This window comes from Pan troglodytes, chromosome 4 (assembly GCF_028858775.2).
Source record: "Pan troglodytes isolate AG18354 chromosome 4, NHGRI_mPanTro3-v2.0_pri, whole genome shotgun sequence".
Taxonomy (NCBI): Eukaryota; Metazoa; Chordata; class Mammalia; order Primates; family Hominidae; genus Pan; species Pan troglodytes.
The window spans coordinates 30810808-30882896 of NC_072402.2; the positions used below are offsets into that span (position 1 = coordinate 30810808).

General features: G+C 35.0%; 1 pseudogene; it reads left to right on the top strand.

The window, feature by feature from the left end:
• The first annotated feature begins 15377 nt into the window (after positions 1-15377).
• On the top strand, positions 15378-30858 carry LOC100612517 (large ribosomal subunit protein eL14-like; annotated as a pseudogene).
• The last annotated feature ends 41231 nt before the right edge of the window (positions 30859-72089 follow it).

Consider the following 72089-nt stretch of genomic DNA (forward strand, 5'->3'; position numbering starts at 1 on the left):
TTATACTTCTGGTCTCAGGTAGATAGGATTTATTCCTGTGGAAAAGGCAGTAACTATTTAGTTAGCGAAGATTTTCCCCTCATAAATTCTTCATAACATCATTCATTGCCATAAAGGCAGTAGGGGTGCATTCTGATTTATCATCTGATTCAGCACAAAACATTGAGCACCGGAATTTAAACACACAGCACATGGTAGCATGCCTAATTTCAAAGAAACCAGTATAATAATTCGAATCCTCTTTAATTTTTTTTTAAATCTGAAATACCTAAAGTCATATAATTTGAATCAGTAGGCAAACTGCCATCAGAAATGAAATAATAGGCCCTGTGCTGTTTCACTGCAAATATTTATTCCTGGTTTATTTCTTTTTTTAATTATTATTATACTTTAAGTTCTAGGGTACATGTGCACTACGTGCATGTTTGTTGCATATGTATACATGTGCCATGTTGGTGTGCTGTACCCATTAACACATCATTTACATTGGGTGTATCTCCTAATGCTTTCCCTCCCCCATTCCCCCACCCAACAACAGGCCCCAGTGTGTGATGTTCCCCTTCCTGTGTCCAAGTGTTCTCATTGTTCAATTCCCACCTATGAGTGAGAACATGCGGTGTTTGGTTTTTTGTTCTTGCGATAGTTTGCTGAGAATGATGGCTTCCAGCTTCATCCATGTCCCTACAAAGGACAAGAACTCATCCTTTTTTATGGCTGCATAGTATTCCATGGTGTATATGTGCCACATTTTCTTAATCCAGTCTATCATTGATGGACATTTGGGTTGGTTCCAAGTCTTTGCTATTGTGAATAGTGCCACAATAAACATACGTGTGCATGTGCCTTTATAGCAGCATGATTTATAATCCTTTGGGTATATGCCCAGTAATGGGATGGCTGGGTCAAATGGTATTTCTAGTTCTAGATCCTTGAGGAATCGCCACACTGTCTTCCACAATGGTTGAACTAGTTTACAGTCCCACCAACAGTGTAAAAGTGTTCCTATTTCTCCACATTCTCTCCAGCACCTGCTGTTTCCTGACTTTTTAATGATCGCCATTCTAACTGGTGTGAGATGGTATCTCATTGTGGTTTTGATTTGCATTTCTCTGATGGCCAGTGATGATGAACAGTTTTTCATGTGTCTGTTGGCTGCATAAATGTCTTCTTGTTTTATTTCTAAAACTTAAAATGTGAGATTTATTATTAATTTTGTGGCTGTTTCCTATAACACTATTTAGATGCCACACACACAGAAATCTTACTGCTCTTTTATCATAGTGACTGTAGACTCAATGAAGACTTGGGTCTCTGTGTTGACCTAGCACAGGCTACATTAACTGCTGTTGGAGAACAGTGCTAAAGATAACTTTGAATTTTCTAACTGTATATATCATTATGTACAAAGTTTTCTTGGATTGAGAGTATTCAATTATAAAAGTAAAAAGGTGTGAACTTTCAGAAATTCTGAGAACAATGTGTTGGGGAGAAAATACCTAGAAGTAAAGAGAAATGGATGATATTGAGTATCAATTCTTATATCTTCATTACTTTATACAGTTAAAAATCATTTAACTATTTGGAGACCAAGACACAATGTAAAACCTGACTTTTTCTTAAGCTTTAATGATTTACAGATTAGTGCAGTGGTGTCTAAGAAGTATGCAGTGGTGCCTAGATGATGACCAAGTTAATCATTGGGATGATGAGAGAAATCACTGTAGTTTCTGTTCCAATTTTAACTCACCCTTTTAAATCAATATTTGCATGTTTTACAGTGTGCATAACGTTAGAATTGTAGAGTATGTACAATCTCTTTAGTCTTAATTTTTTTAATTGAAAGGAGTAGATATTTAAAAAGTACATGGAAACTGCTGAATTGAGTAATTAGATGATATAATTTTAAAGAAGAAAGGCAAACAAATATAAAACTTAGATTGGGACTTGTAGTTTTTGATTAGAAGGGAAAAACAAAGTAGGTGAAATAATAGTAACAGAAATATTCTCAAAACATAATAAGAATTCTCACCTCATTTCTTTTTGTAGGTTTTTGCATCCTTATGTGAGAATAGTGAATAGAATATCTTCTGTCTGTATCACCTTCTGGATTATGATTTTTTTGCTTATGTGTGGTATTATCCAGCCAGGGCTGCCATAACAAAATATTGCAGACTTTCATACACTGGGTGGCTTAAACATCAAAAATTAATTTCACACAGCTCTAGAGGGCAAAAATTCCAGTACAGCTTGCTAGCTCATTCAGTTCCTGACGAAGATCTACTGTCTGGCTTGCAAGCAGCCACCCTCTCACTGTGACCTTACATGACATCTTTGTAGGTGAGGGCACACAGTGACAGAGAGATGACAGACAGAGAGAGAGAGAGAGAGAGAGTGAAAGAGAGAGAGAGAGAGAGAGAGAATAAGCTCTCTGGTGTCTCTTCTTAAACGGATGTTAATCCTATCTAATTATCTGACCAGGACTTCACCCTATGACTTCATTTAACATTATTTACCTCCTGAAGACCCTGTCCCCAAATACAGTGACATTAGGAGTTAGAATTTTAACATATGAATTTGAGGGAACACAATTTATTCTATAGCATGTTCCAGGAGAGAGGATTAAAAAGTGGTGGCTGAATTTTTTTTACCTGATTAAATTTAAGCAACCTTCAAATGTAGCAGTGAAAACTTTCGTGTATATATTTTGTTACTTATGAAAAATAGGTTAAAATGCATAGGTTTTTAATTATACACCATATATATATATGTGTAGTATCTAGTATCTATATAACATAATCAGTTTTTTCTCTTATTACTTTCATTCATATTGGCTCAGTTTTCACCTGACCTCTTAGGAGACCCAGACAATTATATCCCAGTATATTGCCTTAATATACCACTCCATATTAAACTAGAGTGATATTTCCTGTTTGTCATGCAATCCTATGATCCATCCCTAACTAACTAGGAGTATTCGCCCTGGTCTTCTCTTAACCAAGGTGCCAATAATCCATTTATCCAAATAATGAAGCATAATATTCCAACCATTAAGTCAATATCTATTTTGAATTCTAGCAGCATACCTTCTTACACTTATACGGATTGAGAGAAAGCCCACAGAACACCCCTTCACCATTACTGGCCAAGCGTCATCCCTCTTGTACTTATTTCTCATTCTTATTTTAACTCTATTCACCAGCCTAATTGAGAACAAAAGACTCAAATAAAGAGGTCCTTGTAGTATATATTATTACTTTGGTCTTTAAATCAAGAATGGAGAGTATGTCTTCCTAGGGCAACTTGAGGAAGAGGCATTATGCTCCACCATCAGCGCACAAAATCAAAATTCTACATAAACTACTCCCTAATATTCTTTTAGCTTTTCCTTTAAAATTAAGGTAAATTTTAAAATAATGTAAACCAGCACAATATTTTAATATAAAAAATGTACTTCTGTCTCTATAGAAGTTACAGACTTAGTCTTGGCTTCTTCAGTTTTGTACCTTCAATAGTGATCACTCAATTTCCTATGATTCGAGAACCTCCTGGAAGCAGAGGGAGCAGTGGCTTAAATGATGCCTTGAGCTCAAAGAAGACTTGGTTTTCCTCTCTCATTAGCACAGCAACCCTCACACTCACCATCTGCCAAAATAAAAACGACAAACAGCAGCCCAAGGGGAAAGAGTCACAGCATTTTTTTCCAGTGCTCTACACTTGTGATTTTTAACATTGCTGAAATGTACATTTTGATATTGACATTGATGATAATACCTCCAACTTCTACTTCCACTGACACAAGAAAGGTAAGTAATATTTTGTGCTGTAAATAAAACACACACACACACACACACACAATTGTCAGCAATAGTCTGCTTTTTGAATCCAAGAAAAGGACTTAAAAGAAAATTCTTTTCTGAAGGTGAGAAAATAAGTACAGCAATCAGAAAGGGATTTTTTAAAATGCTCATTTTGCAACAGTTCCAGTGAAATTCCTTCTGTGGAATATAACTGACCTGTGACTAAGTTCCAGAATATTTATAAAAATGTCAACTGCTATATCTTTCTATTAAACCCTATTGACGTGACTCACAGATTTAGAAAAAAATAGAATGATTACTATTATTGTAAATGGAGCTGATCTTGTATAATTTTGAATTTTCTGTACTCCAGGCATTAAAAATATCTGATACATTGGATTCTATTATAACTTTAGCCCATCTATTTTATTCTTACATAATAATACCTTGACATATTTAGAGATTTGTTTATGAAAGAAAGCACTAAAATATAACCATCCAAAGCAGAATAAAACCCTATTGGGCCAAAGGAATATCTTTTTTTTAAATTTTATTTATTTATTTATTTATTTATTTATTTATTATTTTTTACTTCTATTGGTTTGAAAGTGATCCACATAATTTTTATTCTTCTGGTGGTTGCTGTTACATGTGTCATGTTGGTTTGCTGCACCCATCAATTCATCATTTACATTAGGTATTTCTCCTAATGTTATCTCTCCCCCGGCCCCCGATCCCCTGACAGGCACCAGTGTGTGATGTTCCCCTCCCTGTGTCCATGTGTTCTCATTATTCAACTCCCACTTATGAGTGAGAACATGCAGTGTTTGGTTTTCTTTTCTTATGTTACTTTGCTGAGAATGATGGTTTCCAGTTTCATCCATGTTCCTGCAAAGGACATGAACTCATCCTTATTATGGCTGCATAGTATTCCATGGTGTATATATGCCACATTTTCTTTATCCAGTCTATCATTGATGGGCATTTGGGTTAGTACCAAGACTTTGCTATTGTGAACAGTGCTGCAATAAACATATGTGTGCACGTGTTTTTATAGTAGAATGATTTATAATCCTTTGGGGAGCTTGGCTGGGGGAAGGAATATCTTTATAATTACATAATTATACTTATTATAAAGCAACTCTCTGCAGAATTTTTAAAGTTATACTTCTACCTTGGGGCAAATTGTTATAATACATTTCATAGAACTAAAATGGTTAAATGATAATCAGAATATAATACGCCATGTCTTTCTTCCCTTATATTATCAAACGTGCAAAATGACAATGCTAGTATATGCCATATAACTCAAAATATATTCCTTTTGTAAAATTTAGAAATTATTACAGGAATATGGTGTTTCCCAATTTAAATATCACCTTTCATTTGTAAATAAGAACAATTTGCATGATTAATTGTAAGTAAGGGACATTTACAGTATGTTTTTATTTTATTTTGGGTAAATAAATAGTAACAAATAATAATGGTGTCTTTTCAAATATTTTTCTCCTTTGGTAATTTGAGGTTAAATGTGAAAAGTCCCTAAAGCAGAGCAGAAAACCCTGCCCTATTTCTTAAATATGCTGTAAAGACCAAGATAAATCTGAGTAGGGAGTGATTTCTGTGTGTTTGTTTTGGTAATTGATAACAGATAGCATATCTGAGCCTTACCTTTGATCAGGTATTATGCTTGGAAACATACATAAATTTCTGGTTTAATTCTCACAACAACGAAGAAAATAAGGGTTATGATCAACCTGAGATTTGCAAATTAAGGGCTTTTCTGGTAGTCAGGTAGATAAGTAGTTCTTTCCACTGTGTTTCTTTGGTTACAAGTTAGAGAATTAACACTAAGCCCACCTAATCATACAGGAAAAAATATTTATTAAGGCTCAGAGCCTTCTTAATAAATCCAGAGCCCATCCAGACTCAACCAGGCATTAAAAAGTGTTTACGACTTGCTGTTAGATGGTTTCGTGTGTCCCAAATTGATTAATACTCTCTATCTGAAAAAAAAAATCTGCCTTAGCTTTTATATTTTCATAATGTAATTTTGTAAAAGTTTGCATATTAGTTTCAGCAACCTGAAGTTAATTATTCTTTCTGTCTCAACCTAGATAAAATGTGCATTCTTAAGCTAATCAGCTTATAAGAGAAGAAAATCACATGAATTCACTCACTGTTATACCCAGGGAGAATGATAAATTAATAAGGCTATCCAAAAAGGGGCTACTATATGGGCAGAACTAGCACAATACTTAGAGTCAGTGTTAATTGTCTCAAAATATATGGTTTGAAGATGACTTAGATTTCTTAAGAAAGCCTTTCATATTCTCTTGTACTTTGCTGTCTAACTTTTTCCCAGACAGCACTAACTAGTAACTGTATTCTATATGTCAATAGCAAGTTAGATTGTACAAATAACTGGGTTTCAGAAATATTACTGTGGCAGGGGAAACCGTATAATACAAGAGGTTTGAAATTTAGGTTTTAAGTTACTTTAATTAATGAGGTTCAATTATTCTTTATTTTCTCAGGAACAGAGAGGTCGATAATTTCTGGGATCATTTTTATCATTTGCAATTTTGCATAATCAAGAAACATGAAATTTTAAATTTTAAAATAAGACATACTAAGGTTAAGATGTAATTACAAACAAAATCCAAAGACTTCACCCAATGTGCCTACGCTGTGCTTTACCTGAGCACAATAAGAAATGGAGGAGTACAAGATACTTGAATTTTAATTTCTAATGTGAAGCAAAGGGAGGGAAATTATTTTGGTGTTTTTTGTCATGGTAGAGGTAAATCATTTACACAGAAAATTGTTTTATACTGGTACTTCTTACGGTGGAATAGAAAGTCTGAAACCCTTTTATTTCAATAATTCATTTTAAACACAGTCTCCTGAGGTGCTATATGAAATAATGTATCATGGTTCTTGATAGCATGGGTTCTCAACAGAGATGCTAGAGTAAAATACTATCTCTTACACTTGACATCTCTATGATATCGGTCAAATTACCTATTGTTTCTAAGTCTCAGGTCTTAATCTGTCAGTTTGACTTAATAATGTGACTATTTCTAAGGACTCCACAATATCATGCAAAAGAATACATCAATGTACCTGGCACATAGTAAATCTCAATTGATATTATATGTTATCATTACAGTTTAGCAATGTGTTTTCCCAAGTAAAACATAATTGCATTTTAATCTATCCAGTGTTCATTACTTAAATAAGAAATTTTAGTAAGTCACTCAAACATTCACATATTTACATATTAAAAAGTAGATGAGCTTTACCTGGTTTATTTCATATAACCTAGCCTCCTCCAGTTTTATTCATGTTGTTGCAAAAAGCAGTATTTTTATTATTTTTAAGGCTAAATAATATACCATTGTATACATAATATGCCACATTTTTGTTATTTATTTATCTGTCCACAGACATTTAGATTGCTTCAAATCTAGGATATTGTGAATAGTGCTGAAGTGAATTTGGAAGGAAGATATTTCTTCAAAATAGTGATTTTATTTTCTTAGAATATATATCCAGAAGTGAGATTGCTGGATCATATGGATATTAGGAGTTTTTTTGAGGAACTTCCATACTGCTTTCCATAATGGCCATACCAAGTTACATTCAAGTCAACATGTATAAAGTTTCTCTTTTCTTCATGCATGTCCTCTCCAACACCTGTTATCTTTTGCTTTTAAAAATAGCCTTCCCAACAAGTGTGATGTGGCATACCATTATGGTTGTGATTTTCATTTCTTTGATAACCAATGATATTGAAGACATTTCCTATAACTGTTGGCCATTTGTATGTCTTTTTGGATTAATGTCATGATCTCAATTATACAAAAGGTAACCAAAAACTTCACGGAAAATGTGTATTACGACAAAACTATGCATCAATTTCAAAACCAAATTTTGCACCAAAATAAACTCATATTAGCTTGTTAATGTTTATGAATAGGTCTAATTTAAGGCATTAAGAAGGATTAAATATCCATTTGCAAAGAGGCTATTGGAACAACATAAATTTTGCTAAAATTCAGCTTGAACAAACATCAAATATATGGTGAAGTTTGAGTTTTAAAATGGTGAACTAATTAATGTTTTATGAAAGATTTATGGAGACAATTCCCCAAGTAAATCAGCAGTTTACTAATGAATAATTCATTTTAAGAAGGGATGAGATGATGTTGAAGATGAAGCCTGCAGTGGCAGACCATTCACCTCACTTTGAGAGAAAAAAAAAAATCTTTTTTGTGCCCTAATTAAAGAGAACCAACAATGACCATCAGAAACAATAACGAACATGATAGACATCTCAATTGATTCAGATTACACAAGCTGACTGAAAAATTTGAGTTGAGCAAAACCGTCCAATCAATGGGTGCTAAAGAAATTGCACCCAGGTAAGCTGAAGACAAAAGCAGAGCTTACAATGAAAATTTTAAGCAAGTGGGATCAAAACCTGAAGGATTTTTTTGAAGAATTGTAACAGGTGATAAAACATGGCCTTGCCACTATAATCCTGAAGACAAAGCACAATCAAAGCAATGGTTACCAAGAGATAAAAGTGGTCCAGTCAAAGCAAAAGCAGACTACTCAGGAGTAAAAGTCATCACAACATTTTTTGGCAATGCTCAAAACATTTTGCTGGTTGACTTTTTGGAAGGGCATATAACAATATCATCTGCTTATTATATGAGTGTTTTGAGAAAATTAGCCAAAATTTTAGCAGAGAAAAGCTGTACCAGATAGTCCTTCTCCACCACAATAGGAATGCTCCTATTCATTCCTCTCTTCAAACAAGAGCAATTTTGTAAGAGTTTCAATGGGAAATCATTATACTTCTGGCTTACACTCTTCGGTGGTCTCTATTTGACTTTTTCATTGCCTAATCTTAACAACTATTTAAAGAGCACTTATTTTTCTTCGTTAACAATGTAAAATGATTGTGTTAACATAGTTAAATTCCCAGGACTCTCAGTCCTTTAAGCATGAACTAAATGGTAGTAATAATCACTTACAAAAGTGTCATAAATTTAATGGAGCTTAGATTGAGAAATAAAGCTTACATTATCATTTTTATCTATTAATTCTACTTTCCATGAAGTTTCTGAAGGCTCCTCATAGGTGAAATCTAAAAATGTCAAAATCATATAAACAGAGAGTACAAGGGTAATAACTGGGGGTTAAAGGCCAGGGAGATGGGTAGGTAGGAGATGTTGGTGAAAGGGTAAACATTTGTAGTTACAATGTGCCTAAGTTCTAGAGATTTAAGTTAAAGCATAGTTACTAAAGTTAAAATAATATATTGTGTGCTTGAAATTTTATAGGAGAGTGGCTCTTAAGTAATCTAAGCACACACACACAAAAGGTAACTGGAGTGATATCAGCAAGATAGTAAACACTGATATCAGCAAGATAGTAAAAATATTCCCCAGCATCATCACACCTACCCCCACAACGAAAGTACCACTAACAACTAATCAAAGACAAGAATATTACTATACATTTACCAGAACTTCAGGGAGAAGAAACCACCCCCTGGACCTAAAGAAATAAGAAAATCTCTTACCACTAAAAGATAACTGTTTTAGATTATGTTAGCCCCTTTCCCAAGGAGGTGCAATGCTGCTCACGGATAATTTTTCTCGACCCACTTTTTCCAAAGTGGAATTTGAAGGTGTACTTTAATCCCTTCAGTAGTTTGGGATTTCTGTGGGAAGCCCACTTTGGTCCTATTCCACAAGAAGCACTGGGAGTCCCACGGGGGCTGAAACACATGGGGTATATTGGAGACAAAGAGTAGGAGCACTGAATGCAGTAACTGACACACAAATTGTGGTAGTTTATCTGGGTTCTCATCAGCAGAGACACCATGATGAAGAGACTGAACAGATTTCCAACACCACAGCAACACCAGGTGCTGGTATGGAGCCTTACCCTGACCTAGAAATAACTAAAAGTTTAGTGGTTAATTTCCGATGTCACTTAAGTTTGCCTCAAACCCAGAAATCCTTGTATATCTGTGATTAAATTTCAGTGGAGTCTTCAATTCTGGTTCTCTCAATAAGTATTCACAAAGCCGGGAAACAAAGGTGGGGCAACAATTTAGTTTCAAAGTACTATGTAAGTTCCAATGCTAATAATAAATCTTCCCCACAATTGGAAATAATTGCAGGTCAGTGATTGAGTTCCAGTATGAAATAATAAATATATAACGCCCCCAAAGAACACCTGCAAAAGCTGGAAGTGGTGGCCCTCTCTGCAAATGCATGGGCATCAGCATAAAGATACAAGAATTGTTAAAAAAAAAAAAAAAAAGAAAAAAGAAATAAAGAAAGAAAGGAAAATAGCGTCACCAAAAGAAACCTGTAAATCTCCAATAATGGACCCATAGTAAGGTTTTTCTTTTTCTGGTAGCACCTCAAAAGAACAGGCAAGACAAGAAAAAAATAGGCAAATATGACTACATCAAACTAAAATGCTTCTTCACAGCAAATGAACCAACTAATTGAGCAACAACACAACCTCCAGAATGGGTAACAGTATTTGCAAACTATGCATCCAACATGGGGTTAACATGCAAACTATATAAGTAACCAGAACAACTCAGTAGGCAAACAGACAAAAAAACTCAAATTGTCCAATTAAAAATGAGCAAAGATCTGAATAGGTCTCAAAAGAAGTGTTCTTAAAAGAAGACATATAAAGGGCCAGCAGTTATTTGACAAAAGCATATTACTAGACATCAGAAAAATACAAATAAAAAGAAACAAGAGATATTACCTAGCCCCAGTTAAAATGGCTTTCATCAAGAGACAAAAACAACAACAAAAACGACAAAAACAAATGCTGGTGAGGATTAAAAGAAGAGGATACTTTTTATACACTGTTGGTGGAAATTTAAATTAGTATAGCTGTTATGGAAGGCAGTATGGGGTTTCCTCAACAAATTAAAAATAAAACTATCACATAATCCAGTAATTCCACTATTGGGTACATATTCACAGGAAATGAAATCAGTATGTTGAAGAGAGAGCTGAACTTCCATATTTATTGCAGCACTATTCACAATGGCCAAGTGATGAAATCAACCTAAATGTTCATCAATGAACAAACGGAGCTAACAGAAGACAAGAAATAACCAAGATCAGAGCTGAATGGAAGGAGATAAAGAGATGAAAAACCCTTCAAAAAATCAATGACTCAAGGAACTGCTTTTTGAAAAAATTAATAAAATAGACTGCTAGCTGGATTAATAAAGAAAAAAGAGAGAAGAATCAAATAATCACAATCAGAAATGATAAAAGGAATAGGGGAATATAACAATGGACCCCACAGAAATACAAACAACCATCAGAGAATACTATAAAAACCTATATGCACATAAACTAGAAAGTCTATAAGAAATGGATAAATTCCTGGACACATCCACCCTCCCAAGACTGAACCAGGAAGAAATTGAATCTCTGAGTAGACCAACAATGAGTTCTGAAACTGAGGCAGTAATAAATAGGCTACCAACTGAAAAAAGCCAAGAAACAGATGGATTCATAGCTGAATTCTACAAAAGGTACAACAAAGAGTTGGTATCATTTTTATTGAAACAATTCCAAAAAATAGAAAAGGAGGGACTCCTCCCTAACTCATTCTATGAGGCCATCATCATCCTGATACCAAAACCTGGCAGGGATACAAATAAAAAAAGAAAAAGAAATCTTCAGACCAATATCACTGATGAACACTGATGCAAAAATCCTCAATAAAATACTGGCAAACTGAATCCAGCAGTACATCAAGAAGGTTATCCACCACAATTAAGTTGGCTTCATCCCTGGGACGTAAGTTTGATTCAGCATATGCAAATCAAATGTGATTCATCACATAAACAAAACTAAACACAAAAACCACATGATTATCTAAATAGATGCTGAAAAGGCCTTCGATAAAACTGATCATCCCTTTATGATTAAAACTCTCATTAACTAGGTATTGAAGGAATACACCTAAAAATAATAATAGGCATATATGACAAACCCACAGTCAATATCATACTGAATGGGTAAAATCTGGAAGTATTCCCCTCAAAAAATGGTGCAAGACAAAGATACCCTCTCTCACCACTCCTATTCAACATAGTATTGAAAGTTCTGGCCATGGCAATCAGGCAAGAGGAAAAAATAAAGGATATTCAAATAGGAAGAGAGGAAGTCAAACTCTCCCTCTTTGCAGATGACATGATCCTATATTTAGAAAACCCCATCATCTCAGCCTCAAAACTTTGTAAGCTGATAAGCAACTTCAGCAAAGTCTAAGGATATAAAATCAATGTGCAAAAATCACTAGCATTTCTATACACCAACAACATACAAGGACAGAGGCAAATCATGAGTGAACTCCCATTTACAATTGCTACCAAAAGTATAAAGTACCCAAGAATACAGCTAACAAGGGAAGTGAAGGACTTCTTCAAGAAGAACTACAAACCACTGCTGAAAGAAATCAGAGAAGACACAAACAAATGGAGAAACATTCCTTGCTCATGGATAGGAAGAATCAATATTGTGAAAATGGTCATACTGCCCAAAGTAATTTATATATTAAATACTATTCCCATTAGACTACCACTCACATTCTTCACAGAATTAGAAAAAAACTATTTTAAAATTCACAGGGAACTTTAAAAAGACTCCAAATAGCCAAAACAATCCTAAGCAAAAAAAAAAAAAAAATGCTGGAGGCATCACACTATCTGACTTCAAACTACTCTACAAGGATACAGTAACCAAAACAGCATGGTACTGGCACAAAAACAGACACATAGACCAATGGAACAGAACAGAAAACTCAGAAACAAGGCTGTACACTAACAACCATCTGATCTTCAACAAACTTGGTAAAAACAAGCAATGGAGAAATGATTCCCTATTTAATAAAGGGTGCTGGAAGTGCTGCCTAATCATATGCAGAAAATGGAAACTGAACCCCTTTTTTACATCATATACAAAAACTATATGAAGATGGGTTAAATACTTAAATGTAAAACACAAAACTATAAAAAACCCTCAAATAAAATCTAGGCAATACCATTCAGGACATAGGCATGGGCCAAGATTTCATGACAAAAACACTAAAAGCAAGTGCAACAAAAGCCAAAATTGACAAATGGGTCTAATTAAATAGATTCTGCACAGAAAAACAAACAATCATCATAGTGAACAGACAGCCTACAGAATGGAAGAAATGTTTTCAGGGAAAACTTTTTCAATCTATTCATCTGACAAAGGACTCATATCCAGAATCTATAAGGAAATTAAACAAATTTACAAGAAAAAAACAAACAACCCCATTAAAAGTGGGCAAAGGACATAAATAGACACTTCTCAAAAGAAAACATTCATGTGGTGAACAAACATATGAAAATAAAGATCAACATCAGTGATCATTAAAGAAATGCAAATCAAAAGCACAATGAGGACACCATCTCACGTCAGTCAGAATTATGAGTATTAAAAAGTCAAGAAATAACAGATGCTGGTGAGGTTGCAAAAAAAAAAAAAAAAGGAACACTTTTGCACTGTTGGTGAGAGGTAGATTAGTTCAACCATTGTGGAAAACATTGTAGCGATTCCTCAAAGACCTAGCAACAGAAGTACTGTTTGACCCAGCTATCCCATCATTGGTTATATACCCAAAGGAATATAAATCATTCTCTTATAAAGATACATACACACATATGTTCATCGCAGCACTTACTATTCACAATAGCAAAGACATGGAAACAACTCAAATGCCCATCAGTGATAGACTGGATTAAAAAAAAGAATGTGGTACATATACACCATGGAATAAAAAGGAATGAGGTCAACCACAAAAAGGAATGAGGTCATGTCCTTTGTAGGGACATGGATGGAGTTGGAAGCCATTGTTTTCAGGAAACTAATACAGGAACATAAAACCAAACACATCATGTTCTCACCTATAAGTGGGAGCTGAATGATAAGTATGGGGAGGGGAACAATGCACACTGGGGCCTGGGGCCTGGGGCCTGTAGGAAGGGATTGGAAAATGGAGATAATCAGGAAGAATAGCTAAGTGTTGCTGGCCTTAATACCTAGGTGATGGGATGATCTGTGTAGCAAACCACCATGGCACACATTTACCTATGTAATAAACCTGCACATCCTGTACATGTACTCCTGAACTTAAAAGTCGAAGAAAAAGAAAGAAAATATAGTAGGGTCAGAGATGGTGCATTATGGCCAAATAGAACTCTCCGGTGATGAGCTTTCTGTAGAAACACCACATTGAACAACTAGAACAACTAGCCATGCAAGAAGCATCTTCATAAAAACACAAAAAATCAAATGAATGATCCTACTACTTGGTTTTAATATAATAACAATAAAAGAGACATTGAAGAAGACAGAAAAAGAACAGAACTCTTGGACTTTTTACACCACCACCCCTCAGCCCCAGGCAGAGCAGTGCAGAGAGAATATCTGTGCTTGTGAAAGGGAGAGTGAAGTGAATGTGGGATTCGGTGCCATCCCAATATAATGGAAAACAACACTGGGCAGAATGTTTTGGTACTCAAGGAAGAAGTATTTCAACTAGCCCTGGAGCAGAGGGGAATCCCCAGGTTGGCTTCAGTACAGGCTGATTAAAGTAGAACCCTGAATACATTTGAGTTGTAATCAGGTCATCATGATGGCAGTCTTTGGGCAAGACCTAGTGATGTGCTGGTTTCACGGGCAGTGGGATTGTGATGGAGCCCAGTACAACACCAGCTGCAGTGGCCACATACATGCCTTTGTGGCTCTTCCTCCAACTCTAGGCAGTGCCGCATCAGGAGAGACTCTTTAACCTTGGGGAAAACAGAGGGAAGGAGAACGGTGAACTTTTTCTTGCAACTTGGATACTAGCTCAGCCACAATAAAAGACAACATCAAGCAAAAATACTGAAGCCCTGATTTCAGACTTTTGCTCTTAGATAGCATTTCCAGACCCACCCCTAGCCAGAAGGAAATCCTCTGTCCTGGTGGAACAGACTCAGTCCAGCAGGATTCACCACCTGCTGACTAAAGTGGCCTTAGACCTTGAATAAACATCAGCAACAGCCAGACAGTAAAGGCCACAATCCTTGGGCAAGCCCCAGAAACGAGCTGGTCTGGGAGGCCATAGGCTTTACATGCAACCCAATATGGTGCCAGATGCGGTGGCCACAGGAGTGCCCTTTTCACTCCTACCTCAACTCAAAGCACCACAATGCTGAAAGAGACTCCTTCAGCTTGAGGGAAAGAGGGTGAGATACTTTGCCTGAATACTCAGGAAATTCTCCCTTATCTTTCCTAAGTCCCCCAACACTGTGTATCTAAGAGTTTCAAGAATTGCAGTGTTCCTGGACTTAGGGTGTCCGCTAGTGCCGAAGCAGCCGCAGTGACCATAGGCTTAGCCAACAAAACTCAATTTCTTTTGGATTTTTGAAAAGCCATTTTTATTTATTTATTTATTTATTATACTTTAAGTTCTATGTGAAAAGCCCTTTCAAGAAGGATGTACAAACAAGTCCATACTGGGAAGATTGGAATAATTGCTTCTCTCTTCAATGCCCAGACATCAGTGAACATAAGCAAGATCAAGAACATCCAGGAAATCATGACCTTTCCAAATAGATTAAATAAGAATCCAGTGACCAGTCCTGGAGTGATGGAGATATGTGACTTCTCGGGCAGAAAATTTAGAATAGCTGTCTTAGGGAAGCTCAGTGAAATTCAAGGTAACAGAAAAAGAGAAGTCAAAATTCTGTCTGAGTTTTTAACAAAAGTTTGAAATAATTTTAAAAATTAAGTGGAAATTTTGGAGCTGAAAATTCAATTGACAAACTGAAAAAATGACCAGTCTCGCAGCAGGAGAATTGGTCAAACAAAAGAAAGAATTAGTGAACTCAAATATAGCTTCTATGAAAATACATAATTAGAGGAGATATAATAATTATTATTATAAAAAGGAAATGAATATAAGATCTAGAAGATAGGGTCAAAAGGCAAATACGAGTTATTGAAGAATGATTGGCCTTAAAAAAGATGTAGAGAAATATATTAGGGTAGATCTTTTATTCAAAAAAGTAATAACAGAACTTTACAAACACAGATAAAGAGGAAAGTGTCTGGTTCAAGAAGGCAAAAGAACGCCAAGTAGGCTCAACCCAAATAAAACTACCTCAAGGCATATAAATAATCAAACTCTCAAAAGTCGAGAATTATAAAAGGATCCCAAAAGCAGCAAGAGGGGATGAAAAAGCAAATAACATGTAAACGAGCTCTGAAACTTCTGACAAGAGGCTTCTCAGTAGATACCTCATAAGCCAGGAGGGATTGGGATGACATATGCAAAGTAGAGAAGGGCGCGGGGGGTGGGGGGAGAAACCTTCTAACCCAGAATATTACAATCAGCAAAGTTATGCTTCAAAGGTTAAGGAGAAATAAATAATAAATATTTCCTCAGACAAACAAAAGCTGAGGGATTTCATTAACACCATAGCTGTGTTACAATAAATGCTAACGGAAATTCTTCAGTTCTGAAAGAAAAGAATGTTGGCAAGCAACAGGAAATCATCTCTAGGTATAAAACTTACTGATTAAAGTAAGCACACAAAGAAATACAAAATAATCTCAGTCTGTGATTGTGGTGTGTAAAATACTCAAATCTTTGGTATGAAAACTAAAAGACAAACCTACCAAAAATAAGAAGTACAACAATTTTATGAGACAGATAGACAATATCAAAAACAAATATTTGTTCATTGTAAACAAAAATTGAGTTGAAATGACTCTTAAAAGTTTTTTTATTGAAGTTTCAATTTCATCAACTGTATTTTGAAACTTTTCTCATAACAATAGTGTAATTTTTAAATGTGAGGAATTACTTCCAATGAAGTAGCAGTGTGTAGGTGTACTGGATTTCTATCAATTGAGATTAAATAGTTTCTTGCAATGTAATGTAATTTTGTGTAATTGCCTCATTTTATTTCTATCACTTCCTTCATATTTAATTAACATAACTTCTAGAAGAAAAAAAGTAGCTTTGTAATGTAATGGATGTTATTTAGCTTGAATGTGGTAATCATTTCACAATCTATGCATGTATTAATCAGATTGTACAGTTTGAATTTTTATTTGTCAGTTATACCTCAATAAAGCTAAAAAAGAAGAAAACAAAAATATTTTAAAATTACATTGTGGTGGTTGAATAACACTGTATAGCTGTTAAAATACATTGAGTTGTATACTTTAAATTGGTGCACATTCTGTGAATTATAGCTCAACAGAGGAAATAGTAGATGAGCAGTGTATGCTAACCCTTGCAAACTAAAGGTGAGATGTATTCAAATTGATTCAAATGCCACACTTTAAAAATTGAAATACTATTATTTTATTTATTTTGGTAGGGGCATTTACCTACCAAAAGAGGATAATGCTTTCTCTACAAACCTGTTTTAAAATTTGTGTTTCTTTTTTAATTATTTAAGAATGGTTTAGAAAAAAGAATAATTAAAGCACCATAAGAAAATGGGTCTATTCTCAGCTCTAACGTTATAGATCTGAGTTATTTTAGGTGAGTTTCAACTGATTTCAAATATCTTCATCTATAAATTAGGGTTGAAGTAGATAATTTTTAGTTGGAATAGATAAATTTTAATTTTTCACTAATTGAAAACACACTTTCATTTTTTTACTTCCATGAGAAGATTATGGAAACTCAACTACATGTGCTTGTAAAGTAATGAAAAGACTTTATTGTAAAAGCAAATAACTCATCAAGAGGGAAGGAAAATTACATAGAGTAGGAGACCATCTCTGCTGATAGCATATGATTATCAGGTATGTTACGGACCCTTAAAGTGCTTATATGTACAGTTTTATCATAAAAATCTGAACATTTAGGCTGAATCACTCTTCTGACAACTGAACACAAGATGTCAAAACTTTATTCCATGGGATCAGTACTCTGAGCTAAAATACAATTTTGCAGCTCATGAGTATTGTAGACCCAGGCATGTAAAACTTGGCAAGTGAACATGCTCTGTAACAGTCACATTAAACACACAATAATATTCTAGAAATCTAACATTGTTACCCATATTTTGCAGGTGCCCAAATTGTACAATCTCAAAAAATATTGGCTCACCATATATAAGCATGGTTTTATCACAGACAATTTCACGTTGCCAACACATTTTCCCTCCTGATTCAATGTATGTTTCTATGAATGTGATAGTCCTAAAAGTATATTATCTCTAAAACATTTCAGTGTAATATTAAGAAAGAAGTGGGAGTTTTATAATAACTAAGAACATGAAGATTTTTAAATGGCAAATTTATTCTGCAAATTAATGGAAATTATTAAACACATATTTATCATACATATGTTTAATATTAATAAAATCCCAAATTGCTAGGTTCTGCTTTGCATAAGCACCAAAAGTACTAAAAATTTTGATAGACGTTGACGATACTATGAACAGATTCTGTTTCTATTGAATGTAAAAACTCATTTCCTACTTTTTTTTCACTTTCCAAATTTAGGTTTAAACAAGTAAAATCAAAATTCAATTTTATTGCAATGTTGAATTTAGTAGTACTGTACACAATAAGTGCCCAAGATGCCATGAGCAATATCATAATGCCAGGAGTTTCTCAAATAGTGTAACATAGAGGCATTAGAAGTCAGGTGTGCAGAAGTCGGGTGTACAGAACACACGTATGTAAACTGAAATTCCAGCACCTAAAGAAGATCTGCTTTAATTATGATTACTTGTTCTTAATGGTATGTATACACAACATTTTTGAGCATCTCTTTTTAGGTTATAATTTTTAAATTGTTTGAGGATATATCAATTCCTTAGCTGTTTGTTCTTATACAAAATAAATTCAAATTTCAGCTGCTATTTCACTTTAAAGTCTTGATAATCATCATTCTCAGCAAACTATCGCAAGGTCAAAAAACCAAACACCGTATGTTCTCACTCATAGGTGGGAATTGAACAATGAGAACACATGGACACAGAAAGGGGAACATCACACACTGGGGCATGTTGTGGGGTAGGGGGAGGGGGGAGGGATAGAATTAGGAGACATACCTAATGTTAAATGATGAGTTAATGAGTGCAGCACACCAACATGGCACGTGTATACATATGTAACTAACCTGCACGTTGGGCACATGTACCCTAAAACTTTAAGTATAATAAAAAAATAAAAAATAAAGTCTTGATAAATACGATTAATAACTTCTAGATGAATTACACCTATGATCTAATAAAAGTATGATGCATAGATTATTGGAAACAGACATGTATATCACGACAGAAGATACCTATGAATCTGTATTCTATCTGTACCTATCTGTGTTCTATCTGTACCATTTACTTGTTATAGCAACACTGAATAAAACATATCACTTCTTAGCTTCAATTATTTTTGCTATATATAAAATATCAATAACTATATCAGGGGTTTTTAAACATTAACTTAGATAATATAAGGTGAAAATCATTCACTATAGTTTTTAAATGCTATATTAGCATTATAAATAATTATAAAAATATTTTTATAATTAGCATTATTATAAATAAGTATATATGTACTAACTGCAATCTTTAACACCCCATAATATTTCTATCTCCTGGATTTCAAAATCCCCAAATTATCCTTTTTTTCAGTATTTAGAGTGATTCAGGAACAATATGATGAATTCACCCTTGGAATAAAAAAGAAAATGGATAGTGGAGTCGGGGCAAATAAATTCTAACACTTAATAATGATACAGTCTCTTCTTATTATTCATTAATTCCAAATTTGTGGATTTGCATACTCGCTAAAATTTGTTATCTCTAATTCAGTACTCATAATACTTGAAAGTTGATTTACGTATCAGAAAGTTTAGGCAGTATAAAAGATGAACTAGGGTGGGTGAATACTGGAGAAAATTAAACGAAAGTAGAAAACTGGGCCGGGAGCGGTGGCTCACGCCTGTTAATCACAGCATTTTGGGAGGCCAAGGTGGGCAGATCTCCTGAGGTCAGGAGTTCAAGACCAGCCTGGCCAACATGGTGAAACCCCATCTCTACTAAAACATAAAACAAAAAATTAGTTAGGTGTGGTGGTGTGCGCCTGTAACCCTAGCTACTCAGGAGGCTGAGACAGGAGAATCACTTGGACCTGGAAGGCAGAGGTTGCAGCGAGCCAAGATGGCGCCACTGCACTCCAGCCTGGGTGACAAGAGCAAAACTCCATCTAAAAAAAAAAAAAGAAAACTGTTAAAGTAGTCTATGCCAAAATAAAATAAGTGCAGATGGTATGTCACTAGATATTTAGAAGGTAGTATTAAAAACAAAAACAACAAATTTGGAGATTTGGAAAGTGAGCTGTAAGAATGGTAAAGGAGAAGTTCAAAGCATATGTGGTCATTTCCAATCTTATAGCTGGGAAAAGTGAAGGGATGGTATTGATAATGTGCATGGATAATAATGGCTGTGAAACAGGGACTCACCACTGGATGGTGTGATAAAGAAAAAAACATTGACCTTTAAAATTGTTTCCATAGTCTAATTATACTTCATATCAAAGTTAAATATATCTTTGTTACCTCAAATCTAAGTGAAGTTGATCAAATAAAAATAATAACTGTAAATTGGCTTTCCAATTTTAAGAAATATGCTGAATTCAGAAATATTTTTATTAACACTTTTATTAAATAGCACTAAACCAAGGTGTAACTTACGTATGTATTCCTCTTTTAACGAAAACATCAAAACATTTTTAAATAGTTCTGTATAATGTAGTTTGCATGCACTGCTACTGCCACAAAGGTGATAGGGACATAGTTTATATATTAAAAAAAATTGTTTGTGCCTTCAAATAATTTAAAGCTAATAAAATTTCCCTGTTTTATTTTTTCTTCTATCAGAAACCAGTCTGAAGGTGGTAAAGCAAGATGTTTGTCACCTGTATAAGCAGATTTCTTATAAGGTTTTAATAGACCACCTTATTACTCCTCTTATCTTAAAATTTTGAGGAATTTTTCCAAAAACTTTCTTCAAACAATATTATTTTTCAAAGTTTAACATTTTAGTCCAATTAAAATTTCAGCAAAAATAATAATAAAAGAACAACAAAGTGGTTATTTCTAATTCTATACAAATAATGACTTGTGAAAACCTGTTATCTTTCCTGAAGTTTGAATATTGGATAGCATTCAAGCCAAAGCAACCGACAATGTTTGTCAGCACCATTTGACAGAAAATAGGTAAAACCTCACCAACATATCATAAATAATGTTTAAATAAATCTTTGCAATGAAATTATACTGGTAGATTATTTATTTGAAATATAAAACAAGAGAATTTCACTAAGTTACTAATGGTTGCTTGTTGTTTAGGAGAGTTGTCACTATTCATGCCTGAATTGTAACTTTTAAATACCACCAACTTAGGGAAAAAAATAACTAGATAACAGTTTTGCTTTAATTTTATTATGTTCATGCTACCATATTCCCAGGTTCTAGAGTAATCATATAAAATGTTGTGTCCCATTTGTGAAACACTTGGGAGAGAAAAGGTTGGGACAAATGCTAAGACAGATAGGACACTGGAAATACTGACATAAACTATGCCTGTTCCAAATACACCAAAATATATGGTTACCACATATACTATTTCTGTAAATTTTCATATTTCTAGTTCTTTCTCCCAGTCCCTTAGGGACTTCATTTGTTTTTATTTGTATCAGCTAATCTGATGAGGTGGAATAAAGTAATTATTAGGAAATTTAAATTTTAGAACAAAAACATGTATTTTTTGGTCTCATAAGGATACCTTGGAATAAGCTTTTTCGCAAACAATTCCACAGAATTTGAAATTATTGTAAGATATATTTAAAATTAATGTTTATAGGATTTTTAATTACCTCGAATTTTTTTAATGCATTTGTATTCAGTTAGTTTTACTATGCAATAAGTTATCCTAAACCCAGTGGATTAAAATACTGGTGCTTGATTTAGGTTACATTCTATGGGATGGCAATTTGGGTTGCTCTAAGAAGGTGGTTTTGCTGGGCTGGACCAGGCTTAGCTGGTGGCAGGGCTCACTAGTGCTTCTGTAGTCACCTGACAATCTTGCCGAGTGCTGACTGGACTAAATTGTCTCATCTGGCATGGGTGTCCAGGTTCCAAGTGTTCTTTTATTCTTCAGCAAGCCAGTCTGGATTTGTCCACATAGCATGCAGCAAAGTAAAATGTGTGAAAAGGCATGAAAATAGAGACAAGATTGTATATATCTCTATGTATACACACACACATATACACACGTACAATTTTCTATAATAGATTTGAGTTCATTAGTTTGATTTCACATGTAAATATATCATTTTCTTTTTCCATTTCAATACTTCTCATCTGAATACCCTAATTTAACTTTCCTAGTCTATTGTTTTAGTTTCATTCCATACATCTTCTCACTGATTTTATACTATTCTATAAGGATAATTAAAACAAATATTGAATACTGGTTTTTTTGTTTGCAGTCTGCATCTCTGTATATTTTGATATGGTTGCTAGACTTAGCAAGAATTTCTCTGCTTCTTTGGTTTCCATGACACCACTTTTTCCTAGGTATAATTCAATATCTTTGTAATTCTTCCTTCTAATTGCTTTCTTACCTCTTTCTCTTTTTTATGTCATGCCTCAAATCTATTCTTTAGCCTCTTTTCTTCTTTTCTTTTAGGCTTCCTTCTATATAAATTATATCCAATTCACATAAATTGGTTAACTGCTCTGTCAAATGTTTCCATGTATAGTTTTTTAACATTGGAATTCATGGAACTTTGCCAATTCCAACAGCCTCTTTGACAACTTTGCACTGATGTATCACATAAAACAGTTTTAAATCATAGGTTAGAAGTTAAAAGCCCTTTAATATAGGTGTAGGTAAGTTTTCCTATTTTACTTCCCATATGCTTAAGCTACTCTATAAAATTTTTCCCATATATGTATATATATATTTCTTAGTTTTTACTGGTATACTTTGGCTCTTTTTCCTCAAAATAGAGGAACATGTCCAAATTCTACACCCTTTTCTAGACTACATGCAAAATCACCTACACGACACCTCCACTAATGTTTTAATGTCAAAGAAATCTCTCCCATTTGAATTAATTTTACTCTGTACATCCCTTGCCAAAGTTATTTAACCATAATAGAATAAAATGTTTGTTTTAAATAACTATTATTTTATAAACATGTATTCTGATATTTTTATATTCTGTCTATAGCATCCCACATTGATTTCATTACATAGTTGCAATTTTAAGCACTTTTGAGCACAAATAAGCTAGTGGAATAGCAAGAGAACGCTGTCTTTGCTTATGCCAGATGGATGTCAGATAATTAGGAGGGGCAGTGGATTCTCTGTTTGTTGACCAATCATAGACATACCTTCCAAGTCCTAATTTTTCATTACATCTACACATGGCCCAGAAAAGTAACTGAACTCATTTAACAAAGTTGTTGGAGTAATCATTATATAAGCAAAAATGAAGAGAAGATTATTCCTTAAAATCCAAATTTCTTGTTACCAAAAAAGTATGCTCCTACCTACAGACATTATTGTACATGTAAACAGTAAATGGCTGTGCAGATATAAAAATATCATTTTATATAATTATAAGCATGCATCTGCATTTTATTCTTGTTTACTTCTCTCAGACTCAGGAGACTGGCAAAGAAATTGTGTTTGCCTAGCAGTATCATGGTGTCCTACATGAAAATAATTAACTTGAAAATACAAACTCAGGAAAAAGAAGTCCATTTGTTTTTCTTATTTAGAAGCATATTCTGACTATTGTTTCAAGCTCTAAGAGGAGGGTCTTTTTGCCTCAGAATATTTAATAACCCCCAGCTTGTTTTTTTTTTCACAAGACAATTTTTTGCTTAAACAAGTTCTCAAGTGAAACTTAATAATATCTCGCATGGTTTGGGTAGCACAACCTACATTATTTATTTAGTGACAGGACATATACATGAAGATCTTTGTGGCCTAAAACCTTCGAGCAGGGCTTGGTTTGAAGAGTTTTAGAAAATTAGATATTTTTTGAATAGAATACTCATAGTAGTAGCATTAGGTGGCTCACTGATCATGGAGTGTTCATTTGAGTCAAGCAAATAACCACTTAATCTTTAAAATTATGATTGAAGTGGAAAATATCACTATCCATATACATCTAAGTGACAATAATGTAATAGAGTTGATGTAAGTAATGTGATTAGACATGAACAATGATTGCTAAATCAGAGTAACCAAGATATGTAACTCTCTTCTGTCCTCCTCCTGACAATTCCTTTAGCCACACTTCTACCTAAAAGGTTAATTAATTGCCTATTACTGTAATCATACTGATTAATACTGAGAATTATCAAGCTGTATGGTAACTTTCTGAAATCCTTCAACATTTAACTCAGTGATAAGAAACATAGATCTTGACAACTTTTATAACAATTTATTTTCAGATATCAAAGACAAAATATTTCAAAATGCACGTTAAAATCTCTCCCTTTTAAAAAGGATTTAAAATTTTCCATTTTGACAAATATCAGCTGAAAGTGCACAAAATGCCTAGCAGCAATGTTTTACATTAGGAAGTCATTTTATTGAGTTAAAATGAAAGGAAATGAATTTTATAAACTTACTTTCAAGTATTCTTCTATATGGCTCACCTTTGTGTGAAAGAGTCCTAGTTATATGAAATTTGGTGAAAACAAACAGCTTAATTTGTATGTTATTCCTTTATATTTTGTGATATTTATAGCACTTATTCTGTAATATGTTATACCATAGGCTCATATAATCATATTATATATATTTACATAGATTTATATAAATATTATATAACATATAAATGATATATGTTATATATAAATATAGCTATATTTACATATTTTGTATTATATATACTTATGTATCTATATATTTATATTTTATATGTAAATAAGTTTATATATACATATGTAATATCTATTATATATAAATATATATTACATTACACATATAATATATAAGTATATATTAACACATAATATATAAATATATATTTATAAATGCAACCAATAGAATATGAGTGTATACTATTGAATATGAATGTATGAGTACATTCTTTTACATACATAATTATTTTCATCTAAAGACATTTCTCTAGGGTTTAAAATCTGTGTTATATATTGGTATATTTCTACCATCCAGGATCTATCACAATGGTAAGGACACAATAAGGTGTTTAGTATATATCTTACTAAATGTTTTTCTGAAATCTTGTATTTAATTGTGGAAAATATATTTGGAAACATTTCTATCACATTCAAACTTCAGGAACCATGTAGAATGACTGTAAAGTAACGAAACGACATTAAAAATGAGCTAATAAGAATAATATCTGAAAACTCTATATTCTTCAGTGGTCATGATATGTAGCAATCACTTTCATTTTAGCAAAATAAAAACAAAGAAACCCAAGTATCACTTCTGTATTATAGTCTCAAAATCTACAGCTTGTATGAAAACTAAATCTTATTCAGCACTCATAGTTAAGATCCTGATGCATTTTTCCTGGAGGAGACATTCTACACGAAACTTTGCTGCTGGTAAAGCTTATTCTATCTTGAACTAAGTAAACAGTTCATAAACTGTCTACTAGAAGTCAGCAGTAAACAGTCAGTCTCTGAAACATTCACTAGACTGGAAAAAAAAAAAACTTCCTGAGATACCAAATAATTTATTCAAAGCTTACACCCAACTCATGTGTCTAGCAGAAATTTATTTGAAATTCCCAGCTTAGAGAGTATATGATCTCTTACTAGAGCTACTAAGAATCATTTCAGCAACATTTAACCTGTGGGATAATGTTGTAGTCTACAGCTGCAAAGCCAGTTAAAACAAGTCAATCAAAGTTAACTTTACTCTTTTTTTTTTTTTTTTTGAGACGGAGTCTCACTCTGTCGCCCAGGCTGGAGTGCAGTGGCGCGCTATCGCGCTATCTCGGCTCACTGCAAACTCCACCTCCTGGGTTCAGGGCATTCTCTTGCCTCAGCCTCCCGAGTAGCTGTGACTACAGGTGCCCGCCAACATGCCCGGCTAATTTTTCTGTATTTTTAGTAGAGACGGGGTTTCACCATGTTAGCCAGGATGGTCTTGATCTCCTGACCTCGTGATCCGCCAGCCTTGGCCTCCCAAAGTGCTGGGATTACAGGCGTGAGCCACCGCGCCTGGCCAACTTTACTCTTGACAGTGATTTTCCAACTGTGTGCTCTGAAATCTTGAACGTCGTCCAACTTAGTCCAACTCTTTCTCATTTTAATGACCCTAGCTATTGCTATTCAATAGAAAATAATGAGAAACAGCAAAATCCAAGGACTGCTTGAGTATGTATGTTTATAAGTCAAATTGGAAAAAAAAGCCAAGTAATGTTATTATGCTTCTTTTCATAGTTGTATATGTAAATTATATATGCATCCTATTAAGATTTCTGAACTATTTTGAGTAAAAACATAGATTATGTCTGGGGATATTCACACTTCCAGTATACACTTGTCCTTTGAAATTTGTCATGTTCACATTGGCTTAGCTTTTGTTTAAATGTTTATTTTCTTAGTTAAATAATGAATCCACATTCTGGTGGCAGATATGACACAACTGGGTTAGTAAATATAGACTCAACAACAGTCTAGGTCATTATTATTAAAAGTTCTTTATCAGTTGACTTTGTGGTATGTTTTATAACATTAATATATAGGGTCATAGCAAACCTATAGTATTTTTTCATTTTACATATTTTATTGTTGCAAAATAAGCAAACAGTAGTTTCTAAAGTGTATGTGTTCAGCTCAATAATACTTCACAAAGTGAATACACTTATGTAATCAGCACCTATGTCAAAACAAGTTGAATATATACCAGGCATCCTCCTGTAGCTGTTACACTACATGACAAGGGTAATCGTTATTCTGACTTCTAGTAATATATATATATATATATATATATATATATATAGCCAGTTTTAAAACAGTATACAAATAAATTATGCAGAATGAACAATTTTGTGTTTTTGGCTTCTTCGGCTTAATATTAGGTGTGGAAGATTCACTCATGTTTTTGAATATAGTTTTAGTTCAATCATTCTTTTTGCTATACATGTATGAATAGTAGCCCATTGAATGAATATACCACAGTTTATTTATCCATAATTCTGTTCATATGTATTTGGGGTTTTACTGAACCAAGGCTTGTAAGAAAAAAAAAAAGCTGCTATAAACATTATTTTACTTGTCCATTAGTGAATAAATGTAGAAATTTATTTTGGGCATATTACTTAAACTATGTATATGTCTATAAGTAATATGGGATGTGTGTATCAGGGAGTTACTAGGTGTCAAATAGTTTTCTAAAGTGTTAAGTTTATGAGATTTGTTTTACTTCATCTTCTCACTAAAACTTGAAATTATCTGTTTTTTCTTTCCTATTTTTGTTTCACTCATAAAGCTCTTTGATCTATTGTATAGCTTTGGGACATAAGTTGCTTTTCTTAGGTAACATCAAACATGTTTTAAAGTTATTCATTGTCTATTTAGTTAGCTTACTTTTAGAGTGACTGTCTACACCTGTGTTTATTTTCCTTTTTGGTTGTCTAATTGTTTAGATTTTTTAAAAATTATTATTATACTTTAAGTTCTAGGGTACATGTGCACAACGTGCAGGTTTGTTACATATGCATATACATGTGCCATGTTGGTGTGCTGCACCCATTAACTCGTCATTTGCATTAGGGACATGGATGAAGCTGGAAACTATCACTCTATTTTTTTTGATTCTTAAATTATTTTTAATCTTCTGAGTATAACATTATTGATTTTTTGTATCCTGTGTAATAAATATTTGCTTACACGAATATCACAAAATATTTTTCTTTTTTTTCTTTTTTTTCTAAATGCTCACTTGTTTAACCTTTCAGATTTAGGACTGTAATACATAAAGGAAATTTTTTGTATATGTTGTCAATAATATATTAAAACCATTTTTTCCTATATTTGTATCCAATCGACATAGAACCCTTTATTTTAATAAAACATTTTAACACCCTAGTATAGTGCTTTAAGCTTAAGTCAGATGAATGTGTATGAGTGACTCCATTGCTGGACTCCTTCTCCACCCATTCTTCTTTTTTTTTTTTTAATTTCCTTGGTCAGTTTGTCTATTTTTGATAGAAAAAAACAAACTAATAAAACCTATACACACACACACACACACACATACATATATAAAGGTTGAAAGTGAAAGAAAAGAAAAAAATTATAATTCAAACACCAACAAAAAGATAACTGGTATAGCTGAATTATTATAAGACTATCACATACTTTTAATAATAAGCTTTTTGAAAAGTGAAAGAGACATTTCATGATAATAAAAGGTTCAGTCCAAAAGAAAGAAGTTGTAATTCTAATTATGTGTATATCAAAAAACATTCTAAAACATATTTTACAAAAAAATATACAGAATTAAAAAGAGAAGTGTACAAATCCACAGTCATAGTAGAAGACTGTAGAAGACATCTTTGTATTAGAGCAAGTAGTTATAAAACTAAAGAAAGATAACAGCTAAAAAATTCATTTAGCCAACTTGACATACTGATATGTAGAACAATGGAACAAATAATGGCTGGGGGTTTATTCTTTTCAAGTGCACAAGGAAATGTCATAAAAATAACTGTATTATTCAGGGTTCTCTAGAGGGACAGCGCTAATAGGATAGATGTATATATAGAGGAGACTTTATTAAGGTGTATTGACTCACATGATCACAAGGTGAGGTCCCACAATACAGCATCTGCAAGCTGAGCAGCAAGGAAGCCAGTCCTAGTCCCAAAGCTGAAGAACTTGGAGTTGGATGTTCAAGGGCAGGAAGCATCCAGCACGGGAGAAAGATGTAGGCCTGAAGACTAAACCAGTCTAGTCTCTCCACGTTCTTCTGCCTGCTTTTATTCTGACTGTGCTGGCAGCTGATTAGATTGTGCCCACCCAGACTGAGGGTGGGTCAGTCTTGGTCAATTGACACAAATGTTAATCTCCTTTGGCAACGCCTTCACAGACACACCCAGGAACAATACTTTGTATCCTTCAATCCAGTCAGGTTGACACTCAATATTAACCATCACAATAACCATAAGCTAATTCATCTAGAGAGCCTCATCACATTTCAAAGGATGGAAATCATTCTTAAAAAAAATTAAGGCTGGGTGCAGTGGCTCTTGCCTGCAATCCCAGCTTTTTGAGAGGCTGAGTCGGTTGGATCACCTGAGGTCAGGAGTTCGAGACCAGCCTGGCCAACATGGCAAAACACCATCTCTACTAAAAATACAAACATTAGCCGGGCATGCCAGACGTGCCCGTGGTCCCAGCTACTCGAGAGGCTGAGGCAAGAGAATCGCTTGAACCCGGGAGGTGGAGGTTGCAGTGAGCCGAGATTGTGCCAACGCACTCCAGCCTGGGTGACAGAGCAAGACTCTGTTTCAAAAAAAAAAAAAAAATTAAAATACATTAATATTACACTAAACATAAGAAGTAAGTACGTAAGTTTAAAGAAAACAAAATAACAGCTTGTATATGAGGCAATGCACTTCTAGAGGATTAACAACAATAATTAGGAAATCTATTTACATGCATAATATTGAAGATATGGCACAAGAAATCATGGGAGATGAATATTGATTTGAGAGAAATGTATTGTTTGTTTTGTTTTTTTAAAAATAACTCATTTAAATTGTTAAATTTCAAGGATAGAGAAATAAATTTTCAGGCATTAGACAAGCAAAGCGAATCATCCCTTAGGGTAAAAATAAAAATAATCAAGCTGGTGTTTGTTGTTTTAATTCTAAGAAGTGATGCCAGAAAACAATGAACAATTCAACCTCCAGTGTCTGGTCACAGACTCCTTAAAGCAAAATGATCATATCTGTCAGCATACTTACATTGTGTGTAGCATTATAGAACTACTGTAGAAATAGTACCAACACTAATATGCCTAACATTTGAAGAAGCAGTGTAGAGTAGGGATCAATCAACATAAGGTGTTCAGGTGTGTCAGAGGTTGGACAGGTGGCCTAAGTCTCCTTTGGACCTCATGCCAGAAAGCCGGTCCCAATTGTAAATGTTATTGATCAAAACAGGGCTTTGATTAATGGACATTGCACTAGGGTAAGGAGACAGGCCGCTCCTTTCAAATGCATGCGGCTCACTGACTTCATCCTCAAGTTCGTACACAGCACCCTAAAGAAGTATGTCCGACAAGCCTGGCAGAAGGCCAATGTCAGTACAAAATGGGCAGCCACAAGGCAGGACAAAAAGATTGAAGCCATAGAAAGGAAAGCCAAGATGACAGATTTTGATAATTTTATAGTTATGAATGCAAATAAAATGAGGAGCAGAATAATCAAGAATGAAATTAAGAAGCTTCAAGAGGCAGCTGTCATGAAAACTTCTGAAAAAACACCTGCTGCTAAAGGTGCTGCTGCAGCTTCTGCAGTTCTCACTCATATGTGGGAATTGAACAATGAGAACATTTGGACACAGGGCGGGGAACATCACACACTGGGGCCTGTCGTGGGTTAGGGGGAAGGGGGGAGGGATAGCATTAGGAGATACACCTAATGTAAATGATGAGTTAATGGGTGAAGCACGCCAACATGGCACATGTATACATATGTAACAAACCTGCACATTGTGCACATGCACGCTAGAACTTAAAGTATAATAAAAAAATAAATAAATAAAAATAAAAATAAAGAGGACCACTGCAGGAAAGAAGGCTCCAGTCTAGAAGCTTCCTTCCCAGGAAGCCACAGGCCAGAAGGCAGGTCCTCTTCCAAAAGCTGAGAAGGGTCAGAAAACTCCAGTTCCGAGAGCACCTGCTCCAAATGCATTTGACAATAATGCATAAGAGGCTGTTATGAAAGTAAATAAAGGTTCTTTTTGACATGTTGAAGACATTTTTTTTTAAATCTAATTTGCCCAGGAAAGCCACCACATAGATTTTCATAGTCTTGTATTAATTTAACTATTCTGTTTCCCCCTTGATCCACTGCTGTTTGTATATTTTGATAAACTTGTGCATAACTCTGTAACACAGAAAACAGCTGATGGCTAGGTAGATCCAGTTCTTCCTCAGACCAGACATTTTCAATAAAATGAAAATAGTAATACGTAAGTATCATGTCCTGAGGAGACACTAGCCCAATCTCTCAATACATTTGATTACAAATATCAATATAAGAAGATAACAATTGTTTTAACAAGGTCTGTAGAGAATTCTCTTGGTCATGACCGTTCAGCCAAGAATATTTCTTTTCTTCTGGTACAGGGACTACATCTCGCACACGGGAATTTTTATCTCCTCTTTCCAGGTTGAAAAGAGATTAAAATGACATTTTTACATTTGCTGCTTTGGAAGTGCCTTTAACTCAAAATAATTCTTATACCCACATGGCATATTTTGGGGTACATATTCTGCCATTCATCAATATCTGTCATTTTATCATTTGTTTCCCGGTTGATGTATCAGTTTTCAATTTGTTTTACCCCATCCTGCCTTCTTTTAGATGAATAAAATACTCTCAGTCCATTTTTCCTCAATTTACTTATTTATTTATGCATGTTTTGTTGTGCTTTAAATAGTGATTCAAGATTTACAACATGGATTATTCACTTAGTTTATAAAAATTATTACTTTCAAATATTCCCCACAGTCCTAAAATCTTATACACAAATTCCATTTAATTTTTATACCTCGCATCATTGTATTCATACATTTTAGTTAGTATTCAGAATTCTCTAGATGTTTTTTATTTGCCTGGTACTGTCAATGTTTCATAAATTTCATTTATTTTTATTTTTATTTTATTTATTTATTTATTTATTTATTTATTTATTTATTTATTGAGATGGAGTCTTGCTCTGTCGCCAGGCTGGAATGCAGTAGTATGACCTCGGCTCACTGCAACCTCTGCCTCTCAAGTTCAAGTGATTCTCCTGCCTCAGCCTCCCGAGTAGCTGGGACTACAGGCGCACGCCACCACGCCCTGCTAAATTTTGTATTTTTAGTAGAGACGGGGTTTCACTGTGTTGGCCAGGATAGTCTCAATCTCTTGACCTCGTAATCCGTCTGCATCAGCCTCCCAAAATGCTGGGATTACAGGAGTTAGCCACAGTGCCTGGCCATAAATTTCATTTTTAAACTCATATTTCAGTCTTCGTTTCCCTTCATCTATTCTTATAAGTCTGTGTTTCCTTCTTAATAAAAATTTGCCTTAATAATTTTTATTTCTTTAGAGCAGGTTTTCTGGAGATAAATCCCCCAGTTGTGTTGTTATTGTTGTGGGTGTTATATGGAAGAATTTGTACTTCTAATATTTAAAGGATATTGAGTATAGTTGTTCTTTCTTTGTTGTTATCAAGGGGCCTCTAGATATCACAATTCTAGCACAAAAATTGTATTATTATTTTTTATTGAAGAAGCCTTTTCATTTTTATTGTGGGTTTTTGATTTATGTATATGTAAAATGTCTATTTAGAGACTTCCTTATATTTTGGATATCCACTTTTAAACTAATTGCAACATTAATATAAATTATTCAACCTGTATGTAAATATAAAGCAGAATAATAAAAAGAATAAGAATATTTCAGAGTTCTTGCAGCCGAGACCTAATTTTTATTACTATGTCTTACTTTCTCAAAGCAAGACATATCTAAATATCTATAACTTTGTATCCATGATTTACTTGCATTTAAAATATATGTTTTTTCAAACATCTAGTTTTCCCAAAAATATATTTTGTGTGTTTCTTGGTCTAAAGCTTTTAAAACTGGCATCGTGTAACACTCTGCAATTATTTATTTCACTCAACACTATGTTTCTACAACTCATCCAAGTTACTGTTGTAGTAGGTTGTTCATTAATTTCCAATGCTTTAAGTATTCCATTATGTGCAAATATTAAATTCAGTAACTCACCTCAAGTGAGTGAATGTTTGCCTTATTTCTAGGTTGGTGTATTTTTTAGCCATTGTGAAAAGTGCAATCAGATATTTTGTACATGTCTCTTGGTGAGTAGAGAAAATTTTTCTAAGTCATATACTTAAGAATATAATATCTGTTTTAAAAGTTTGTAAATGCTCACCTTTTCAAGATAACTCCAAATTATTTCTAAAGAGTTTATACCAATCTACACTATCATTTTTAATGAATAAGAATTACCCATTTTTAAATCTTTTGCCTATACTCAATGTCTTAGACATTTTATTGCTGCTAATAATGGTGAGTATAGATATGTATATCTTTGTAGTCTTAATTTGCATGTCCTTCTTTTGTAATAAGACAATTCATTTATTTTGCTAGCCACAAGAAACCCTGAGTTAAAGTAGAAGGAAGAACTACATCATTGAATTACGTCTGTATTTCAGGAAGTAAGTGGCTAACTCTATCCCTGCACCCTTTCTTAGTCAACTTACTTATCTGGCTTGTACAATCAGACAGAAATTAGCATTCTTTTTCTCATTCAGTCACACTTTTACTTTTCTGCATGATCCTGGTCAATCATCTACAGTGAGATGTTTTAAACCATTAAATACTGTGCATCTCCCTATTTTTAAGTATATTATACTCTAGCGTAAGCTCTGAGTGTGTGTGTGTGTATGACAGCATTGTGTACCTCTTATAGTCAGGAACTGTGTCAAAGTAGCATTAAATTACTCATGCGTACCAGAGCACCTCCCTCATTGCACGTATTCATCAAATTAGGCTATAGAATTTTTAAAAAATTTGCTCCCTTTAATGGAAATCCATTTGCATAGCATTCATTGACTCAAGGAGTGGCCCTCAACTATATTGCACTTGATTTGGCATAGTGGGAAACAATATTCAAATAGTTAATTCTACTAGAAGTGAATGAAATATATGAAGAAATTTCAAGCCATGAGTTACGAATTGTAATGGAAAAAGTAAAGCATAGGTGAGAGAAATAATAAAATGGAGATGACTTTCAAGTCTTTCTTTAAATTATTGGTATGGATATAAAGTGGGAATAAAACTAAGGTTATCTCATACTGATGAAACTAAGAAACAGTATGGCTTATTCAAAAATTTTAAATCCAACTTTACCTGGAGAATATGTTCAAACAGTGATGAGTCATTAGGCTAGAAAGTAGAGTGGAATGGTTCATGACATTACAAAGAATTGAAATTGTATTCCAGGTTTTCAATTGAATGATATAAATGTAATTATTTAGAGAAATCTAGTATTGAAGAAAGGTAATTCTGTTATGTCAGAGTAAAAATGTTAAAGAATAATTGGACTAGAGGTCCTCTCTCAGTTCTGTAACATATTCATGTTAATATTTATCTTTTTCTCTTTGATTTTATGGTAAATGTAGTCTTTAATTATATCAAAATTAATCACACACTATTCATCTGCTTTATATCCTCCAGAGTTATTTCTTTATGCAAAGATGGAATGACAAGAAAATTCTTGTGTTGTAGATAATTTCCTATTTAGTTTGATTTCCCTGGCATATTTACTGATGCAAGCAGCAAAATCTGTTCCTGTTGAAACACTACTATCCCAAGAGGGAAAGTACTCTACCATATCTTCTTAGAAAAAAGAGAAAAATATATACACTTGAAATCTCAAACAAGAATTAAATAAACATATATGTAAAATTAGAACTATCTGCCTATATGAAAGAACAAATTAAATCACCAGGTGAATTAAAGTTTTGTTTTATATATCCAATTACTGTTCCTATATTCAATTTTATAAATAAATTAATTCCTGGCTATGTTAAGCATGCCAACACAGCCTTTAGAGATATAATTAATGAACTAAGGAAACCATTTAACAAATGACTTCACTATGTTTTTAGGTATGTGACTGTTCACTGGTGGCCAGCTTTTACTGTGAGTCTAAAAGAAAAGAGGAAAATGTTATAGTATACTTTAAGAAGGAGGCATGTGAAAAAAATTATGTCTATCTTTTTCAGTATAGAAATTACCATGACCCAAATAAACTCCACTTTATGAGAAGAATCTCCCATGCTACCAATCAATTAATTAATTAGTTTAAAAACATATGTGCCATCAGAATTAGTAGATTTATATTAATTTACAAAATATGTCTTATTTACTCTGTTTAGGATTTAAATCATACCAAGATGATTTTTAAGAACTTAAAGGTAGTTTTCTACTAAACAAAGCAAAGAAGAGTTTAAACAGATAAACTTGATGTATAATGACTAAGCAGGACAATCACATTTTCGGTTCCTGATTTACACAGAAGTAAAATGTCTATTAAGAGGCCCTGATGACAGATCAAATAGCCAGAGTGGACTTTTGTTTCTGTCATTCTCAGACAAAGTTGGTTCCTCAATAGATGCTACCTCTGAAACCAACTAAAGTTATTGAAAAAAATAGCTTAAATTATAATTTTAAGTGAAACAATAAGTTGATAAGTTGGTGAGGACTACTTACAGGCTGAAAACTAAATGGAGGTCAGAAGCAGATATAAGCAGAAAATGGAAAAAGGCTTTTGCTTTGAGCATAACTGCTCAACATAAGTTTTGATTTCTGTTGAGAACAAACTAGGAGGTGAAACTCAGAGCTAGATAGCTGACTGGACGCAGCCAGGAAGAACATCTCCCATCAAGAGACTAGGACGTAGGGAAGAATGTCACACGAAGCAAATCTTTGGAGGGAAGGCACTGAGAGTGGATGGAGGGAGGACGCAGATACTAGGCTGAAGCAGGAAGCAGGGAACCCTGCACATGGCTACCGAACACTGGGGCTTGTTCCTGGCCCCCAGTGGCTTCTGGGGAAGAGGTAAGTTGAACACAGGAGGGGTGGCCTGCTCTCACCATGAACCTCTGGAATCTTAACAGCAGGAGATGCCATGACCTCCACAGATACTTGAGCTGGCAGGGAAAGCTGCTTGGAGAGGTGGTAGGGGCAGGACTCCAGCCTGTGTGGAGCCCAGAGGGTGTGAGGTGGGAACATCTGCAGTGGAGCAGGGCCAGGGACTCCCATACCCCAAGGCTGGACATGCTCCCTAGAAGACTTTAGTCTTAGGGTGACTGTCAGATCTATGCAGAGCAGGGCTCTCTTGCCCATGAGCTGGAGTTGGTCTAATCTGAGCACCGTTTTTCCTGCTGGCCTCTTCCAGGGCCCCAGCCTGGCTGCACATACTTGCAGCACAGTCTTGAATTCCCACCAATATGCTTCCCAGAGGCCCTCATCATAACTTCTTGGCTGGCAGAGGCAGACCACACCTGACCCTTGGAGAGCACCAGCACAGTGGACCCTGATGACATGCACCAGCCCACCTGCACCATGCTGCCACCATAGCCTGTCCCCACTGCTTTGTTGGCACGCACATGCTCATGGCCACCAACCCACTGCTTTCCCAGTGTGTGCGCACAGACCGACTTCACCTCACCTGCCTCACCAGCACTTGTGCACGTGCACACCCCATTGTGCCAGTACTGCTGGCACCATGCTGCACCCCCAACCCCCCTCTGACACATGGGTATCCTGCCATGCCACCATCCCGGTGTGAACACCTGGACAGATACCAGCAATCCTCCCCCTGCCAGCCCCCACCCTTGCTGTACCGCCACTGATGCTGTCAGTGTGAGCACTCAGAGGAATGCCACAGCCCTACTCCTGCTGGTGCCTTGCCCCAACCAATGTGCATGACCCTGGCTGCACTGCCGTGGCTATTGGCACTCACTAGTGAGCACAGATTCCACTGCCATCATCCTGACTTTAGCACTTTGGCCAGCACCAGCCATAGGAGTATTGTGGCCAGCAACAAGGAACACCTTTGCTCCTCCAGCACAGTAGGTTCCAAAGAACAAAGGGGCCAGAGAACAGAGTGAGGGGGCCTGATACTAGTCCCCCAGAATTAAAGCAGGCAGCCCAAGGCTGATGAGCTGAGGCTTGGGCTTCTAAAATCTTCCAGAAATGAAGCCAGCCAACTGAAACTACCTTATACCACAGTCAAATACCCAAGGGCATCGAAGAAGATGAAAGCAAAAAACCCTATCCAAAGGACAGCAACCTCGAAGACTGAAGGAACATCAGTCACACAGATGAAAAGGAACCAGTGCAAGAACTCTGGCAACTCAAGAAGCCAGAGTATCCTCTTACAACCAAACGACTGCACTGGTTCTCTAGCAATGGTTCTTCACCAGGCTGAAATGGCTGATATGACAGAAACAGAATACAGAAAATAGGAATAAAGATCGAGATTCTGGAGGAAGTCAAAACCCAATCCAAGGAATCTAAGGAATAAAGTGAAGTGATACAGCAGCTGAAAGATCAAATGGGCACTTTAAGAAATAATTAAACTGCTCTAATAGAGCTCAAAAACTCACTTCAGGAATTTCACAATACAATCTCAAGTATTATCAGCAGGATCGACCAAGCTGAGGAAAAATTATCAGAACTCAATGACCAATTCTCTGAAGTAACTCATTCAGACAAAAATAAAGAAAAAACAATAAAAAAGAATGAACAAAAACCTCTGAGAACTATGAGATTATGTAAAGAGACCAAATCTATGACACATTGGTGCCCCTGAAAAAGAGAAGAAGAAAGCACCAATTTGGAAAACATATTTGAGGATATTATCCAAGAAAACTTGCCCAGCCTCACTAGAGAGACCAACATTCAAATTCAAAAAATGCAGAAAAACCTTGTGAGATGATATACAAGACAGCCATATCTGAGACACATAGCCGTCAGATTGCCTAAGGTCAAAGTGACAGAATAAAACATGTTACAGGCAGATAGACAGAAGGGGCAGATCACCTACAAAGATTACCCCATCAGGCTAACAGTGGACCTTTCAGGAAAAACCCTACAAGGCAGAAAAGATAGGGGACCTAAATTCAACATTCTTAGAGAAAAGAAATTTCATCTAAAATTTCATATCCAGGCAAAACTAAGCTTCCTAAGTGAAGGAGAAATAGGACAAGCAAATGCTAAGGGAATTTGTTACCACCAGACCTGCCTTACAAAGGTCTTTAAGGGAGGCCTTTATAAATATAGAAAGGAAAGGCCATTACTAGTCACCACAAAACACATTTAAGTACATAAACCATTGACACTATAAAGCAACCATACAAACATGTCTGCATAATAACCAGATACCAATATGATAATAGAATCAAGTCTGCATATATTAGTATTAACCTTGAATATAAATGGACTAAATGTCCTAAATAAAAGGCACAGAGTGGAAAGTTGGATAAAGAAGCAAGATGCAACTGTATGCTGTCTTTAAGAGACTCGTCTCACATACAATGACACCCATAGGCTCAAAGTAAAAAGATGGAGAAACATCTACCAAGAAAACATTAAACAGAAAATAGCAGGAGTTGCAATTCTAATTTCAGACAAAAGAGACTTTAAACCAATAATGATCAAAAAAGATAAGTAAGGTAATTACATAATGGTAAAGAGTGCAATTCAACAAGAAAACCTAACTCTGTTAAATATATATGCATGCAACCCAGGAGCACCCAGATTCATAAAACAAATTCTAAGAGACCTGCAAGTAGACGTAAATAATTACACAATAATAGTGGGAGACTTTAACAGCCCACTGACCATGTTAGATAGATCTTTGAGGCATAAAACTAATGAAGCATTTAGGACCTGAACTTGACACTTGACCAAATTGACCTTACAGACATCTACAGAACTCTCAACCCAGCAACAATAGAATATGCATTCTTTTCATCTGCAGGTGGCACATACTCTAAAATTGACTACACAATCAGCCATAAAACAACACTCAGAAAATTCAAAAAAAAGGTGAAATCATACCTACCACACTTTTGGACCATGAGGCAATAAAAACAGAAATCAAAACTAAGAAAATAACACACCGGGGACTGTTGTGGGGTGGGGGAAGAGGGGAGGGATAGCATTAAGAGATATATCTAATGCTAAATGACGAGTTAATGGGTGCAGCACACCAACATGGCACATGTATACATATGTAACAAACCTGCATGTTGTAAACATGTACCCTAAAACTTAAAGTATAATAATAACAAAATAAAATAAAGAAAATCTATCGAAACCATACAATCACATGGAAATTAATCAGCCTATTCCTGAATGACTGATTAATGCAGAAAAAAATTTAAAACAGTCAGCATTTTTTTCATGTTCAAAACCTCAACAATCTAGGCATTGACGGAAAATACCTCAAAATAATAAAAGTAATGTACAACAAACCCAAGGGGAAAGCTGGAAGCATTGCCCTTGAAAACTGGCACAAGACAAGGATATTTTCTCTCACCATTCCTATTTAACACAATACTAAGCCATCTAAGTAGGAGGAGAGAAGGTCAAACTATCTGTGTTTGCAGATTATATGATTCCACACTTATAACATCCCACAGTCTCTTCCCCAAAGCTCCAAAATCTGATAAACAACTTCAGTAAAGTTTCAGGATACAAAATCAGTGTACAAAAATCAGTAGCATTTCTATACACCAACAACGTCCAAGCTGAGTGCCAAATCAAGAACACAATCCCATTCACAGTAGCCACAAAAATAACAAAATACCCAGGAATACAGATAACCAGGGAAGCAAGATATCTCTACAATGAGAATTATAAAACAATGCTGAAAGAAATCAAAGACAACACAAACAAGTCAAAAATCATTCCATGATCATGAATAGGAAGAATAAATATTGTTAAAATGGCCATGTTGCCCAAAGGGATTTACAAATTCAAAGCTGCTATTCCTACCAAACTACCAATGACATTCTTCACAGAATTAGAAATAACCATATTAAAATTCGTATAAAACCAAAAAAGAGCCCACATAGCCAAAGCAATCCTGAGCAAAATGATCAAAGCTGGAGGCATCATACTAGCTGACCTCAAACTATATTACAAGGTTAGAGTAACCAAAATAGCATGGCACTTGTACAAAAACTTGCACATAGACCAATAGAACAAGTTAGGGAATCCCAAAATAAAGCTGCACCCCATAACCTCATGATCTTCAACAAAGTCGACAGAAATAAGCAATGGGAAAAGAACTCCCTATTCAACAAATGATGCTGAGATAATTGGCTAGCCATATGCAGAAGACTGAGACTGTACCCCTTCCTTACACCATAGACGAGAATCAACTCAAGATGGATGAAATACTTAAATGTAAAACCTAAAACTATGAAAACCCTGGAAGATAGTCTATGAAATACCATTCTGGGCATAGGATCTGGCAAAAATATGTTAGAAAAAATATGTTAGAAAAAAATGTATGAAAAATACATAATTCCAAATATCTTAGCACTAAAAGAAAAAATATAAAGATTTAAAATCATAGGACAATCAACACTTGCTGTCCATAATAGATCTAACATATAAACAAATCAACAAAAATCAAAAAGTATTTAGATGACTTGAACAATATGACAGCAAACTTAATTGCTTTATAGAATATAAGAAGAATATATATTCTATTTAGGCAGCATAGCCAATATGTGCCATAAAACCAAACTCAAAAAGTTTAAAAGAATTGAAATCCTACAAAGAATGTTATTTGACCTTAACAAAAAATGTTCTTGTCCTAAACAGATTGAAACCAGAAATAGATAACAGGATGATACCTGAAAAATCCCTAAATATTTGGAAATTAAACAACACACTTCCAAATAATCCATGAATTAAAGAAGTAGCAGGAGAAAATAGAAAGTATTTGAATTGAGGAAAATGTAAAACACAACATAGCAGCGCCAGAGGGATGCAAATAAAATAATGCTTAAAAGGAAATATATAATATTAAATGTTTGCATTTGAACTGAAAAAAATAATAATTTAAGCCTTTTCCTAAAGAGAGTAGAAAGGAGCCAATTAAACCAAAAGATTAGTAAATAAAATTGACTATATTTCTGCATACTAGCAGTGAACAATTATAGATTGAGGTTAAAAACAGAACCGTACACAAGAGCAACAACAAATATTAAATAAGCAAGGGTAAATTTAATAAAATTTAATAAAACATGTACAGTATTTAGATAATGAAAAATATGAAATACTCATTAAAAATCATTACAAACCTAAGTAATTGGAGAGATAATCCACAATCAATAAGAAGACCCGACATTGTTCATGTATCAATTCTCCAGTAATTGAAAAATTAATCACTGTATTCACTCACACACAAAATCTGAAGCAAGATATTTTGTAAAATTAACAACCTAGTTAAAATAAAAATATATGGAAAAGCAAAAGATGTAGATTTTCTAAAGTAATTTTAAAAATTGAGAGAATTCATACTACTTTATTTCAAAGTTTACAATAAAACAATACTCATAAAGACAGCATGCTACTGACATAAGAAGACCAATAAATTTCATTTCTGGGTTCTCTATTGTATTTCATTTGTCTACATACGTTTTTTATGCCAGTACCATGCTAGTTTGGTCACTATAGTTTGTAGTGTAATTTGAAGTCAGGTATGTGATGCCACCAGCTTTGTTCATTTTTCTTGGGACTGCTTTGGCTATTGTGGGTCTTTTGTGCTCCTATATACATTTTATTTCTTTAAAGAATGGCATTCATATTTTGATAGGGATTGCATTGAATCTGTAGATTGCTGGCAAAACAATAGACATATAGACCAATAGAACTGAACAGAGAACCCAGAAACAAATCCACACATTTACAGTCAACTCATTTTCAACAAAGGCCCCAAGAACATACATTGAGGGGAGAGCAGTCTTTTCAATATATGGTACTGGGAAAACTGGATATTCATATGTAGAAGAATGAAACTAGATCCATGTCTATCATCAAATACAAAAATCAAATCAAAATAGATCAAATACATAAATCTAAAATCTGGAATTCTGAAAATACTAGAATAAAACATTAGGGGAATGCTCCAGGGCATTGATCTGGGCAAAGGTTTTTTAAGTAAGACTTCAAAAGCCCAGGCGCCCGAAGTAAAAATGAATAAAAGGGATCATATTAAGCTAAAAAGCTGTACAGCAAAGGAAATACTCAAAGTTGAAAGACATCCCACAGAATGGGAGAAAATGTTTGCAGACCACCCACCTGACAAGGGATTAATGGCTGGAATGCATGACTACATATTAATATGTTATTAGTATCTCAATAATTTAATAGAACAAACAATCTGATTTAAAAATGGAGGAAAGACCTGAACAGACATTTCTCAAAAGACCTGAACAGACATTTCTCAAAAAATGACAAATGACCAACAGGTATATGTGAAAATTGTCAACATCACTAATCATCAGAGAAGTGAGGGTCAAAATCACAATGAGATATCATCTTACCTCAGTTAAAACGACTTTTATTTTAAAAAATGGATGCTGACAAGGATGCGAAGAAAGGAGAATGCTCATACACAGTCAGTGGGAATGTGAATTAGTACAGCCCCTCTCGAAAATATAGAGGTTCCTAAAGAAACCAAAAATAAAAGTACCATATGATCCAGCAACCCTACTGCTGCATATATTAAAACAAAAACCAAATCAGTGTATTGAAGAGCTGTCTGGATTCCCACGTTTATTGCAACATGAGTCACAGAAGCAAAGATATAGAATCAGCGTAAGGGTCCGTCAAGGAATGAAGAAAGAAAATGTGGTATGTGTACACAATGGAATGTTATTCAGCCATGAGAAAGAATGAAATGCTGTCATTTGCAACAACATGGATTGAACTGAAGGAAATTGTGTTAAGTGAAATAAGCCAGGCACAGAAATACAAATATCACATATTCTCACTCATGTGTGGGAGCTTAAAAAAATTGATCTCATGGAGGTAGAGAGTAGAATGATGGCTACCAGAGGCTGGAAAGATAAAGAAGGAGGGGCGAATAAATAGGCATTGGTTAATGCATACAAAAATACAGTCAGATAGAAGAAATAAAATCTAATGTTTCATAGCACAATAGGGTAACTATAAATAAAAATAATTTAGTTATATATTTCAAAATAACTAGAAGGGTATAGTTGGAAAGTTTCTAACACAAATAAATGATAAATGTTTAAGGTGATGAGTATCCCAATTATCCTGTTTTGATCACTACACATTGTTTCCTTGTGTCAGAATATTACATATACTCCATAAATATATGAAAATATTATGTATTCATAAAATTTAAAAATAAAAAGGTGAATCAAAACTAAAACAATAAAAAAGAAGAAAACCATGAGCCCTAGAGACGATTGGATCAGAACAGAGATTACAAAAGCCGACCCACCTTTATGTAATTTTGAACATATGTGTCAAGATAATTAAATGGAAAAAGATGTATCTTTCAAATAAATGATGTTGAAGCAACTAAATATCCATATTTCAATAAAAAAGAAAATCTCTACCTTTACTTGACAATATACAAAAAATTATCTTGATATGGTTCATAGCTGTAAATGTAAGAGTTAAGAAAACAAAACATCTAAAGGTAAACAGAACATTCTTACAATCTTGAGTTTGACAAAGATGTCTTATACAGTACATAAAAAGGCATGAACTACAAAAGAAAAAAAAATTGGACTTTAAAAGGTTCAACTGTTTGAAAGACTAGGAAATTGAAACAATAACAACAGACCTCAAAGATATTTCAAAACACATGTCTGGTAAAGGATCTTTATGAGGATCATATAAAGAACCCTAACAATTTAATTATAAGAGGACACAAAATCCAAATTTTAAACTGGGCAACTATTTAAATGAACAATTCACCAAAGGTGAGAAATAATGGCAAAAAAAACTTAGGAAAAAACTATTCGGCATTATTAGTCCTTATGAAAATGCAAATTAAAATCACAATAAATGCCAACTACATACCTGCTAATGTAGACAACAACTACATAAACCCTATTAACGCTTTTAAGGTTGCAGAGCAATTGGAACTCTCATACACTGATGGTGATAAGTAAAGAGAATATTCTCACTTTGGAAAACAGTTTGAGAATTTCTTTCAAAATTAAACATATTCTTACTAGCAATTCTACTCTTAAATAAATAGCATATGTTCTCAAAAGGACCTCTGCATTGATGTATATGGCAGAATTATCCATAATCACCAAAACTAGAGAGCACTCAAATATCCATCAACTGGTGACTGAATTACACAAACTGCAATGTATCCATGCAATAGGATACTACTAAGTGGCAGAAGGAACACACTTCTGTTAAATGAAACAACGCGAGTGAATCTCAAAGTATTAAGCAATTTGAACAAAACCAGGTTGAAAAGACTAAAAATAAATTTCTATATAAATGACATTATGTAAAATGAAAAACTGTAAAGAAAGACACAATTACTGATTTACGGGATCTGCGCATAAGGAGAGAAAATTACCTACAGAGGGACTTTAGGCAACTTTTTGAGGTTTTGAAAATATTCAGTATCTTGATTGTAGTAGTTAGTATATTACTGAATACTTTTGTACATCTAAAAATAGCATTTTACTGAATTTAAAAATCTCCAACCTGTCTACATAACAAACATAAATGACAACAGCAAAAAACAACATGTCATAAACAAATGAATAAGGAAAGTCATACATTCAAAAATAAAAATTTTATGGAATATTTTCCTAGTATTTATAACAAGAACAATCACATGTGGAATTAACTATACAAATATAATTTATTATAACATATATTACACAGAATTGCTCTGTGTACTTTCACGAAATAAAACCAAGTTTAAAAATTAAACTTCATTTCAGATATTTAAATAAGTGATTTTCTTATGTCTTGTATTTATCAAAGCTTTGGTGTAATTAAATAAATAACCAGGATCCTTGTATCGGGGATTGTTAATTTTGTTTAAAAGTAATTTTTTTCTTTGCTTTAAAGTAAAGGCCTTTATGATTTTACTAAAGTTTCTGAATTATTTCCCAAATAAAAATAACTTTTATTTTTATTTATTTATTTATTTATTTTTTTAATATTTTTTTTTATTATACTTTAAGTTTTAGGGTACATGTGCACATTGTGCAGGTTAGTTACATATGTATACATGTGCCATGCTGGTGCGCTGCACCCACTAACTCGTCATCTAGCATTAGGTATATCTCCCAATGCTATCCCTCCTCCCTCCCCCCTCCCCACCACAGTCCCCAGAGTATGATATTCCCCTTCCTGTGTCCATGTGATCTCATTGTTCAATTCCCACCTATGAGTGAGAATATGCGGTGTTTGGTTTTTTGTTCTTGCGATAGTTTACTGAGAATGATGGTTTCCAATTTCATCCATGTCCCTACAAAGGATATGAACTCATCATTTTTTATGGCTGCATAGTATTCCATGGTGTATATGTGCCACATTTTCTTAATCCAGTCTATCATTGTTGGACATTTGGGTTGGTTCCAAGTCTTTGCTATTGTGAATAATGCCGCAATAAACATACGTGTGCATGTGTCTTTATAGCAGCATGATTTATAGTCCTTTGGGTATATACCCAGTAATGGGATGGCTGGGTCAAATGGTATTTCTAGTTCTAGATCCCTGAGGAATCGCCACACTGACTTCCACAATGGTTGAACTAGTTTACAGTCCCACCAACAGTGTAAAAGTGTTCCTATTTCTCCACATCCTCTCCAGCACCTGTTGTTTCCTGACTTTTTAATGATTGCCATTCTAACTGGTGTGAGATGATATCTCATAGTGGTTTTGATTTGCATTTCTCTGATGGCCAGTGATGATGAGCATTTTTTCATGTGTTTTTTGGCTGCATAAATGTCTTCTTTTGAGAAGTGCCTGTTCATGTCCTTCGCCCACTTTTTGATGGGGTTGTTTGTTTTTTTCTTGTAAATTTGTTTGAGTTCACTGTAGATTCTGGATATTAGCCCTTTGTCAGATGAGTAGGTTGCAAAAATTTTCTCCCATGTTGTAGGTTGCCTATTCACTCTGATGGTAGTTTCTTTTGCTGTGCAGAAGCTCTTTAGTTTAATTAGATCCCATTTGTCAATTTTGGCTTTTGTTGCCATTGCTTTTGGTGTTTTGGACATGAAGTCCTTGCCCACGCCTATGTCCTGAATGGTAATGCCTAGGTTTTCTTCTAGGGTTTTTATGGTTTTAGGTCTAACGTTTAAATCTTTAATCCATCTTGAATTGATTTTTGTATAAGGTGTAAGGAAGGGATCCAGTTTCAGCTTTCTACATATGGCTAGCCAGTTTTCCCAGCACCATTTATTAAATAGGGAATCCTTTCCCCATTGCTTGTTTTTCTCAGGTTTGTCAAAGATCAGATAGTTGTAGGTAAGTGGTGTTATTTCTGAGGGCTCTGTTCTGTTCCATTGATCTATATTTCTTTTGGTACCAGTTTTGGTACCAGTACCATGCTGTTTTGGTTACTGTAGCCTTGTAGTATAGTTTGAAGTCAGGTAGTGTGATGCCTCCAGCTTTGTTCTTTTGGCTTAGGATTGACTTGGCGATGCGGGCTCTCTTTTGGTTCCATATGAACTTTAAAGTAGTTTTTTCCAATTCTGTGAAGAAAGTCATTGGTAGCTTGATGGGGATGGCATTGAATCTGTAAATTACCTTGGGCAGTATGGCCATTTTCACGATATTGATTCTTTCTACCCATGAGCAAGGAATGTTCTTCCCTTTGTTTGTATCCTCTTTTATTTCGTTGAGCAGTGGTTTGTAGTTCTCCTTGAAGAGGTGCTTCACATCCCTTGTAAGTTGGATTCCTAGGTATTTTATTCTCTTTGAAGCAATTGTGAATGGGAGTTCACTCATGATTTGGCTCTCTGTTTGTCTGTTGTTGGTGTATAAGAATGCTTGTGATTTTTGTACATTGATTTTGTATCCTGAGACTGCTGAAATTGCTTATCAGCTTAAGGAGATTTTGGGCTGAGACGATGGGGTTTTCTAGATAAACAATCATGTCGTCTGCAAACAGGGACAATTTGACTTCCTCTTTTCCTAATTGAATACCCTTTATTTCCTTCTCCTGCCTGATTGCCCTGGCCAGAACTTCCAACACTATGTTGAATAGGAGCGGTGAGAGAGGGCATCCCTGTCTTGTGCCAGTTTTCAAAGGGAATGCTTCCAGTTTTTGCCCATTCAGTATGATATTGGCTGTGGGTTTGTCATAGATAGCTCTTATTATTTTGAAATATGTCCCATCAATACCTAATTTATTGAGAGTTTTTAGCATGAAGGGTTGTTGAATTTTGTCAAAGGCTTTTTCTGCATCTATTGAGATAATCATGTGGTTTTTGTCTTTGGCTCTGTTTATATGCTGGATTACATTTATTGATTTGCGTATGTTGAACCAGCCTTGCATCCCAGGGATGAAGCCCACTTGATCATGGTGGATAAGCTTTTTGATGTGCTGCTGGATTCGGTTTGCCAGTATTTTATTGAGGATTTTTGCATCAATGTTCATCAGGGATATTGGTCTAAAATTCTCTTTTTTGGTTGTGTCTCTGCCAGGCTTTGGTATCAGAATGATGCTGGCCTCATAAAATGAGTTAGGGAGGATTCCCTCTTTTTCTATTGATTGGAATAGTTTCAGAAGGAATGGTACCAGTTCCTCCTTGTACCTCTGGTAGAATTCGGCTGTGAATCCATCTGGTCCTGGACTCTTTTTGGTTGGTAAACTATTGATTATTGCCACAATTTCAGCTCCTGTTATTGGTCTATTCAGAGATTCAACTTCTTCCTGGTTTAGTCTTGGGAGAGTGTAGGTGTCGAGGAATGTATCCATTTCTTCTAGATTTTCTAGTTTATTTGCGTAGAGGTGTTTGTAGTATTCTCTGATGGTAGTTTGTATTTCTGTGGGATCGGTGGTGATATCCCCTTTATCATTTTTTATTGCGTCTATTTGATTCTTCTCTCTTTTCTTCTTTATTAGTCTTGCTAGTGGTCTATCAATTTTGTTGATCCTTTCAAAAAACCAGCTCCTGGATTCATTAATTTTTTGAAGGGTTTTTTGTGTCTCTATTTCCTTCAGTTCTGCTCTGATTTTAGTTATTTCTTGCCTTCTGCTAGCTTTTGAATGTGTTTGCTCTTGCTTTTCTAGTTCTTTTAATTGTGATGTTAGGGTGTCAATTTTGGATCTTTCCTGCTTTCTCTTGTGGGCATTTAGTGCTATAAATTTCCCTCTACACACTGCTTTGAATGCGTCCCAGAGATTCTGGTATGTTGTGTCTTTGTTCTCGTTGGTTTCAAAGAACATCTTTATTTCTGCCTTCATTTCGTTATGTACCCAGCAGTCATTCAGGAGCAGGTTGTTCAGTTTCCATGTAGTTGAGCGGCTTTGAGTGAGATTCTTAATCCTGAGTTCTAGTTTGATTGCACTGTGGTCTGAGAGATAGTTTGTTATAATTTCTGTTCTTTTACATTTGCTGAGGAGAGCTTTACTTCCAACTATGTGGTCAATTTTGGAATAGGTGTGGTGTGGTGCTGAAAAAAATGTATATTCTGTTGATTTGGGGTGGAGAGTTCTGTAGATGTCTATTAGGTCCGCTTGGTGCAGAGCTGAGTTCAATTCCTGGGTATCCTTGTTGACTGTCTGTCTCGTTGATCTGTCTAATGTTGACAGTGGGGTGTTAAAGTCTCCCATTATTAATGTGTGGGAGTCTAAGTCTCTTTGTAGGTCACTCAGGACTTGCTTTATGAATCTGGGTGCTCCTGTATTGGGTGCATAAATATTTAGGATAGTTAGCTCCTCTTGTTGAATTGATCCCTTTACCATTATGTAATGGCCTTCTTTGTCTCTTTTGATCTTTGTTGGTTTAAAGTCTGTTTTATCAGAGACTAGGATTGCAACCCCTGCCTTTTTTTGTTTTCCATTTGCTTGGTAGATCTTCCTCCATCCTTTTATTTTGAGCTTATGTGTGTCTCTGCACGTGAGATGGGTTTCCTGAATACAGCACACTGATGGGTCTTGACTCTTTATCCAACTTGCCAGTCTGTGTCTTTTAATTGGAGAATTTAGTCCATTTACATTTGAAGTTAATATTGTTATGTGTGAATTTGATCCTGTCATTATGATGTTAGCTGGTGATTTTGCTCGTTAGTTGATGCAGTTTCTTCCTAGTCTTGATGGTCTTTACATTTTGGCATGATTTTGCAGCGGCTGGTACCGGTTGTTCCTTTCCATATTTAGCGCTTCCTTCAGGAGCTCTTTTAGGGCAGGCCTGGTGGTGACAAAATCTCTCAGCATTTGCTTGTCTGTAAAGTATTTTATTTCTCCTTCACTTATGAAGCTTAGTTTGGCTGGATATGAAATTCTGGGTTGAAAATTCTTTTCTTTAAGAATGTTGAATATTGGCCCCCATTCTCTTCTGGCTTGTAGGGTTTCTGCCGAGAGATCCGCTGTTAGTCTGATGGGCTTCCCTTTGAGGGTAACCCGACCTTTCTGTCTGGCTGCCCTTAACATTTTTTCCTTCATTTCAACTTTGGTGAATCTGACAATTATGTGTCTTGGAGTTGCTCTTCTCGAGGAGTATCTTTGTGGCGTTCTCTGTATTTCCTGAATCTGAACGTTGGCCTGCCTTGCTAGATTGGGGAAGTTCTCCTGGATAATATCCTGCAGAGTGTTTTCCAACTTGGTTTCATTCTCCGCATCACTTTCAGGTACACCAATCAGACGTAGATTTGGTCTTTTCACATAGTCCCATATTTCTTGGAGGCTTTGCTCATTTCTTTTTATTCTTTTTTCTCTAGACTTCCCTTCTCGCTTCGTTTCATTCATTTCATCTTCCATCGCTGATACCCTTTCTTCCAGTTGATCGCATCGGCTCCTGAGGCTTCTGCATTCTTCACGTAGTTCTCGAGCCTTGGTTTTCAGCTCCATCAGCTCCTTTAAGCACTTCTCTGTATTGGTTATTCTAGTTATACATTCTTCTAAATTTTTTTCAAAGTTTTCAACTTCTTTGCCTTTGGTTTGAATGTCCTCCCGTAGCTCAGAGTAATTTGATCGTCTGAAGCCTTCTTCTCTCAGCTCGTCAAAATCATTCTCCATCCAGCTTTGTTCCGTTGCTGGTGAGGAACTGCGTTCCTTTGGAGGAGGAGAGGCGCTCTGCATTTTAGAGTTTCCTGTTTTTCTGTTCTGTTTTCTCCCCATCTTTGTGGTTTTATCTACTTTTGGTCTTTGATGATGGTGATGTACAGATGGGTTTTCGGTGTGGATGTCCTTTCTGTTTGTTAGTTTTCCTTCTAACAGACAGGACCCTCAGCTGCAGGTCTGTTGGAATACCCTGCCGTGTGAGGTGTCAGTGTGCCCCTGCTGGGGGGTGCCTCCCAGTTAGGCTGCTCGGGGGTCAGGGGTTAGGGACCCACTTGAGGAGGCAGTCTGCCCGTTCTCAGATCTCCAGCTGCGTGCTGGGAGAACCACTGCTCTCTTCAAAGCTGTCAGACAGGGACATTTAAGTCTGCAGAGGTTACTGCTGTCTTTTTGTTTGTCTGTGCCCTGCCCCCAGAGGTGGAGCCTACAGAGGCAGGCAGGCCTCCTTGAGCTGTGGTGGGCTCCACCCAGTTCGAGCTTCCTGGCTGCTTTGTTTACCTAAGCAAGCCTGGGCAATGGCGGGCGCCCCTCCCCCAGCCTCGCTGCCACCTTGCAGTTTGATCTCAGACTGCTGTGCTAGCAATCAGCGAGATTCCAAGGGCGTAGGACCCTCCGAGCCAGGTGTGGGATATAGTCTCGTGGTGCGCCGTTTTTTAAGCCGGTCTGAAACGCGCAATATTCGGGTGGGAGTGACCCGAGTTTTCCAGGTGCGTCCGTCACCCCTTTCTTTGACTCGGAAAGGGAACTCCCTGACCCCTTGCGCTTCCCAGGTGAGGCAATGCCTCGCCCTGCTTTGGCTCGCGCCCGGTGCGCGCACCCACTGGCCTGCGCCCACTGTCTGGCACTCCCTAGTGAGATGAACCCGGTACCTCAGATGGAAATGCAGAAATCACCCGTCTTCTGCGTCGCTCACGCTGGGAGCTGTGGACCGGAGCTGTTCCTATTCGGCCATCTTGGCTCCTCCCCCATAACTTTTATTTTTAAAAGTTATTTTAAAAGTCAGTTTCTTCAGTTCACTATACAATCACTTTGGCAAAGTTTAAAATGTTTTACACTAAGTTACTTCAATTTTTAATCCTTTGCTCAACATTAGTAACCCTTTATTGATTTCAGCTATATTTAAAGTGAAGCTCGCAGAAAAAGCTAGAAAATGTTGAAAATTGACCCAAATGTGCTTTATATTAGCTCTGAATTAAATGTTTTGGAACAATGTTACTGTATTTATTTTGGTCACTCAGTAGTTCAGTTATATATCTTTGATGACAAATATGTGACAGGTGTACCATAGTCACTGACCTAGATTTAACTTAGGCATGCACAATGATGACCTGAACCTCTCATGCAGGTTACAATCTAGTAGAAGGGGATAAAAAAGAATTTAGAATGTACTATTTAGCAAACAAGACACTTTCAAATGAAAGAGTGGCGTATTATAAATAATCAGGATAATCTGATAGAGAGGACCAGAGAAGAGAGGTTTGCATAGAGGAAGGGATCATAGCACTCACCGCGAAGAGTCAGGACATGAGCTAAAGAACAGTAAGGAGTAGTCAAGTGAAGAATTATAAAAAAGGTATTTTAGGGCCGGGAGCGGTGGCTCACGCTTGTAATCCCAGCACTTTGGGAGGCCGAGGAGGGCGGATTTCGAGGTCAGGAGATCGAGATCATCCTGGCTAACATGGTGAAACCCCATCTCTACTAAAAATACAAAAAAAATTAGCCAGGCATGGTGGCCGGCGCCTGTAGTCCCAGCTACTCTGGAGAGGCAGGAGAATGGCGTGAACCCGGGAGGCGGAGCTTGCAGTGAGCCCAGATGGCGCCACTGCACTGCAGTCTGGGCGACAGAGCGAGACTCCGTCTCAGAAAAAAAAGAAGTTATTTTATGTGGAGGGAAAGCAAATGCAAATATTATGAAGCAGAAACACACACACACACACACACACACACACACACACACACACAGAGGAATATTTTCAATTTTCAAGAAACAAAAGTGAAATACTCTTTCTTGAAACTTCACTATGGCATGGAGAATAGCTGGGATGTGTTGATGTAGAACCTCTTAACTGATGACTAGAAGTCTGAATTTTATTCTAAGTATAATGAAAAACAACAAAAGGTACCTAAATGTGGTAGAAATGTAATTTCAGTTGTTTCTAAATAACGATGTTTTCTGCTGTCTGGAAAATAGTTGGTAATATCAAAGTGGGAATTGGAAAATCAGTTTTGAGGCCATTGTAGCAGTTGGTTCACGTGAGGAAAGAAGATTGCTTGCACAAAGGCGCTGGCCTTGGAGATGGTGGAACGAATCTGGAAAGTCTTTAGACAGAGGTAGTAGACCTTGGTAAACTTTAGTGTTAGCTAAAGTGTTGGATTTGCTACTTAAGATTTCTGTGAGAGCAGAGACGTAGCTTCTTAAATTGCGGTCATTGATTTCTAGATGTTATATAAATCAGACATATAATTAAGATAATTGTTAATGATAACAGATTGTGACTGAAATTGAAAGACTTTTGAAATGTATAAAACAAGGCTTAGGTTTCCCAGGAGGTTTAAATGGACCTAGATTAGTTAATTACTTGTGTTAGTGCCTGTTACAGAGTACTAGGATGGGGCAGGGAGAATGTGATGTATCATTTGCCTATATATATATTGCTTATACAAAGGTGCTGGCTTAAGAAATATATATATATACACACACACATATACATATACACACAGGTACATGTATATATACACATATATACACACATGCATATATATACACATATACACATACATATATGTATATATACACATATACACATACGTATATGTATATATACACATACACACACATACGTATATGTATATATACACATACACACATACGTATATGTATATATACACATACACACATACGTATATGTATATATACACATACACACATATATGTATATATACACATACACACATACGTATATGTATATATACACATACACACATACGTATATGTATATATACACATATACACACATACGTATATGTATATATACACATACACACATACGTATATGTATATATACACATATACACACATACGTATATGTATATATACACATACATACATATATGTATATATACACATACACACATACGTATATGTATATATACACATACACACATACGTATATGTATATATACACATATACACACATACGTATATGTATATATACACATATACACACATACGTATATGTATATATACACATATACACACATACGTATATGTATATACATATATACACCTATACACACATACGTATATACACATGCATATATGTATATACACGCGTATATACACATGCATATATGTATATACACGCGTATATACACATGCATATATGTATATACACGCGTATATACACATGCATATATGTATATACACGCGTATATATACATTTATGTACATATATACATATATGCATATACGTACATATATACATATATACATATATACGTACATATATACATATATACATATATGTACGTATATATATACGTATATACTTACATATATATTTCTTAAACTAATAAATAATAATAATGATTTATTATTATTATTATTATTATATAATATATTGTAGGCCGGGTGTGGTGACTCACACCTGTAATCCCAGCAGTCTGGGAGGCTGAGGTAGGCAGATCACCTGAAGTCAGGAGCTCAAGACCAGCCTGGCCAACATGGTGAAACTAAAAAAAATACAAAAATTAGTCAGGTGCAGTGGCTCCCACCTGTAATCCCTGCATTTACTGTAAGCTGATGATCAACTAATTGGGTCTGTTTCTGAGAGTCTGCTTGGTATTGGCTGCTTTGATTTTGTTCTATGTGGTAGCTCATTTTTAGAAAACTGGCCTAGTCTTGTTCACATGATTGCATTGCCAGGTTTTAAAAAGAAAGTGAAAGCATAACAACTTCACTTCTGCCACCTTCTGTTGGCCAAAGCTATCACTAGGCCAATGCACATTTGAGGGGTGGAGAAATAAATTTTACCTGTTAATAAGAGAAGCTAAAAAACATCACATTGTAAATGGACCTGGATAGAAGAAGAGAAGTAATTCTGTCCATTTGACAATCTACCACACCACTTCTGTGGAACTAACCCCTTAGTGTTTGAATTTCAGGAACTGTTTCCATCTGATCTTGTCCACTAGAGTTATTACGGCAGGACAGGTGCAACAGGTACATTGTTATGTATCCACTACAGTGTCTTATAGAACATTGCATTTCTTTGTAAATTAGTAGTTCAGTAAGTGTTAAATCCAAGTGTCTTCAAATTTAAAATTGGAGGATTTAGGTGTATTTTTCTAATTCCCTCAAGAAATTAAAAATATCAAACACTTTTGACAATAATAGAAGCTTAGAATAAAGCTGCTGTACTACGATCCCTTTATCACTTCATAGAGAGACAAAATCCTAGTCCCTTTGAGGTCTTAGTTTATTATCTTCAGCATGGTAACAGTTGTTATTGCAATGAACTCACATTATATTATCTAAGTGGGGAAAATCTTATATGTAAATTTAATCATTTGAATTAAAAAATAAACAAGGATTAGATAAACTATTTAGACATAGTTTCATACAATAAATAAATATCTGAATGGTTTTTCAGCTTCTCAATTCCACTGACCAGCATGCTACAAATATGATGATCTTAGACCAGTAGTCAAGTCCCAGAACCATAACTAGGCATATTAGGAAATTCACCTAGAATCAGTTTGATCATTTGACTGTCAGTCATCACAACTAACATGCCAAATTGTTGTATATTACTTTACAAATAAATTAAGTAGAAATTTGCAAGTCAGAACTGTATGAGAAATTAAATTACTCAAAAATAATGAGAGTATGTTTTTAAAGAAATATCAGAAAGATATTTCTATATCTATATTAGATTTTTAATTTTGTTCCAAGTAATAATTAAACAGATTGCTAAATATTCCCAATGTGTTAACTTTATAGTTGTTCTATATCAGGTGAAGAAATTGTTAGTTAAATATCTAAAGTGCTTATACAGTCAGTAAAAATGAAGGAATAACCTAGTGTCATATCTTTTCCTACATTGCTAAATGTTTATACAAAATGTCTTTTGCTGACCAAGCTGAGAAACCATCATTCATATCAAATTAAAATGGAATGTTAAAATCCAAGAACATTGAATTGGCTGACGAATAACATCCTGAATGTCTCTTCAAGTGTTATGGATAATTATAATAAGAACATTTTCTGGCACATGGCAGCTTCTTGCAAAAATTAGGAATGATTAATTTTGCTTTGTCACATAGAAAGATAAAAATAACATCACTTAGCTTAAAAAGGTACAGATGACCCTTACTACTATTTAAAAATATATTCTGTTTGTCATGATCACAAGAAGAAATGAAAAGAAATTGAGAAACTTTTTTTTAAGTTTAAAGGATAAGTAAAACTGTTTCAGTATTTTCATTTCTATATAACTTATTTTAAAAATGTCCTCTGTATCAGAAGTTCTAATGCACAGAATATACCATTTGTAGGTTAAATTCTCATTTTATACTCATTTTCAGCTTATTTTTCAAGATAAATAATATGTTGGAATAAAGTGGATAATGTTGGAATAAATATTTGCCAGCTTGAATGTTGGAGACCTACAGGCTAGTCTCAATTTTCTCTTTTGAGGAATGGTATTGATTTGGTGACCCTAAAGCATGATAAAGGCAGTTTTGTTTAATAAAAAAGGTAAGTTTTGAGATGAGTACTTAAGTTTAAATCCTGGTACACTGCTTATGACCATAGCATAGTCATTTAATCTCTGATCTTCAGTATAAATCAGTAAGATGTGAATATTTAAAACATTTTCTCATCAAATGTGTTTTGATGAGATATAAACTTAAGAAGTTTGCTGTGGAGAAACAGGAGGGTGGTGTATGTTTAAATGCCATGCAAAACCAAAAGCTTTTAATACATATTAGTTCATCATTAACTATATCATTACTGTTTATAATCTTTCTACGCCCTGTATTTTCCCTCTTCATTTTCTACAAAGTCAGTAAATCTCTGAGCTGAGAGATACTATATAGACTTTCTTAAGACAATCACTTTTACTTCAAAAAAAAAATGAAAATCATTTCTTAACTTGGCAATAGTTGATTGATCCCTAAGATTCAACTCTTCATCTTCCTTTTAATCATGTGCTAAATATGTATATCGAAATATCTGAGGCTGTGCTCAGAGTTTGAAAATGATTTCAATGTTGCTATTAAAATTCGAACCCCTGCTGAATTCTAAAGTGTATATCATGGCAAACACTGAAGTGTCTAAATATTTTAAAATCATATTTTTTTCTTCATTTTCCTTACAATGAAATGGCATGTAAATTGAGAAATTTAAGTTGCATTCCTTTGAATCAACGTAAGGATAAGCTATTCCAGGTTCAGTGGTCGCCTCAGAATAAGAAGTTTCTGGCTTCCGGTGGTACTGATTACAGACTGAATGTCTGAGACTTAAGTATAATTGGAGAGGAATAATCCTCATAAGATTCAGAAAATAGGCCACCAGAGTTGTTGTCTATTCATGGTCATCTCATTCCCAAGATACCTGATTTCTCATGGAATCCCAATGAACTTGGATGATTTGTCCTGTATTACAAGACAATGTCCTGCAAGTAGTGTGGCAAATATTAGAGATCATTTATAGTGATGAAGACCTTGAAGGAAGCATAGATTCAGAAGAATAAGGGCCCTAGATATGTCTGTACTTCTAGTGATTGTAGACTTCTCTTTATTTGTCGCTCAACCCTGAGATCGATTTAACAGTGGTTTAAAAACACACTACCCCTGTATAACAGGTACCACCAAAAATGCTATTAGCCCAAATAATGAGTATGTTCTAAATATTAACTGGGAGACACTTGATGCACCAAAGCCACAGACTTACATTTTAATTTTCTTCAGTGATTTTCTGGTAACAAACCCATAAAATTTCCCTTTCTATAAAGTTACAGAAAGGGAAACTTAGCTTTAAAAGGTACAGATGATCCTTGGGACTATTTTAAAATATATTCTGTTTCTCATGATCACAAGAAGAAAATAAAAGGAACTCAGAAACTTTTTTTAGGTCTAAAGGATAAGAAACACTGTTAAGGACAAGGGAAACCGAAGAAACTACTTCAGTTACAGAAAGGAAAATATTATGTGTGATTATTTTTCTTCTTATGCTGTGTCTCCACGTTTTTCAGAGTGATTTAAGTAAAGGCTCGAGTGAGTAAGGAATAGAGACAAAGGAGATAGGTCTCTGAGCCATGAAATATAAATACTGCAAGCTATCATTTCTAATAAGGAAATAGGGAGATCCAAGTCAAATAGATTCCTGCTCTGAAATGTTCACACCTGACTTTCCAGGATGTACATTTTCGTATGCAGACCAGTTTCCTCTTGTTTTCTTCAGTTAATTCAAAACTACACGTTTCTCTTTCCCCATACATTTTTGCTTGTTAGTGTATTTCTTGAACTGTTTTTATATTTTTCCTTTCTATGAAATGATGTTTGCTTGTTTATTTTAAAAACAACTTAGGAACACGAACTTGTAGGGATGTATGATCTTACCTGACAGTTATACCACAGGTAGACTGTCAGGTTAAGAAGAGTAGATCAATAACTGGTATTTGTTTTTAAATTAATCCTTGATAAAAACTGTTTTTTGTTAGGAGCTAGTCCTTGGCTACTAGTTCGATGCCATCTCCATTTTGGGTGTGACCTGTTTCACCAGCAAGCCTGGTACTCTCCATGACTAACTGTCTAAGTGCTCAAAATGGAATAAATTGCTTTTCTACATACAAAAAGTAAAAATAAATAAATGAAATTAAAAAACTGAGAATTACTTTTTAAAATTTTTTAAGTACATTTAACTCATTGGTAAGTAGTGGCTAAATTTACACATTTCCCTTAAATTAATAAATAAAAATAAAATTTTATATTTAAAATAGATACTATTTCGAAGAAAAAAATAAAACTTCTGTTTAAATTAGCCTTTGTAGCCATTTGACGAAATTTCTGTAACTTGAAAGGAAACATGTACTTATTTATTTAATAATTATTAAATTAGGACAAATAGTAACACAAACTGTTATGTGCTTAATATTTTGTTTGTCTGCAGTATGGATTTTTAAAAATGTGATGCTTTTGCTTATTTAGGGACAAAAATTGTCCTTAGAGGAAATGACTTATCTCTTAACTGCTGATACGGAACACTCATGCAAAGTTTTTTTTTTTTTTTCCTCCTCTATGACACATCAAATAGGTTGCATCAATACCAACAGCATCTCCATTCTGGACTAATAAAGACATTCTGATATACTCACCTGTGAGCAGACTTATATAAATGAAAACTGGCAGTTACAAGGCTATTTACATTTTATTATAAGAGACTTTGACAAATAAAACATATTTTAATATTTTTTTCTATTTGGAAAGAAAATTTAAAGACCAGCACTTTGTTTGCATGAGGATAGTTCTCATTATTTTCTTTTTTAAATATATTTTTCCATGAGACTAAAAGGCAACTCTATTTTTACCTACATTAAACGAGCAATAGCAAGCATTACACCTGAAATCTGTAACAAATAGCACAGCTTTTGAATTTTGAAAAGAGATACCCAAGTTTGCTTTTAATCATCCTTATTTTTGTAAAATTTTCTAGAAGTCAATTTTGTTTTTCCAATTCCACAGTCCTTGAACAATTGAGCAATGTACTGTGAATTTGTAACTACATTTCTTCATTTTCCAATGCACCAATATACACAAGTTAGACACGGTCCTTAACATTTCTTCTCCAGTGAAATCTAAGCTGAACCACTATCTACAAAATGCTACTGTTATAAGGAGCACTGCACTGTGGAAGGCAGACAAGCATGAAACTAGATTTTTTTCCAGCTCTCATTTATTGGTAAGAAAAATGTCGAGAGAGATAAAAAACTTTCCCATGATATTCAAATTTCTACCTAGCTCTCAACAATTTAGATTATGTTCTAGGTTGATCATTAAAAGTTTATATAATACACACATATATTATATATATTATATAAACTTTTAATTTGCTTTATATATAATTTGAATTATATACATTTATATAAAAATAATTTGTGTTACAATTAATGTCTTGAATGTTAATCTTCTTTTTATAAATTGCATGAAGTATTCTAGTATTCTACAGCTTAATTTACAAAGCTTTTTTTTTTTTTTTTTTTTTGGAGAAAGGGTCTCTCTCCGTCACTCAGGCTGGAATGAAGTGGCAGGGTCATAGCTCATTGCAACCTCGATTTCCTGGGCTTAAACAGTCCTCTTGCTTCAGCCTGCAAAACTGCTGGGATTACAGTTGAGAGCCACTGCACCGAGCTTGCAATACTTTTCTAAACAATCAGATACTAGAAAAGTGTAGAGCAATGAATGGCATTACCGAATGTTTCTTCTGCATAAGACACTAAGGCTGTGCAGGAAAAGTTACGAAAAAGATTAACTTGCCCAAAATATATTTGAGCTTTGCTTTCAACTCCTGGCAGTTGACCTGTAAGTCTTTGGAGCATCCTTCATGGTAAGAGCTTGTTTACTCAGGGCTTTGGGCCAAGCCAGAGGGGTGTCCAAGTGAGAGAATAGTTTCTTAGTTTTTGTTTCTGGTAAAGGCCCTTCCTCATCTCTCCTTTCTGCTTATCACTAGAAACAGAAACTAAAAACTACGGCTTCAGTCTGCTGAAAGCCTAAAATAAAACAAAACAGAACAAAAATAACAGTAACAACAAAATAAGGTGCGTTGAAAAAGCTTATAACTTGGGCAATACGGTATTAGCTCAAGCTTCCTGGTGCTGTAGTCTATCACATCAGTTATTACTTTAGTGAGACGAGTAAACTCAATACTTAGAAATTGTGTTGATTATAATTAATGAAATAAATGAGTGAAACAAAAACAAAGAGGATGAAGCTAGATAGAGCAGACTATATTATCAGGTTAGTATATTCTTTTGATGATAGTATGCTAAAATATTTACAGGAAATATTATTTAGTAAAGTTGAAGTAAAATTCATTATATAAAATAACAATTGTAAATGGAACAATTCAGTGACATTTAGATGACGGCCCCTGTCTAGTTTCAAAGCACATACATCACTCCAAAGTAAAGCCCCCTACCCATTAAGCAATTTCACCCACGTCTCACTTCCTACTTTCCCCAGTTTATAGCAACTTCCAATCTGTGTTCTGTCGCTATGCATGTATATTTTGGATATTTTATATAGATAAAATTATATAATATGTAGCCTTTTGTGTCTGTTTTTTTTCCTCTTAACGTAATGTTTTGGGGATTCATTCACATTGTAGCATGTATAAGTATCTTAATCATTTTTATAGTTGAATAATTCATTGCAAGAATATTCACCTCTGTTTATTCATGTGCTGGTAGATATTTGGTCTGTTTCATCTTTTGGCTGTTGTGAATAGTGCTGCTATGCACATGTACTTGAGTATCTTTTCTCAAATTTTGTGAGATATGTGGAATTGGGAGAATTCTGGAGTCACATGGTAATTCTTTGTTTATCTTTTTGAAGAACCACCAAATTGTTTTTCCCAATGGCTGTGACTGTACCATTTTGCATTCTCTCCGATGATGTGTGTTTTTGTTACAGCCATCCTAGTGGGTATGATGTGGCACCTTACTGTGGTTTTGAATTGTGTTTTCCTAATGGCTAATAATGTCCAGCATCTTTTCATGTGCTTCTTGGCCACTTGTCTGTCTTCTTTGGAGAAATGTCTAATCAGTCCTTTGGCAATTTTTTAACTGGGTCATCACTCTTTTTGTTACTGAGGTATAAAAATTCCTTAAATTCTGAATAATAAATATTTATCAGATATATAATTTGCAAATATCTTCGCCCGTTCTGAAGATTTCCTTCTTATTTTCATGACAATATCCTTTGATATGCAAGTGTTTTAATTTCGATCAAGTCCAATTTATGTAGTTTCATTGTCGTTGCTTTTTCTTTTGGTATTATATTTAAGGCCCTAGTACCTAATCTAAGGTCATGAAGATTTACCCATATGCTGACTTCTAAGAGCTGTATGATTTGAACTTTACATTTAGGTCACAAAACTATTTTGAGTAAATTTTTGCATGTGCTCTAAGGCGGGAGTCAACTTCATTCTTTTGTATGTGATATACATTTGTCCCAGCATCATTTGTTGAAAAGACTACTATTTCCCATTGACTAGTTTGGCACTGTATTTGAAAATCAAATGGCCATATATACATGTAGGTTTATTTCAGGACCCTCAGTTCTATTCCATTGGTCTGTATGCCTATCCTCATTCCATTACCATATTGTTTTAATCACTGAGCTTCGTAGTAAGTTTGGAAATTGAAAAGTGGGAGTACTCTAACTTCATTCTTTTTTCCAAGATTGTTTGGCTATTCAAGGCTCCTTGTAATTCCCTAAGATTTTGAAGATTAACATGTCAATTTCTACAAAAAAGTCATAGGAGTTTTTATAGAAATTGCATGGAATTTGTAAATCATTTTGGATACTATTGATATCTTAAAAATATTACATCTTCCATTTCATAAACATAGAATATATTTCTATTTATTTCTTTCAGCAATATTTTGTAATTTATATTGTACAAGTTTTTCATCATTTTGGTTACATTTATCTCTAGTTATTTTATTCTTTTGAATAAAAATTCTTTTGATTATTGTCAATGATATTGTTTTCTTATTTTCCTTTTCACATAGTTCATTGCTGATGATACAAACACAACTGATTTTGGTTTCTTGATCACATACTCAGTAACTTTGCTGAATTAATTTACTAAATCTAGTAGTTTCGTGAATTGTTTAGGATTTCCTATATGTAGCATATTATTTTCCTAAGGCTGTCATAACAAAGCACCACAAACTGAATGGCTTAAAGCAGCAAAATAATTGTATCAGAGTTCTTGAGACTAGAAGCCTAAAACCAGTCTCCACAAGGCCACGCCTTCTCAACACATTGGAAAGGATCTCCCCATCCCTCTTGCTGGCCTCTGGAAGTTGCTAGAAATTATTGGTATGTCTTGGTTTTTGGTAGCATAATTCCAATCCCTGCTTCCAACTTTGAATGCCTGTATTCCCTTCTATATCCCTTTCTTCTTATAAGGATAATGGCCATTGGATTAAGGCCATGCTAATTCAGGATGGCCTCATATTAACAAATTACATCTACAAAGACTATATTTCCAAATAAGGTCACACTTTAATGTTCTGAGTAAACACAAACTTGGGGGGAAGACACTATTCACTTTAGTAGAGTCTGTCCTTTGGACCCCCAAAATTCACATCCAGCCCATATACAAAATGCATTCACTCCATCCCAACACGACAAAAATGTATAAGCCACTCCAGGGCCAACTCTAAAACCCAAATAGCTAAATATCAAGTTAGGAAAACCCCCATATTTCAACATTTAAATCATCTACATCAAGTGTGGCTGAGACTCTGAATATGGTACATCCTGGGACAAAATTCCTCTCTATTGACAGACTTGTGAAGCTAGAAAACAAGTTATGTGCTTCTAAAGTACAACAGTGGGGCAGGCACAGGACAGACATCTCCATTCTGAAGGGGAGAAAGTGGAAGGAATAAAGGTGTTACTGATCTAAAGCAAGTTTACAGCCCGGCAGGGCCACATCTATTAGCCTCTAAAATTGGAAGGGAATGCCCTGTAGCTCAGTGTCTGTCCTCTTATCCTCCCAGGACAGTGGCCTTACTCTCTCAGTGTTCCAGGGTGGTGGCTCTGCTGTTTCAGTTCTCCTGGATGACAGCCCTGGTATCTTGCCCGCATACGCTTTATCAGCCCTTGCCTCTCACAGGATTCTTCAGCCCTGACTTCTGGAATCCTTGCTTTGCTCTCTGGCCTTTGCATCCATGTCTCTATCCTCAGAGTCATTGTAACTTCATTTTGTCCCATTTCGGTTCCTGTCAGCCCAAGTTGGCAGTGTTTCTGCTGGTACAAAATTCTCAAAACCTTTTTAGGTTTCCATGGATGTCATCTAAATCCTTATTATTCAGACTATATGGGTGCACAGGCTCTAAATCAAATGGTTATAGATATTAACCACATTTGATTGCATATACTTTGTTCATATTATCTTTTGGAGGATCATTAAAATGCAATAAAAATTTTACATCATTATTTAAAAATATACCTTTACAGCAAAACCTAGTGTTTGATTAAATAATTGGGTACTATTGCCTAGCCGAGTTGACACAGTTTAAAACTAACCATCCCAAACAGCATCATATCATCTGCAAAGAGAGATGGTTTTATATCCTCCTATCCAATTTGGATGTTTTTAAATTTCTCTTTATTGTCTAATTTCTCTGGCTAGAACTTCCAGTAAAATGTTGACTAGTAGGCATCCTTGTCCTTTTTCTGATCTTAAAAAGAAAGCTTTCAGTATTCACTAGTGAACAAGATGTTAGCTGGGGGTTTTTAATGAAAGGACTTGATATTTAGAAAGCCTCCTTCTATTCCTTGTTGACTGAGCCTTTTTTACATGATAAGATGTTAGGTTCTGCCAAATAATTTTTCACTTCAATTGATATGATCATGTATTTTTCCCCTTATGTCCTCTTAGTCACTATATTACACAGTTCGATTCTCTTATGTTGAAACACACTTGCATTCCTGGGATTACCCACTTGGTCATATTGTATAATCTTTTAAATATGTTCTTTGATTTTATTTGTTAGTATTTTGTTAAGGACATTTGAATTTATGTTTATAAGAGATATGGATCTGTAATTTTATTTTCTTTTGCTATAGTTAGCTTAGATATCTAGCCTCAAAGAATTAGTTAGAAAATGTTCCCTCCTCTTTTTGGAAATTATTTTAAAATTTTGGTCAATTTTTCTTTAGATATTTGTTAGAAATCACCAGTTAAGGCTGCTGGTCCATCCTGGACTTTCCTTTCTATTTTTTAAATTGATTTAATCTATTTACATGTTATAGATTTGTTCAGATATTGTATTTCTTCTTGAGTCACTTTTGATAGTTTGTGTGTTCCTAGAAAATTGTTAATTTCATCTAGGATATCTATTTTATGGCATACTTTTATTTCATAGTGTTCCTTTATAGTCTTTTTTATTCCTGTAAGGTCAGTAGTAATATATCCACCTTTATTTCAGATTTTAATTCTTTTTCTTTATTTTCTTTGTCAGTTTAGCTAAAGGCTTATAAATTTTGTGGATCTTTTCAAGGAAACAACTTTTGTTTTTCTTGATTCTATTTTTTTTTTCTGTTCTCTATTTTGTCAGCTTTCTCTAAACTTTATTACCTTCTGCTACCTTTAGGTTTAGTTTGTTCCTTTCGCCCACTAGATCCTTAAATTGTACAGTTAGGTTATTCATTTGAGATCTTTCTTCTTTTTTAATGCAGGCATTTATGATTCCTTCCGAATACTGCTTTCAAAGCATCTCATAATTTTGTGGCTTTTGTAGTTTGGTATGCAGGAGGGAATGGCGCTCAAGCATCTTTTTTTCTCCCCCTTTGTTCAGTGAGTAGGAGTGAGGGTTACAGTATTACAGGATTTCTTCGGTGCTGCTTCACCAGCTGGAAATCTCTGCGGCCACCATGACCTCTGTCTGGGCCTCACTTGGACTGCTGGGCTCACTCCACTGCTTGGTCCAGTAGGCTGTGCTCAGTTTGTGCCCTGGCCTGGCTCCCACGCCTGCAGCAGGACCCTCCCTCAGCCTGTGGCTGGACCAGGCATGCTGTGACCAGCTTGGGCGCCGGCATCTGGGCGAGGGAAATGTGGTGGCACCGGAAAACTCGGAGATGCCAGCAACCGCGGAGCTCCAAAGGGCTGTACAGCTGTCTCCTGGGAAGTTCTGAGGTCTGAGCCCCCAAGAAATGTTACAGCTGTCCCTCATTCTTGCTGCCCACAGCTCAGTGAACTGGGGTGTGTTACAGCTCTTCTGGCACTTGCCATTTGGTAAGCTCTGGGTTCTTGTTCCTCCACCAAGAGGAATAAGGTAGTTGGACACTGGAGAGTAACTAGGAAGGAGAAGAATTTTATTGAGTAACAGAAGGAAAGCTTTCAGCACACAAGGGACCAGAGAGTGGGTAGTCCTCTGCGTGAGAAGCGGCCCAGAAGCAATTAGCCATCTGTGAGGCTGAGTCTGGGGTTTTTAAGGCCTAGAATGGGGAAGTGCATGCTGAAAGGGCCAGTGGCGGGCCTGAAAGAACACCATTCAATTGGCTAAATGGCATTGAGGAAGTTCTCACTCTGGTCCTGGACTCTACTGGGAACTGGCAGATCCGTTTTCAGGCTTCAAGCTGTCTTTGGCTTTAAGGTCGGGTTTCACTGGGGATCTGTCCCTGTCTGCCTAGGAATTTGTCTGTCTCCTGTTGCTATCAATAAGTTTTGGTATGTTTTCTGTTTGTTTGTTTGTTTGTTTCTATTTTGCTTGAAGTGCTTTCTAATTCCCTTTGACATTTTTTCTTTAACCCGTTGTTTTAGTGCTGTGTTTAATTTACTCACATTTGTGAGTTTTGCTCTTTACAAATATTAATTTCTAGCTTTAGTCAATTGTGCCTGGAGAAGATACTTTGTATAATTTCAATATTTTTAAATTTAATAAATCATGTTTGTGGACTAATATATAGCCTATCTTAGATTATGTTCCATGTACAGTTGGGAAGAATGTGTATTCTGCCATTGTTGGGTAGAGTATTCTCTTTATGTCTGTTAGATCTAGGTAGTTTGTAATGTTGTTCAAGTTCTTTCTTTTCTTATTGACCTTCTGTCTAAATGTTGAATCTCTATTAGGGGTTATTGAAGTTTCCACCTATTATTTTGTTTGCTTTATATGTTTTGGGGTTCTGTTATTTGGTGTATATATGAATAATGGTGTTTTAATTAGTTGGCCCTTTAATTTACTTTGTTTCTTGTAAAGGATTTGGGCTTAAATTCTATGTTGTACATTATTATTTTTGCCACCCCAGCTCTTCTTGATTATGAAACGTATTTTTCCATTCTTTCACTTTCAGCCTATTTGTCTCACGAGATCTAAAGTCTGTCTCTGTAAAGAATATACAAATTGGGTGACTTTATTTGTTTGTTTGTTTTTTGAGATGGAGTCTCATTCTGTCGCCCAGGCTGGAGTGCAGTGGCGTGATCTCGGCTCACTGCAACCTTTGTTGCCCAGGTTCAAGCGATTCTCCTGCCTCAGCATCCCAAGTAGCTGGGATTACAGGCACCTGCCACCAGGCCTGGCTGATTTTTGTAGTTTTTAGTAGAGATGGGGTTTCACCATCTTGGCCAAGCTGGTCTTGAACTCCTGACCTCATGATCCACCCATCTCGGCCTCCCAAAGTGCTGGGATTACAGGTGTGAGCCACTGCGCCCAATCCATTTTGATAATCTCAGCAATTTTATTAGAGAGTTTGATCTATTTACACTTAAAGTAATAACTTATAAGGAAGGATTTACTTCGGACATTTTATTATTTATTTTCAGTGCCTTCTGTCTTTTCATTCCTCAGTGCTTCCACTACATCTTTCTTTCATGTTTAGTTGATATTGTTGTTTTTGTAGTATACTGTTTTTGAGTCCTTTCATCTTTCATTTTGTGTGTATATAATTGTCCATACATATTATATATGTATAATGTTTATTCATTCTTCATTATACATGTAGTTACATACACACAAAAAATATATATTATATACAGTTATGTGTATAGTATATACACAAAAAAGGAAATGAGAAGATAATATATTATATATGTATACATTTGTAGAAGTGTATGTAAGTATCTATAGCTAGATAGATAGCTAGATATATAATAAATAGATAGATACTTTCTTAGTGGCTAACAGGAATTATAATTAACATACTGAATGTATAACAATCTAGTTTTCACTAAAGCCAACTTACCTTCAATGATATACAAATTTCTATTCCTGTAGAATTGCTTCTCCCCTTTATTTTTCTTATGTCACAAATTACTTCTTTATACATTATTTGACAGGATATATTTATAATTATTTTTGTTCATTTGCTTTTTAAATCATGTAGAAAATAAAAAGTGGAGTTACAAATTAAAATAACAATAATAGTTGCTTTTATATTTACGAACGTAGTCACCTTCACCTTTTCTTATTCCTTTGTATGATTTTCACTTCTACCTAATATCCTTTTATTTCAAGTGTAAGGGATTCCTTTAGCATTTCTTAGGTCTGTTGGTAACAAACTTCTCTTCTATATATGTGAGAATGTCGTTTTTCTTTAATATCTGTTCATTTTTCTTCATTTCTTTTCTTATTTCTCAGACTGATTAACTGCAGTTGTGCTGTCTTTGAGTTTACTGATTCTCTGTTCTGCCTGCTGAGATCTGCTGTGAAACCCCTGTAATGATTTTCTATTTCATTCAGTGACTGTTCACTTCCTCCTAGCACTGACTCTAGAGATCAGGCAGAGATGCTCTCATTCCTTTTGGGAATGTGCCTCTTGCCCGTAAGCATGCATGTGGTTTTCTAAATTGTGCAGTATATGTGGGCACTTTTGAATGCTTTAATTTCATAAAGAAAATTATCTCCCCAGATAGGTAATTTTATACTTTAACTGTCATCTTTTGCATCTGAGAGCTACAGGTTTTTCAGTCAACTTACTTGTGTTTGAACAATGCCCACCACTTACTTTTCTGCAGGCAGTTAGTGTCAAGTTGGGGGAAACAGAGATGAGCACCTTTGCATCATCAGTTTCTCTGCCCCTGGACATGTTAGAACAAATAGACACAGTAGTGTTTTGGGTTTTAATTTTATTTACTTATTTACTTATTTTAGATAAAGTCTCACCCTGTCTCCCAGGCTGGATGGAGTGCAGTGGTGTGACCTTGGCTCACTGCAACTTCTGCCTCCGAGATTCAAGCAATTCTTATGCCTTAGCCTCTCAAGTAGCACCTGGCACCATGCCTTGCTAAATTTTTGTATTTTTAGTAGAGATGGGATTTTGCCATGTTGGCCAGGCTGGTCTGGAACTCCTCTGCTCAGGAAATCCACCAGCCGGGTGCAGTGGCTCACGTCTGTAATCCTAGCACTTTGCAAGTCGAGTATTTATTTATTTATTTATTTATTATACTTTAAGTTCTGGGGTACAGGTGCAGAACATGCAGGTTTGTTAGTTCTTAAGGACAAGGACAAGAAACAATCATATATTTCAAGTATGTTATTTCACAATACAAAATCAAGCTGTTATTTAAAAGGTCTTAAAATTAAGAAAGTTATTAAAATTTGGACTCATATTTCTGAAAAATAAATGGATTGAGTTAGGCTTGTCTTTACAAATAGGTCCCATTCATCCTAAAAATTCTATAAAGTTTTCACTAAACAAAAATTTAACTTTGAAACTTTTATTGTATTTCTGTGAATTACCCCCAGTTTGAGAGCAATTTTGTTGTTTTGCTATCGTATTTGTTTTTTCTGTTGATTCAGCCTCTCTATTTTACTTTTTTTGTTTGTTTGTCTTTGGCTGTTGGTACAAGAGAAAAGGTCTTCTTATTGTCTTTGAGAACAGACTGGAAGACACCACAAATATTTTCATGCCCATGAGTATTGCAAATGCCACATTACAAAAGTGTCCTCCAGCATAACTACAACAAAGAAGAGCACATACCTGTCTATAGCTTATTTCTGAAGAAATATTTGCTATAATAATATACAGTGGTCATACGTGACTTTTAAACATGAATTACGGTAGTCCCTCAATATACATGAGAGTGCCAAAATTCTCCACAGGTACCAAAATCCACTGATATTCAAGTCCCTTATATAAAATAATCTATGTACATATAACCTATGCACATCCTCCACTACATTTTATATTATCTCTAGATTACTTTTAATACCTAATGCAATGTAAATGATATGTAAATAGATGTTATATTGTTATTTTTTAGGAAATAATAACAAGTAAAAAGAGTCTGTATATGTTCAGTACAGAAACAATCATACTTTTTGTCCCAAAATTTTCAATTCAGAGTTGGTTGAATCCACACATGCTGAATCCACAGATATGAAAGACTGATTATATTTAATATATACCTAGTGTTTCTAAAGGCAAGATTGGAACAATATTCAGCACATGCAACTCTGTATTGTACTATGAATAATCAACAATGATCAAACCACTACACTCCAGTCTGGGCAAGACAATGGGACCCCATCTCTAAAAAAAAAAAAAAAAATACATAAAATAAGCAACAATAAAAATGTGTTGTTAAAGAAGCCACTCTTGTGACTGCTCAAAAGACCCTGAATTAAATAATCATTTATATAAACATGTAATTTCTATGTGTGTTAGGTTCTACAATTTCTATTTCAAAATTACTAATTTACAATTTCTATTTCAAACGGATAAAAGAAAGAGAACACATTCCTCACGAACTGCACTGTGATAGGTCTTTTGGGTGTTTTTCAGTTTAAGTGATTTTGAACTCATTCCAGAATTTGCAGTTCACAGACAATCTTAATTTTTTTAAGTTTCAAACACCATGGTTTCTAATTAAATAGGAATAATAATGTGGCTTTACCTTAAATACTATTATAAGCAATAATAAAATTGCTGAAAGAATTTAATGATGGTTCTACTTATTCCATGAAATGGAATATTGTAATACAGCTTTTAAGTTTTGGTGTCAATCTGAATTCTTATCTAGAGAAGTCATTTCTGTTAACATGTGAATTAACTTTATTTTCCATAATCATCTCAACTAAGAGGGTTTTAATAATTAGAAATAAACACTTTTTCAATTCTTGCTGATTATTATGAAGTATTTTTTTAAACTGCAGATATTTTAGATATTATGTATCATTAAATGTTCTAATTGTGAATCTTCCCAAATGCTGTTTTCATTATATGGTTTTACTGATGTACAAATAAGGGTTGTGAATTTAATTTATTCTAGCACTGGTTCAATTTTCAATTAGTTGCTTGCACTAATTAGATATGACACTAGATTTATTTCTGTTGCTTGTTGTTTTACCTGTTTCTTTTCCTTTAATTCTTAACTTTATCTGCAATTTAGCAGAAAATGTTGACCTATTTTATCTAATTGCTTTGCTTAAATTTCCTTGATTAAGAGATAGGATGTAAATTCACTGTAACTAACATCTTATATTTCTAGCTAGTCATTATGTAATTGGCTCTAAAAACTTAAGGTAAAAACTCACTTCTAGATGAAATCTGTTAGAAATTTTTGACACCTTCCTTATTAATCAACATCTAGACTCCTTCTTTCTCAAGCTTCTCTTTTATCCCCAAGGTCTGTGTCATTTAGTTATTGAAAGTGAATACAAAATTTTCTGTATGGATTTGTCTAAGCAGCTTATCACTGGTACTAGGGACTTAAGTGTTTCCCTCTCCTCCAAACTTCCTTATATATTCTGAAATGGTTTTTCTCTGTGTGCCTACCCAAATCTTATCTCCAATTATAATTCCCACATGTCAAGGGAGGAGGTGATTGGATCATGGGGGAGGGGGTTCCCCCATGCTGTTCTCATGATAGTGAGTGAGTTCTCCTGAGATCTGATGGTCTCATAAGGCAGTTTTCCCTGTTCTTGCTTGCTCTTCTCTCTCCTGCCATCATGTGAAGAAGGTCCTTGCTTCCCCTTCGCTTTCTGCCATGATTTTAAATTTCTTGAGGCCTCCCCAGCCATGGGGAACTGTGAGTCAATTAAACCTCTTTCCTTTATAAATTACCCAGTCTTGGGTATTTCTGTATAGTGGTGTGAGAACGAAATAATACATATACATTCACCAAAAGGGAAAAAGAAAGCTGGTTTACTTGTTCTCAATATCACCTAATGGTAAGGTAATATTCCTTTATGCTTCAGAAGTTGATATTAATTGGGAAGCTAAGCACAGTAATTAAAAAATACACTGCTGATTGTCTCTGCTTATGTAAAGAAAACAGTGTCCTTGCTTAAATGGTGTATTGCGATGGGGCTATGATCGTTCAGAAAGTCATGAATGCTTAATTCTATACCAAGCCCAGTGGAACCAGTTAGTTGAAACTGACTCTTTGCATATGTGACCTAATCTCTGCCTTATTATCAGAATCCCAGAACCATGCAAATGGGGACAGCACAGCAACCCTGCAGATTCAGCCAGTTATTCCCAAACAGATCATCCAACTGTCTAAAAAATACCAACTTTTGTAATAGCTTGATCTCATTGCTCCTCTGTATAGATCAGGCACTTTCTACAAAAAAAAAAGAAAAAAGAAAGAAGAGAAAAGAAAATGTTTCTATAACTGTGTTTGTCTCTTCTTGCATTGCTATAAAGAAATACCTAAGACTGGGTGATTTATAAAGAAAAGAGTTTTAACTGAGTCACAGTTCTGTAGGCTGTACAGGAAGCATGATGCTAGCATCCGCTCGGCTTCTGGGGAGGCCTCAGGAAACTTGCAATCATGACAGAAGGTGAAGGGGGAGCAGGCACATCACATGGCCACAGAGGAGCAGAAGAGAATGAGTGGGGAGGTGCCACACACTTTTAAACAACCATATCTTGTGAGAGCTCACTCACTATTGTGAGAACAGCACCAAGGGAATAGTACTAAACCATTCATGAAAAATCCACTCCTCTGATGCAGTCACTTTCCATAAGGCCCCATCTCTAACACTGGGGATTAAAATAAAACATGAGATTTAGGTAGGGCACATTTCCAAACTATATCAATAACTGAAGGAAGAAAACAGGCTATAGTGGCCTACTTCCAACTTCTTCAGTATGTCGATTCTTCTAATAATAGGACATGATAAATTTATTGCAATTAAGTGCCAGTTATCATGAAGATCTCTGAGAATAATTTTTAAAGGCTTCCTCTATCTTTAGCAGGATGGGATTTTTATTCCAATCTCCCTATTTCTGCTTCTTTCCTTAGAAAGGACAAATTTGCATTCCACCAGCTGTAATCCTGGCCAATACCAAGTTTGAGAAAACAAAGTAAATTGGCAGAGGTTCTGTAATCATAACAATGAGGAT